Source organism: Dryas octopetala, chromosome 2 (assembly GCF_963921425.1).
Source record: "Dryas octopetala chromosome 2, drDryOcto1.1, whole genome shotgun sequence".
NCBI lineage: Eukaryota > Viridiplantae > Streptophyta > Magnoliopsida > Rosales > Rosaceae > Dryas > Dryas octopetala.
Genome location: NC_141367.1, coordinates 9,172,362 through 9,244,450, shown reverse-complemented (window position 1 = coordinate 9,244,450; position 72,089 = coordinate 9,172,362). Strand labels below are relative to the sequence as shown.

Below are 72,089 nucleotides of genomic sequence, written 5' to 3'. Positions count from 1 at the left end.
CAATTCAGTATGCCCATCAAAATCCACCCTATTCTTGCACCACGCATGTCGATCGTTCTGGTAACCATCGACGATGCCCCATGTAACAAATCCTACTCCTCAACCCATGTGATGTTGTATCCTTATTAAGTATCCATTGTCTATCCACCATAGTGGAAATTTCTGGAGCATTCAATAAAATAAAACAATGACAATTAAAGTACACAAAAGTCTAGCATGCATCTCTAAGTGGATTCCAAGCTAATCACAATAAGCATATAGCAGCACACTTTAATCCAAATCTCAACATGTAATTACATTTGAGAATTAAACACCATACCTCTCAAGTAGAATATGTAGTTGATGAGAACTTCCACTTAATTTTTGGGCTTGTTTCCCAACCTGAAATTTAAAAAAACAAATAAGGATTAAGATATAACTTACAGGAGGAACTTCATAATCATAATAGGTGTATAAAGAGGATTCATAACATAAAAAAAATAATAATAATAATTGCAAAAATTTAAATTTATATCGAACAAAGTAGTCTCACTTCTACTAAGGAATTGAGTGAGTGATCAATTGATTCAATTTAATGGGAAGGGCAACGAGAAAGTTGCTTGAAATTTTGTGTGAAAGGTATTGTGAGTAGTCTTGCATATAAATAGTGTGTTTTAGGGGAGTCCCAACAACAAAAAGTTTCCAAGTAGTGGTAGGAGAAATAGAGTTTTTCCTAAAAGGGTTAATATCACCTAACTGGTATATATTGGTTAAGGAAAGTAGCTATACATGAAACAGACCATAGAAGGGAGTCCCAACGATTTATAGTCATTGGACTTATGATGTGAATGAAACTTTCATGTAAGTGAATACATTTCTTTTGATGATCAGAGATAGATACTTAAAGTAAAAAATAATTATAATAACTAATGTTGATTTTATTAAACTTATTCATCAAATGGTATTTTAGTATACATGTAAAAATTAGAGCATTCAATGCAAAATAAATTGACAATATAAGAGACTTATGAGATTGTATATTGTAGGGCTATCTAGTCTTTACATTTCAATGTATAATAGTATCAACACGTACATGTTAATAAAATACTTATAAGAAACATATAAAACTATTGGGGCACTCTGTCTCTGCCGATCTGCTAACACACACCTCAACTGTTGTTTATTTCAATAAATATATTTAACTCTTAACTCAGCAAAATAATCTTCACTCTTATAACTGCATACATGTAGTTCTAAATCACTTTTTCTCTTCTTGCTTGCAGCTCAAACCATATGTATCTCAGTGCCCCATCAAGACTACTTATACATGACTTGTTTTCTTCTCACTTTTCTTATACATGACAGAAATAAATTAATGAAGCTAAGCATGCAACCAGTGTAGTGGAAAAGGTTCCCTGCCTATAAATTTTCTAATGTAGTTGAAAAGGAACATCAATAATATTAATATTACTTTGGACTTTTTGTAACTGATGCAATTGGAAAGTTATTCAACCCAAGACAATCAAGCAATTGGAAAGTCATTCCACCCAAGACAATCAATTAAGACAATAATAAAAAAAACAGTTGTGTACGTTCCATAGAGTTCCTTTATATAAAGTTGCTCTAAAACTTTGATATATAGACAAGGCACCTCATACCTCTCAAGAATAATACGTAGTTGATGAGAAATTCCACTAAATTTTTTGCCCTGTTTTGCAACCTGAAATTTAAAATGGCAAATAAGAAGTGAGATACATAACTCATGGGAGCATAATGGTAACATTAAGAAATACATAACTCAATCCATTAATTCCCCATCAGAGGATGGTAGGAGACCAACAATACTAAACAATCTGGGCATACACTTAGTCTCGGCCAATGCAGATGACTTCTCAATCAATAAGAAAAACAAAATCAGTAACCCCTCCCATGTCTGACCCACATCAACCCCTCATCATAAAATCCCCAATTTTTATTCTACCCAAAAAATAATAGAACTAAACAACATCAAAATCTAGAAAATAAATCCGTGAACTACAAATTACTACTTTGAAGTCTTGAACAAATGAAACCCACATCCCTATTACAAATAAAAATCTAATTCAATGTAAAATATCTTTACTATGGGAAACTTAATATAACATATCACAGAAACGTCAAAAAACAGAATTAAGGCGTGAAAAACCTATAGACTTAACATATAATGGTCGAGTCTCAACAAGCAGCAGAGGTTGATAGACGGAGGGAGAGGAAGATCAATCGAAGACTCAGAGGTGGAGAGAGACAGAGGCGGAGGCGCAGCCAAAGCCGAAGAGAAATTGCAGGAAGCCGAATTGGGTTTTGGGTTTGTGAGAGAGAGAGAAAGAGGGAGAGAGATATGGAAACTAATCGACGTTGTGTATGGAAAGAGCGTCTGTTCGTTTGCTTACTAAAAACCCAGAAAAACTTAGGAGACAACCCTTTTGGCCCTACAGTTCTTTATTTTATACAAAACGACACTGTTTAACAAAAACAATTTGACTTTGCGTGACAAATCAATTTCTTTGAAGCAAAATAATTCATTTAGGCGGGTATAAAAATAAAAAATAAATTTAGTGACGCGGGAATTAATTTGTATACTTATATTCGACAAAATATTCATCGCTTGAGATTTAAATGGTTGTCACCCAAGGTTTGGCATGTGTCGACAAAGCACAATATTGTCGCAAGAGAATGTGAAGACTACAATATTATTTCAATAATTGTGAAGACCAATACATGATTTCAATGATTGTAGCCGTTCATTTTCTATGTTTATAATCAAAGATCAATCTTGAAAAAAATCGGGCAAATCGGAATTCATTTAGCCGTTCGATTATCAATAGAAAAACACGATTGTTCATACTCGACCTTCGTTACCTAACTTCTACATCTACGATTGAGCTAATTTTTTACATTTATGATCTTTGATTAGGGAACTAAAAAATGAACTATTCAGATCGTTAGAAACACGATCGAGATATGAGCTTCTACATATAAATACACTTTAAGAGTATTATGCTATTAATTACTTTTTCGTTGAAACCTTGTTGTTTTAATAATTGCGAAGACCACAAAGTGATTTCAACAATAGGAGCCATGCATTTTCTATGTTCATACTTAAAGATCATCCCTGCAAAAAATCGGCTAAATCGAAATTCATCTACCCGTTCGATAATCAATAGACAAACCACGATCGTTCATAAGTTCGACCACAGTTACCTAATTTCTACATCTCCGATTGAGCTAATTTTTTGCAGGGATGATCTTTGATTGGGAAACTAAAACATGAACGGTTTAGATTGTTGGAAACACGATCGAGATGTGAACTAATACATATAAATACACTTGAACAGTATAATTCTATAAACTTTTTCATTGAAACCTTGACATTTCAATAATTGTGAAAACCATAACGTGATTTCAACGATCGGACCCGATCATTTTCTATTTCCCCACTCAAAGATCATCCATGCAAAAAATCGGCCAAATCGAAATTCATCCACCCGTTCGATTATTATTAGAAAAATTACGATCGTTCATTTTAGCGACAAATCATTTAGTTGTCGCGCAAGAATCTCATAGATCACAAACTGACTTGTCACAAGAGAAATCACTTTGTCACCAAAGATTAGCGTATGTCTCGACAAACCACTAAATTGTCGCAAGAGAATGTGGAGATAAATATTTAGGTTGTCGCGCAAAAAGTCCATACATCACAAACTGACTTGTCACAAGAGAAATCATTTTGTCATCTAAGATTAGCGTATGTCTCGACAAACCAATAAATTGTCCCAAGAGAATGTGGCGACAAATATTTTGATTGTCGCGCAAGAAGCCCATGGATCACAAACTAACTTGTCACAAGAAAAATCGCCTTGTCACCTCAGATTACCCGCCAATATGCGCGGTACGCGGGTGCTAGTGTGTTACATTACATGACAAAAGTTTAAGCTTGTTGCAAGTGACCTTTTCTAGGGACAAATTAAGTTTTGTCGAGAAAAATGTTTGTCGTAAAATCTAGTTTTTCTTGTAGTGGGGGCAGGAGGAGCATCATCTATAGCTTGTGAAGCATCAGTAGTGGGTATTTGGTACTTTGATGGACAAGGAAAACCACTATCAATAAATCCTAGCATGTCTTGTGATTCTATTAGGCCCATGATCTGGGTTTTCCACATGAGAAAATTGGTCTGGGTTAACTTGATAGAGACAAAGTTAGCTATATTGAGAGTAGTAGGATAAGGATATGTAGTTGTGGCAGCCATTGTCAATTGATAACGAATTTAGAATGAGAAGATAACTAGTGTATAGAGGCTCTAGATCAAAAGCTCTGATACAATAAAGAAGAATGTAATTGCTTAATTCAATAAAAGAGTTACAAGACTTATTTATAGGAGGCTGGAGAACAACCACCTCATATAACTCAACAAAACAAATGCAGATAACAAACCTATCTTGATAACAATCTTATTCCTATCAACACCACAACTAATAAATTCAAAACAACCCAAACATCCAGAAGCACCATTATCCAATAATTTGTACACATATACAGGTGTTGCTTCTTCTGCAAACCAGATACGCATGCATTAGTGTGCATGACATATAATTCATATGGCATCATGATCATTAAAACGTGAATATGATTATGAGATGTTGATTAATAGTTAAATTATTCATTAACTATTAAACTGTATGGTGGATGAGTGATTTGTAATAAGCTTGAGATGCCATTACTTGTTTATTGTTGATGATGAGGGTGATGGTTCACGTACCACTATTTGAATGTGGTTGTTTATCAGCTTTGATATTACTTCATGCTGAGTTTTTCTGGTTGTTGCCACTATATTTTTGTGATAACCTGGATGTAAATTGCAGGATTGGTGTTGTTAGTTTTTAGGATTTTGAATTGGCTTTTCCTTGCCAAAATCAATCTATTTATTTTTAATTATTCACTCAAAAGCTCTAGGCGAGAATTAAGGTTAAGAACATTTGGGATGAAGAAATCAAGATTGAAGTTGCAATGCAAAAGGCTCTAAGGTATAATACATTTCATGCATTTCATGAAATCAGTTTTGTGTCTGTTTGACTAGCCACGCCACTCATTGATCGATCATAAGGACAGTTTTCTTCACATGAGCACTGTACATGCATTTTCATCACTTAAATGACTATTGATACTTCAAAGCTCATTTCATGAATTGGATTTTAAAGCCCATTTATTTTTCAGTCAATTACATGTGTTGAATTGTGTTGAAGTTAGACCAGTCATACAATATCATATCTACAAGCCTAGCTTCTTTTTAATAAGTCATGTGACTTTCACATGTTCTCACTGACATGTTTTTAATACATCTCACATGCACTATTCATCATCCTCTTCACATACTCACGTACACAGCTGGAGACACTCTCACAGCTGAAATTCTTGCTGCCCAATGTTATCTTTTCTCCACATCATCATTCTTATCAACAACCAACCTAGGATTCTATTTTTGGATATTGCATTTGCTGTCATTTTGTTTTTAGCTCAAACCAAGTGGAATCCTCCACGTGTCCAAGAGTTGGTGAGATTGGTTTTGATCAAAACATTGGGTACGGCACACACTTCTCTTCACTTCTTTCATTTTTGAATTTATGCCTTGGGCATTTCTAGAGAGAGTGTGTTTTTGATATACCAGTGAAAAAAAAAATTTCTTATGAAAATTGTTTTCTAAATATGGGGTTTGGTTTCTAAAATCTGAGTGGGTCTTGAGTGTTCTTTATTTTCATCAAACACTCATATAGATTATAGATATGGATTCTCCATCAACTTCTTTAAGTTTTGTAACTTGAAGAACCTGATTTCTATAGAGTCCAAATCTGCATTTCATCTTCATACATTGAAGAATCTGAAGTGCTTGGTGTGAATCGGTGTCATGGGTTGATGAGCTTGGAGATTGACCTTCCTACTTCATGATTGACTGATTGCCTAAGCTAATGGAAGTTGCACAAAGGGGTAAAAAACTGCCACTTAGTTTAGGACTTAGTGATTGAGCTTGTGTGTTGTATGTTGTATGTTGTCTTTGTATTGAACCTCCTACATAATGGATTGTCTGGTTAGTTGAAAAAGACCCTCAGTTTTTACCCTTTGTGGTTTTTCTGGGTGAACATCTTGTGTGTTTCTTCTCTATTATGTGTTATAATGTTTACTGACATACTTAACATTTAAACACGAATCTGCTTTGATCATTTATGCTTAATGTTGTTATATGTCATATTGAACTATTCAGTTAATCACACATCATTGTAGTTGTGGATAACACTGGGATGCCTACTGTGATAGGTCCTTTGAGTGTATAGGTTGTTACTTAATCCTTGAGTGTATTTGATTTGTGTTGGCTACAAAATTTGTATTTTGTTTTTCAAGTGTCAATCTGTAGCTTCATATTTAAGTTTGTTTGATTAGTCTCTGAGTCATCACGTAAACAAAAATTGGGGTACAATTACTGACTGTGGTTTTAATCAAGTTGATTAGGTAATTAAATCACCTAATACCAACTTACAATTGGTATCATAGCACTACTCTAAAAGCAAATAGAGAGATTCTAGGGTGTCATTTGGTTTTAGGTGAGTTTAGATGGCAAGTGATCGAGTTGCAGGGTCTTGTAACTCCCCTCCCTTCTTTGATGCCAGCAAATGCACTGCTTGGAGAGAGAAATTTGAAATTTTTCTTGATGTCTATGATGAGTTGACATATGAATATCTCACCGTTGAGTGAATTCCTCCCACAAAAATTGTAGATGGAGTTGAAATTCCTAAGCCTAGGTCCAAATGGTCTGTAACCGAAGTCACAGCCTCTAGCTCCAACAAGAAGGCTAGAAATGTTATTGTCACTACACTATCTTCCTCACAATTTGCACACATACAACATTGTGTCACGGCTAGGCAAGCTTGGAACAAGCTTAGGGTTGTTCATGAAGGGGACAAACAAGTTAGGTTACTTAAGCTTCAAATGGTTCATGCCAAATTTGAAGAAATTAGGATGAAAGAGTCCGAGTCCTTTTCCGAGTTCTATGAAAGGTTGGAAGCCCTTACAAATGAAGCCATATCCTTAGGGAAACCTTATGATGAGTCTACCATTGTCCAAAAGGTCGGTAGGTCCTTACCAAAAAGGTTTCAATATAAGAAAAATGCAATTCAAGAAGTCCAAAACTTAGTTGAACTTAAAATTGAAAAATTGGTTGGAAAACTCAAGACTTTTGAAATAGAGCTCAAAATGGATGAGAGGGACAGCAAGAAATCCAAGGATATTGCCTTGCATAGTGTAAAAGAGGTTAGTGAAAAAATGGCTGAAGAATCATCAACGTCCGATGATGAGGTTGACTTGTTTGTCAAAAAGTTTAGGCGAATTCTTAGGAATAAAAGGAGAGAAGCTAGGACTAGTGGTAACAACTCCAAGGACTACAAGTTCAAGCCTCATAGAGAGAATTCATTTGAGAGAAACAAGAGAGGAAGCCTAACTTTAGAAAAGGTAGAACTTCCAAGAGAGATGTGAAATGCTATACTTGTGGTGGGGTAGGTCACATGGTGGTTTAATGTGCTAATAATAGAAAGAATTACTCCTCAGGCAAGAATAATGCTATAAAGATCACTTGGAGTAATAGTGACCAAAGAAGTCATATCCCTAGGGAGTGATAAGGTGTCGTTATGGAGTTCTAGGATAAAGAGTCGCAAAATTGGACTAAAACATTGCACTGAATCTGGGAGTGTGCTCAAAATAAAAAAAAATAAAAAATGTGTGCTTAAGTTTTGATATCAAATCAGAAATTAACTTGACTGATCAGCTTGTGCACTCACTTTATTGAATAAATTTGCTCAACATTGGTTTTGACTTTCCTCGTCATTGTTTTTCTCCTAGGAAAAGTCTTGATTGCTTACCATGACCTCCCTATATCCCAAATGTGTTCATTTGATTGTAAAATCTTGCAAGTTTCCCTTTTTTCATATCAGTTGGAGTGAGATAGATGTGTTTCAAATCCTTTCATGAAAATTTCATGCATTTAGTGTCCTTTGGTTTCAATTAAATTGTCAAGTTTTAGGTCTAAATTTTAATAAAACAATGAAGCACAAGTGCTTGGAAGTAAGATCTTTGATTCCTAAGTTCTCTATATGTGTCAATTGTTTCTTTGAAATTTACTTTTTTATAAACTGAGGTGCATTTTTTAAAAATACTCTCCAGAAGATCATCTTATATGTGTCTTACTTGGTTAAGTATAAGTGAATTGAAAATGTGAGTGTCTCTAAGCCTTCTGTCAAAATCTTGTATGTTTTGACCGCTTCAGTAACTGGTCATACAAGAGTAATTTTGGTTGATTCGGTTTTAGTAAGGGTAGAACGGGTATTTGTTGCTCTGTGGATATTTTGTCTGGCCAACACCTGCCAGGTCACGTGTTCCCTTTTACCAATATTTTTTTTGAGTTTCTCACTCTCTTCTATGTCTGAAAAGAGAGTTCATTGTCTTTCAAGGAGCCTTCCTTTTTCACGGACTTCTATTCCTTCTTGTATCGCATACCATCTAGAACTTAGACAAAAAGGATATCTTATCTTTTAGGAGGAGTTCTTATTAAGGGGGAGTGGTCTTTTAGACTTTTGAAACTGTTGTTCAATTCATTTTGGCTTTTAGTCTGTATTATCTGATTTTCTCTCATTCTCTTTTGATCATTTGGCTGATTTGTTGCTTTGGCTTGAGTTGTATTAACTTGATATCCTAGCTGCCTATTTTTCTTTGAAAACATTTTGTTGCCTCATTGCTCTCTTTGGCCAGCTTGTTGCATATTTCGGTGTATCATTTGGCAAGATTTTATGCATATTACTCACTTGTCTCCTTTTGTCTTTCCATGACACAAAGGGAGAGTCACAATTTAGGGGGAGTTTCAGATTCGTTGATATTCTTAGTTTGTATTAACTGTGCTTTGAAACTCTTTTTCCTCCTTTCATTTGGACATAAGAATTTCTTGGTGTCGTCTTGGTTTGATAGCATCTTTTGTCCAACTTATGTGCATGATTTTTTTTGTGTTTATAGCTCATTCTCTTCTGTCATTACCTGAATTCCATCCTTAGAGCTTCATTTTTCTTTATGCTTGTACTTCTTACAAGTTTGACTTGCTTTGATTGTATTTTTTATTTCTCATGTTGCTCTTACTTGCCTTTGATTTTTTTTTTCCTCCTTATTTTGCTATATTTTGTTTTTCTTTTAAGTCTTTCCATGACAAAAAGGGGGAGAAATTTGGGGAATCAATTCGATGCATTGCTATTCTTTTGTGTTACTATTATTTCTTACATGTTATATGATCTCACTGAGGCACATTTTTTAAGGTGGGAATTGTGTTGAGAGAATTGTGAGCAAATTGAGTTATTTTGTCAAGGAAAGCCAAAGGGGAAGATTGTTAGTTTTTAGGATTTTGAATTGGCTTTTCCTTGCTAAAATCAATGTATTTATTTTTAATTACTCACTCAGAAGTTCTAGGCTAGAATTAAGGTTAAGAACATTTGGGATGAAGAAATCAAGATTGAAGTTGCAATGCAAAAGGCTCTAAGGTATAACACATTTCATACATTTCACGAAATCAGTTTTGTGTCTATTTGACTAGTTACTCACTGATCATAAAAACAGTTTTCTTCACACGAGCACTGTACATGCATTTTCATCACTTAAATGACTGTTGATACTTCAATGCCCATTTCGTGAATTGACTTTTAAAGCTCATTTATTTTTCAGCCCATTACATGTGTTAAATTGTACTGAAGCTGGACCAGTCATACAATGCCATATCTGCAAGCCCAGTTTCTTTTTAATAAGTCATGTGACTTGCACATATTCTCACTCACATGTTCTTAATACATCTCACATGCACTATTCATCATCCTCTTCACATACTCACGCACACAACTGGAGACACTCTCACAGCTGAAATTCTTGCTGCCCAATGTTATCTTTTCTCCACATCATCATTCTTATCAACAACCAACCTAAGATTTTATTCTTGGATATTTCCATTTGCTGTCATTTTGTTTTTAGCTCAAAGTGGAATCCTCCACGTATCCAAGAGTTGGTGAGATTGGTTTTGATCAAAACATTGGATACGGCACACACTTCTCTTCACCTCTTTCATTTATGAATTTATGCCTTGGGCATTTCTAGAGAGAGTGTGTTTTTGATATACCAGTGAAAAAAAAAAATCATTTTTCTTATGAAAATTGTTTTCTAAATCTAGGTTTTGGTTTCTAAAATCTGAGTGGGTCTTAAGTGTTCTTTATTTTCATCAAACACTCATATAGATTTTAGATATGGATTCTTCATCAACTTCGTAACTTGAGGAAACTGATTTCTATAGAGTCTAAATCTGCATTTCATGTTCATACATTGAAGAATTTGATGTGCTTGGTGTGAATCGGTGTCATGGGTTGATGAGCTTGGAAATTGAGCTGTCTGCTTCATGATTGACTAATTGTCTAGCTTATGGAAGTTGGACAAAGGGGTAAGAAGCTCCCACTTAGTTTAGGACTTAGTGATTAAGTTTGTGTGTAGTATGCTATTTTTGTATTGAAACTCCTACATAGTGGATTGCCCGGTCAGCTGAAAAAACACCCCCAGTTTTTACCCTTTGTAGTTTTTCTGGGTGAACATCTTGTGTGCTTCTTCTCTATTCTGTGTCATGATGTTTCTTGGGTGTGTTTGATTTGTGTTGGCTACAAAATTTGTATTTTTTTTTTTTTTAAGTGTCAATCTGTAGCTTCAGATTTAAGTTTGTTTGATTAGTCTCTGAGTCATTACGTAAACAAAAATTGGGATCCGATTACTGACTGTGGTTTTAATCAAGTTGATTAGGTAATTAAATCACCTAATACCAACTTACAGGTGTTGCAGGGTATTTTTATATATCATACTGCTAAGTTATGATATATATTTCTGTTTACTTATGGGCTGGTTCACCCATACGAGTCTTATTGCTTACTGGGTTTATTCTTTAACCCAGTGCTAGAGGTGTGATTTGGATTGGAACTGAATCCGACCGATTCCAATCCGAAAATTTCCAATTTTGGAACGTCCTAATCAAATCCGAATTCCGAAAATTTCGAAAAAAATTGGTTTGGAATTGGAATGTATCTGTAAATTTCGATCCAATCTAAATTTCGATCCGAAATTTTCCAAAGGCATTCTGATTCGATATTTTCGAAATTATGCCAATTTATTCCGTATTTATATTAATATTATATCATTTATTTAGTTTTTTATTATATGTTTCATTAATTTGTTATCTGTTTCAAACCCACACACACATATATATATATTTAAAAAAAATAACTAATACTATTAATATAAACATATGTATGTTATAAATATATGTGTATCGATCATAATAACATAAATGCTAAAAAAAACACCCACATTTTTTGTATGTGTAATTACTATTTTTTTTTTTTTACTAATAACAAAAAGTAACGTGAAAATTTTTTATCTGAAAATTTTAATTTTTTATCTGAAAATTCTGAAAAAATTCGAAAATTCCGAGAAATCCTAAAATTCCGAATTGGAATGAGATGTTGAAATTCCGATTTTTTGGAATAGAAATTTCATTCCGAAATTTTTTGGATTGGAATTGGAACACCCTATTTCTGATCTGATCCGTCCGAAACACACCCCTACCCAGTGCACCATTCAGCGGTGCAGCGGTTTGTTTTATAGAGTAGATGAACTGTGGAGGCAGTGTAGAGGAGATGTGGCAATGGGCAATCTAGAAGTTGATTTCTCTTTTTTTTTTTTTTTATGAAAAGAGTATCTTTGTATTTACTTCAACTCATTAATATATGAAATTTTTTATGAAGATTATGATTAATTTATGTAATCTTGGGGGTTGGTTTAATCTAAAGTATTTGGCTTCTTTTACATTGCTGCATAGTTTATCTTTGATCCAACCCAGTATTTTGTTTTAAATCTAAGCCTTACATTGATTGATTGGTTCTAAAAACCGGTTACCGGAGCTTGGTAATTCCTTCTAAAATTGAATGATCAATGTGGCACTGTCACGTGTCCAAATCTTCCAGGCCGTGTTTTGGGGCGTCACATATGGAGATAGGTTCTACAAGACTCATCTCTTTAATTCTCTATGATGCTATTCTTCTTCCAATCAAGAAAAGGAGTGATTTTCAAGTATTCAACTATAGATTTCAGATAAAGCAAGCATACTGCTCACACATTTTGTCTTTTTACTTCTTTTCTTTGATAAAGTTGTGTTGTGAGCTTGCTAATATTCATTCTTAGTTTATTGAATATGATGACAATCCTTTGATTTCTTGAATATCTTATTGAGCATTTACTTCTACTTCTTTACTTAGATTTCTAGTTTATATGTATGTTCATATGCATATTATACTAAAATATGGCTGACACGATCATATAATCATATTAATTTTGGCATTTTTGTGTTTCTTAAATGTGTGCATGAGACTTTTCAAGCTTTATGATAATCTACATGTGAAGAAATATATCTGAATGGAATATAGAGCACAATAATTAGTCATTTGAAGTTGCGTCGTTGGTCTGAACCATGAGTTACTGGATTTGATAAACTAGAGGGTGGTCCCAAATTGGAAGTTTTGAAGTTGGATGGAAAATTGCACAAATGCTAAGTTCATATGAAACATTGTTAGTTCTGTTACTCTGTATTAGTGTAAAATTTAGATCATCGTTTGGTCCAATGGAAGCTCTTAGTGTGTAAATATACAATATTCTGTCTATTCCGAGTGTTACATGAACCTATTGGTTTTAGTGTTGTTGGTTTGCAGTTGGTTTTGTGGCAATTAATTAATGAAGAACTACCTCAATTAAAAAACTAAGTAAGTTCTAATGATCTTGAATTTGGTTTTAATGTTCATTATAGTCCTACATCAGGGCTCTTCTTCTTGATTCTGCTGGTAGGTTTTTTTTTCCATGAATCACTCTAGATGTTGTCTAGAACTGATTTATGGTATTAATAATGTTTGATGAATTTCATTCATTTAGCTATTTTGATCAAATATACAGCTGATTGTGAACTCTTTAATTAAGAGGATGTGTAGTGCTAATAAATTCAGCGAAGATGAGGTTAGCTTGTTTATTTTATTTGACAATTCCTTTAGTTTGGTGCACATTCAAATTCCTTTAGCTTGTTCTGTCTTTTTTTTTTTTCTTTTTAATTATTATATGATTTCTTTAACTGAAATATGTGATAAAGAGAATAAAATACAATCATAAGTTTGTTATACATTTGTTGTGGTTAGAAGTTTTTTTAGTGTTGCTAGCTGCTTTGGTCCTATGACAATTTTCAACTATGTGTGGATAATGTGCCAATGTGATGAGTTCTTTTAATAATTGCAGGCTTTTGAGGAAGTTGAGCTCCCTAGGCTAAAGAAAGAGACCCCAAGTATTACACTCTCAATAAAAGGACATGATATGGAAACTGTGGAAGTAATCTTCAGAATTTTATGGACTAAGGAATATTACTGTATAGTTAGGTAACTTTTATCTATGTAAATGAATCTTTTTAATTTTGCTTATATTAAATCTGTATTGGTTTTGGATAATGATTATCAATTAGTCATAGGTGTGCATAATTTAGAACTAGTCATATATGCCTTATATTTTGTGTAGATTTTTGAAGTTGCTTAGGGGGTTATATATGGATTATGGTTATCCCTACTTGTAGAGGGATTTGTAATTCTTTTTTAACTTGAATATGGGTTGAAATTGGATGTTGGAAATGTATGAGAATGTTGGATGAAATTTATGGAAGCATTTAAATTGCACAAATTGGCAGGAAAAATTAATATCTAACAACCCATTTTATTTTATTTTTTTTAATTCAAAAACATTTACAATATCAGTTAAACACTGATATCTAATGTGTATTAAATCTGATATTTATATAAGTATATACATCGAAATAACAAATAACACCGATATATAATGTTATTTTTATTTCACATTCTAACTCAAACATGATGTTTAAGAGACTTATAATATCTAAAACAACGAACAAACAGATATCTAATGTGTACATATATATCGGTTTTAGTTACAAATTCGATGTGTTAAAAATATTATATATCGCTTTGATAAAAAAAGTGATGTAACAACTTACCAAATACAGCTTTTGATGAGTTTATAATATCGAAAAATAGAACCAAACAGATATTTAATATACCTTTTAATGTCAGTTCTTGAAAAAATAATGATATTGAAAGTATATTACATATCGGAATCCGTTCATTTAGATAGCGGAAACTTGAAAAATCGATATATATTATTTATTAACAATATCGGATATTTAACAAATAGGATGTCTAATTTGATATAGACATCGGCCCAAAACTGATATTGAAAATAGGGTACATTAGATATCACGTCTGCCCTTATCGGTCGCAAACCTAATAGACATCGGTGTTCCACTGATATCTAATGAGGTATTTCCTAGTAGTGGGAGAAAAATAGAGAAGAGAGAAGATGTGAGAAGAGGAGGTAAGGGGCTGAATTCCTTTCTTTAAGGTTCGACACCCCTTGTGTTCCTTATAATGTGATGGCTTGTTGAATCCAAGCCATCCAATCTCCCCTCTTTCACATCCTTCATTAGAGCTTTATCATCACAATTAGTATTTATAGTTAAGTGAGCTTACATTAGAGCAATACTTGGATGGGTGATCCATTAGGAAGTATCAACTTCTAGTCTTAGACAATAACAACTATCACGATAGTTGTGATCAATTATCGAATATATTGATCTTTTGTATCTGTTGTGTTTGGCTCGCCGGAATGTTTCTGGAAATTGATTAAAATAGGAAAGTAATAGTTATTAGATATTTCCTAGTTGAGTACAGTTTTCTTAGGAATGCTAAAAGGCTTGCGCAAGGTTTTCCTAGTTAAGGAAGGAAGTTCTAAGTTTTCCTAAGTGTACAAGGTTAGAATTAGGTATTAGGCCTATTACCTAATTCAACTAGGAAAAGGAATTCCCAGCTGTAACCTATTGTATGCCGCAGCCTATAAGCTTATAAATAGGATGCTGCAAGCCTTGAAAAAGGCTGATAGAGCACCAGAAACAGGGAGAGAGTTTTTGTGATCAAGAAGAGAGAAGAAGTGGCTGCAGGTTGGGTTAGTTCTAGGGTTATTTCAACACACTCTTGTAACTCTTTTTCTAATCATAGTGCAGCTGTGATTCTCAAAGGATCACATGGGGACGTAGGCAAAGTTAGCCGAACCTCGAGAACAAATCTTGGTGTTCTTTGTGTTTACTTTTTGCTGCTATATATTGTGTGCTAATTATTCTAACTCTAGAATACATCTAAGACAAAGCTGCAAGGTGTTTTTCACTACAATTGGTATCAGAGCCAGGTTGGCTAATAGGTGTCCGCGATGTCTAGAAGATGTAATCGAAGCATGGACTTAGGGGATATAAGGCCTGCTTTGAAGCCATATGATGACAAGGAGGATTTTACCGATTGGCAACGGCTGATGAGGAACGTTTTGGTTCAGCAGGATCTTGATGATGCACTACTTGATGCGAGGCCTGCAACTACGCAAGAAAATCTATGGAACAAGATTCTCAAAAAGGCCAAGAGTTCAATTGAGATTCATCTCACAAGATCTGTGAGATCTCACATCACAGAAGAGATGACAGCAAAAGAAGCTTGGGAAAAGTTGGAGAGTGTTTATATGGGCAAAACTGTGTCTAATAAGCTCTTTCTAAAGGATGAACTGTTCGGACTTCAACTAGAAGAAGGTGGAGATGTAGCTGATCATATATGCAAATTTCAGAATTGCTTAGCTAATCTCACCAAGGTAAAAGAAGTCTATAAAGATGATGACAAGGCGATCATATTGCTGCGATCTCTACCACTATCATTCAAGCACTTCCGAACAACCCTAATGTTTGGAAAGGAGACTCTGAAGCTTGATGATGTTGTGCAAGCTCTTCAGTCATATTCCAAGCTAGATGACTTAACCGATGGCTCTCAGACACAAGGGCTTTATGCCAAGGGCAATGAGAGGGGTCGGTCGAACAAGAAGGGAGAGAAAAACAGCAACAAAGGTAGATCAAAATCCAAGGGAAAACCAAAAGAAGGTTGCTTCGGGTGCGGTTCGATGGATCATTGGAAGAAGAACTGCAAGACTTGAAAAGATAGGAAAGCTAAGATTGAAAGAGACTCAGGTTCAGCTAGTACAGTCACCAAAGAAGAGAGTGATGGAGAGTTACTTTCGGTCACATCAGGCTCTAAGGCTTTCACAAGTTGGATTTTGGATACCGGGTGCACATTCCATATGTGTGCAATAAAGGAATGGTTCGACACTTAGCAGCTGCGGAGATGTGTTAATGGGAGATGATTCATCATGTCCTATAATTGGGATTGGCACTATTAACATCCGGATGCATGATAGAATAATAAGGACTTTGGGGAATGTCAGATAAGTTCCTAGGCTAAGGAAGAATTTGATTTCTTTGGGAACCTTAGACAAGGCTGGGTTTAGTTTCTATTCTGAAGGTGGGAGACTCGAGATAATCAAAGGGTCACTTGTGGTAATGAAGGCCGACATTCAACAGAATAATCTTTACAGGCTCATGGGAACTACAATAATAGGTGGAGCAGCTATCTCCATAAAGAAGAATGCGGAAGATAAAACTGAGCTTTGGCATCATCGACTAGGGCATATCAGTGAGAAGGGTTTGCAAGAATTGCACAAGAGGGGTCTTCTAGACGGTGCGAATTATTGTAAGCTAGATTTCTGCAAGTATTGTGTTCTTGGAAAGCAAGGTAGGGTTTCTTTCAAATTTACAAAGTCAGATAACAAGAGCAAAGGAGTACTCGATTATATTCACTCGGAAGTGTGGGGTCCGGCTCCTACAAGATCGAAAGGGGGATCCAGGTATTTTGTTACTTTCATGGATGATTTTTCTAGGAAGGTTTGGGTCTATTTCATGAGGGAGAAATCCGAAGTTTTCACTAAGTTCAAGGAGTGGAAAGCTGAAGTTGAAAACCAAACAGGGAGAACGATCAAGTACATGAGAAACGACAATGGGGGTGAATACAAGAGCGATGAATTCTTAAGTTTTTGCAAAGAAGAGGGTATTACAAGACACTTCATAGTTAAGAAGACTCCTCAACAAAACGGGGCTGCTGAAAGGATGAACAGAACTCTCATGGAGAGAGAGAAGCATGAGATTTCATGCGGGTTTGCCTGATAGTTTTTGGGCTGAAGCTGTTAATCATGCAAGTTACTTGATTAACCGGTCGCCATCAAGGGTTCTCGAATTTAAGTGTGCAGAAGAGGTGTGGTCTGAAAAGCAAGTGAATTACTCTAATCTTAGGGTATTTGGCTGCAGCACCTATGCTCATATTCCAAGCGATGAGTGATCAAAACTCAAGCCAAAGTCTACACATTGTATATTCTTGGGGTTTGAGAAAGGAGTGAAGGGTTTCAAGCTTTGGGATATTGTTGCTAACAAGAAAATAATCTGCCGAGATGTTGTTTTTGATGAGAAAACTATGCCTCTAAATAAAAAAGAGAACAAGACAGATGGGAAATTGTTTGATGCTGAAACAGAAGCAACTGAAGTACCTCTCACCAAATCGGTCGTTGATGAAGACATTCAAGCTCGGGTGGAGCCAATTGAACAAGAAGAAGATGGTTACGGTGATGAGGAAGAAGAAGAGCAGCAGCATCACTCACCAATTAGAAATCCAGTGGAGCAGATTGAGCACTCCCCAATCCGCAGTCCATCCCCACGAGTTCAAGCATCTACTCAAGTACCACCTGGATTTCAAAGGAGCATAGCACTTGACAAACCTAAGAGGGTTACAAAACCACCACAAAAATATGGTTTTGAAACGGAAGAGGTTAATTATGCTCTAAACATTAGTCAAGGAAATCCAACTACGTATCAAGAAGCTATAGCAAGTGAAGAACCGGAAAGTTGGATAGGTGCTATGTCATAAGAGATGGAGTCTCTGTATAAGAACTCTGTCTGGGAGCTGGTTCCTAAACCTAAAGATTGAAAGCTAGTTGGATGCAAGTGGGTGTTTAAGAAGAAAGATGGGATACATGAGCTAGAGGCCGTGAGGTTTAAAGAAAGACTCGTGGCCAAAGGGTACTCACAAAAAGAAAGAGTCGATTATGATGAGATTTTTTCACCAGTGGTTAAGCATACTTCAATAAGATTGCTCTTAGTAATGGCGGTTCAGCATGACATGGAAATTGAGCAAATGGATGTGAAGACGGCTTTCCTCCATGGGAATCTAGAGGAGACAATTTACATGGCTCAACCAAAAGGTTTTGTCGAGACTGGAAAAGAAGATTTAGTTTGCAGGCTTAGGAAGTCTTTATATGGTTTGAAGCAATCTCCAAGGCAGTGGTACAAGAGGTTTGATTCTTATATGCTGAAAATTAATTTTAGAAGGTGCTTATATGATTGTTGTGTGTACTATCATGTATCCAAAGATGGGGTTATCATATTGCTATTGCTATATGTGGACGACATGTTAATAGCTTGTCAAGACAAGTCAAGGATTGAAGACTTGAAGACTATGTTGAGTAAGGAATTCGACATGAAGGATCTAGGGGCTGCACAAAAGATCCTTAGCATGGAAATTAAAAGGGATAGAGCTGCAAATCAGATTCAGCTGTCACAAGCCAAGTATATTCAGAAAATTCTGGAAAATTCAACATGCAAGACGCAAAGGCGGTCTCTACACCTTTGGCAGCTCATTTTAAGATAAGTGGGCAGCAGTGTCCTAAATCTGAAGAAGAAATTGAAGAGATGAAGAAGGTGCCCTATGCTAGTGCCGTGGGTTGCCTTATGTATGCAATGGTTTGCACACGACCCGACCTAGCTCAAGGAATAAGTGTAGTATCCAAGTATATGTCAAAACCGGGAAAGCAACATTGGGTTGCAATCAAGTGGATTTTTCGATACTTAAAGGGTACAAAGAATCATGGTATTTTGTTTGAGAAGCAAAAAGAAGAAACAAGTGTGTCGGGGTACGTGGATGCGGACTATGCAGGAGATTTGGACAAGAGTAGGTCTACAACGGGCTACGTGTTTACATGTGCAGGTGGACCAATCAGTTGGAGAGCTTTATTGCAACCAATTACAGCTTTATCAACTACAGAAGCGAAGTACATTGCTTTGGCTGAAGCTGGAAAGGAAGCTATTTGGCTCAGTGGTTTGGTAAACCAAATGGGAATCACTCAAGAGTCTGTGAAAATTAAATGTGATAGCCAAAGTGCCATTTATTTGGCAAAGAACCAAGTTTTTCATGGAAGATCTAAACACATTGATGTGAGGTACCACATGATCAGAGATTGGGTGGATTCAAAGGAGAGTTTGTATAGAAAAGGTGCACACAAGAAACAACGCTGCAGATTTTCTTACAAAGCCAATGCCGATAGAAAAGTTCAAGCATTGCTTGAGCTTGATCAATCTTGTTACTTGTTAAAAGTTGAAGTGGAGCACCTTCTCACTTAAGGTGCATTGAGGCAAGAAGTTTTGCCAAGGTGAAGGGTTCTTGGAGGATTGTTTCGGGGTTACTTCAAGACTGGTAGAATATCTCGAAGGAGCAACATTCGTAGCTTTGGTTCCGACTCACCAAGGTGGAGATTGTTGTGTTTGGCTCGCCGAAATGTTTCTGGAAATTGATTAAAATAGGAAAGTATATAATAGTTATTAGATATTTCCTAGTTGAGTACAGTTTTCTTAGGAATGCTAAAAGGCTTACGCAAGGTTTTCCTAGTTAAGGAAGGAAGTTCTAAGTTTTCCTAAGTGTACAAGGTTAGAATTAGGTATTAGGCCTATTACCTAATTCAACTAGGAAAAGGAATTCCCAGCTATAACCTATTGTATGCCGCAGCCTATAAGCTTATAAATAGGCTGCTGCAAGGCTTGAAAAAGGCTGATACAACACCAGAAACAGGGAGAGAGTTTTCGTGATCAAGGAGAGAGAAGAAGTGGCTGCGGGTTGGGTTAGTTCTAGGGTTATTTCAACACACTCTTGTAACTCTTTTTCTAATCATAGTGCAGCTGTGATTCTCAAAGGATCACACGGGGACGTAGGCAAAGTTAGCCGAACCTCGAGAACAAATCTTGGTGTTCTTTGTGTTTACTTTTGCTGCTATATATTGTGTGCTAATTATTCTAACTCTAGAATACATCTAAGACAAGGTTGCAAGGTGTTTTTCACTACAGTATCATCCTTTCCTTTTGGTCTCTCACAAACTTGTATGTGTGTGACCTTTCAGGTTCTTATTCGATTTGGAAGTAGGATCACAATTGATCTACAACTCTTTCTAATTAATTGCTCTTTAGACTTTACAGACCTTGTTGGCACCTAGCAACAGTTCATGGCCCCCAAACCCTTAGAATCTATTCAGTTTTGATCACAACACATGCAGTATAGTCCTTTTCTCATCTATGTCCCGATTACATCCTGGGTATGAAACTCATGCATGTCAAAGTCCATTACATAATATAATAATATATGTGACTCTAATGCTATGGCCAGAGACTTTACGAGTCTATCCAGGGACATCTCCTTCTTTACTGAAGGTGAGAAATTTCATTTCGCACACTCATATGCCTTCATATGTGTGTCAATGCATCCAACGTACACATGTAACCCATGCTCGATTGCACTAGTCCATTTTGTGCGGTCCAAGCACACTAAATACACACACAAGACATTGATGATGTCTCAGATCTAAGAACTAACCAGTATCTATCATAACCTCAGAGTTCCTACTTGACATGCCGTAAAGCTCTATGTAGGATTATCTGTTCGGTCAGTTCAATGAACGTGTCTCCAAGCACGCACCCATATACTCGCTCCAGTGTAGAGACACTGTGGCATGAGACTCACCAACCCAGAGTAAGCAACCGTATGTGCTAGTCTTGACTTATTGGAATGTTAATGCCTAGTTAACATTCCCTTTATCGACTATGAACGTTTAGGAATCTAAGTATCCAATAACATGAGTCTTATTCTCTTAGATTTTCATGGACGCATTCATTCACTTATACGATGATCCTAAAGTTCCAGTGTAATGAATAATGAGTATGCCCTATTAATGTGTAATACACATTAATTGAAATATTACTCGAGTCACTTCAACCAAACACCTTTGGTTAACCAATTGCCATTGTTTTAGAGCATATTTCCAACATTCATGGCATTGGATTGTGCGATGAGAGTAGAGTTTGTGCTTATGTTGGTTACATGAGAGAGCCATATATTCTTGAGTTCATGCAATTTAGATAACTTCAACTTCATGCAATTTGGATCATTTGGTTAACGTACTATGTTGTTTTTTTGGATGATTGGTTGACTATGTTGTTTTTTTTTGGATAATTTTAAGACTTAATTAGGCTTAGGTTCCTCCAAAGACTAGTGTTTAGACAAAAAGCGGCATTGTTTTTAAAATTAATAGTTAAGTCTTTTTCTTAATGCCACATCAGAATATTGATCACAAGTATGCATTTTTTTTTTTTCTAAAATTTAGATTTTTTCAATTTTCACATTGCCCTTCCTTAATTTCTAAGTTAAAACGTTTCATTTTAGGTGACTAATATTATTTAATTAAGAGTGGATTTGATAGGATTGATTAGAAGTTAATTTAGGCATTTGAAATTTAAACAAATTCAACATATAAAGTTGATTTTAATCAAACACTAGAGAGAGAGAGAGAGAGAGAGAGAGAGAGAGAGAGAGAGAGAGAGAGAGAGAGAGAGAGAGAGAGAGAGAGAGAATTTCAAATGAGTAATAAAGATAAAATTTATAGCTTCATTCAAGTTCCAAGATTAGTGCATATGGACTGTAACGACCCGACCCAAATTTCCACTAGAAATTTAAATTTTTATTTAACTATGTTTTTAAGAGATTTTTTTTAAAGGATGTTGAATTGTATTTTAAAGATTTTGAGAATTATTTGGAAAATAAAGAGTTTTGATTTAAATTTTGATTTATTTTTGTTTGAATTTGGGGCTTGACCCAAAGTTGACTTTTAAAATAAATGGGCTTTCGATTCTGACCTTAGGTCTGTTGGATAGGTTTCGAGCCCACGATTTCATAGACACGTAGCACGCGTCGATCCGAGTTACGGTTTGAGAGATATGGACGTTTGAAACGAGGGGCAATTTCGTAAAATTGACAAATTGGGTTTAAAAATCAGATTTTTTTTAAGAGGATCTCTCTCTCTCTCTCTAGAATTTTCTAGACACTCTCTCTCCCTTTATGTCTCTCTCCCCGCACCTGCACCCACACTAGGGCTCACCAAATAGCCCAAGGCCCGAAGCCCACCCGAAGCCCGCCCGGCCCATTGGGCCCGAAGCCCGATTTGGCCCGACATTTGGGCCGGCCCGGCCCGGCCCGAAAATTTCTTGGGTTGGGCTTGGGCCATCCCCTTGAAGCCCACGGCCCGCCCAAAGTCCGGCCCGATTAGGCCCGCCCAAAGCCCGGCCCGAAGCCCAAAGCCCAAAGCCCGTTTAATATCTTCAATAAAAAAAAATATAGGATTTTGGCTATGTTATGAATTGAACTTGAGACCTCATAGAACAAATTTCAACTCTCAACCAACTGAGCTGACTAGTTTATTTGTCTAATTTGTGAATCATAACATATTTAATAGGTTTTTCGTTTGTTTACTCTAATAAATTATTAATATGCTTATTAAGTTATTATATAATTCTATAATATTAGTAAATAGTAATAGTGTAAAGTGTAAACTATACTATGTAATACCATAAATAATAAACTTTGAAAATTATATACAACATTACAAATTTACAACTATAATAAAACATAAATGTATATGTATATATACAACTTTTATAATACAACTATAATTAAAGTTATTAAACCATGATTGTTCATTAATTTAATAATTTGAACCGTTCATTTTATATGTTGATAGTCAAAGATTATCCTTACAAAAAATCGGCCAAATCGGAATTCATTTACCCATTCGATTATCATTAAAAAAACCATGATCATTCATTAATTCGACCATCGTTACGTCACTTTTACATATAAATACACTTGAAGAGTTGAAGAGTATAATTCTAATAACTTTCTCGTTGAAACCTTATTGTTTTCATAATTGTGAAGACCACAACGTGATTTCAACAATCTGAGCCGTTCATTTTCTATATTCATAGTCAAAGATCATCCTTACAAAAAATCAGCAAAATCAGAACTCATCTACCCATTCGATTATCATTAGAAAAATCACGATCGTTCATAAGTTGGACCACCATTATCTAATTTCTACATTTCCAATTGAACTAATTTTTTGCAGGGATGATTTTTGAGTGAAAAACTAAAAAATGAACGGTTCGGATCATTGAAAACTTGGAAACACGATCGAGATGTGAGCTTCTACATATAAATACACTTGAAGAGTTGAAGAATATAATTCTAATAACTTTCTGGTTGAAACATTGTCGTTTCCATAATTGTGAAGACCACAACGTGATTTTAACAATCTTAGCCGTTCATTTTTTATGTTAATAGTCAAAGATCATCCTTACAAAAAATTGGCTATATCGGAATTCATCTACCCATTCGATTATCATTAGAAAAACCACAATCGTTCATTAATTCGACCACCGTTATGTCACTTTTACATCTCCGATTAAGCTAATTTTTTGCAAGAATTCTCTTTGAGTGGGGAACTAAAACTTGAACGATACGGATCGTTGAAAACACGATCGATATGTGAACTTCTACATATAAATACACTTGAAGAGTTGAAGAGTATAATTCTAATAACTTTCCCGTTGAAACCTTGTTGTTTCCATAATTATGAAGACCACAACGTGATTTCAACAATTTGACCCGTTCATTTTCTATGTTCATAGTCAAAGATCATCCGTACAAAAAATCGGCTAAATCGACATTCATCTACCCATTCGATCATCATTAGAAAAACCACGATCGTTCATTAATTCGACCACCATTATGTCACTTTTACATCTCCGATTAAGCTAATTTTTTGCACGAATTATCTTTGAGTGAGGAACTAAAATTTGAACGGTTCGGATCGTTGACAACACAATTGCATCGTTTGTTTATAAAAATATGTAATAAAATATATAATAAAACATATGTACATTTATGTTTTATTATAGTTGTAATGTTGTATATAATTTTAAAAGTTTATTATTTATGGTATTACACTATTACTAACATAATAGTATTATAGAATAACTTAATAAGCATATTAATAATTTATTAAAGTAAACAAACGAAAAAGCTATTAAATATGTTATGATTCACAAACTTAACAAATAAACTGGTCAGCTCAGTTGGTTGAGAGTTGAAGTTTGTTGTGAGGTCTCATGTTCAAATCACAATGTAACGCCCCGATCCTTGGGCCCAAAAATACACTGAAAGTTTGTCCTTTAAACCTCTTTTTAAGGAATGAGCCATGCACTTAATATAATAAATAAATACGTTAAATAAATCAGAGTGTGAGCCCAAAACATTTATGTAAAATTCACTGTATAAAATCAATTGAATCAAATTAATATAAGTCCCACTGCCTCGTCTTCTCCTCACTGCCTCCTCAGCCTGCTTAACCTGCAAAACACCAATAACCACACTGCACCATATTCATGGTACACCGGGTCATTCAAACAAATAACCCGGTAAGCTCACTAGAGCTCGTATGAGTGAAATAACAAAATAATTATCCTCAATAAAATCCTCAACTTCCATAGTCAATATAATCCACAAGAGTATCCATAATTACTCAATCACATCACAAATTCATCAACAAATCATCCAAGCATCAAAATAAACAAAATTCCTCAAATTCACATCTTAAATCCCATCAATAAATAATAATCATCGTTCAGGCAAATCAATTTCCTAAACGTCAACTATTAACCTCAATCTCGAATCATTCACATCCTAACTCATAATCTCAATGCATAATTGTCCTCATTCCCTCCTCAAAATTTAAGCCTAGACTTAGCTAAATCCTAACATACAATGCACAAAGTCATCTATCTAATTTCACTCACGTCGCTCTTTGAAATCCCCCTAATTTCACTCACATCGCTCCTTGAAATCCCCCAACTTTAAAATCATTTTCAAAATCTCTTCTTTCAAATCCATTTTTTTTTTTTAAATCCCTACAAACCGTAAATCAAACTTTGAAAAACAATTAATACTCTGAAGCTGTAAAACTATTAAAATTTCTGAAACAATACGCAATGCCTTTCTGAAACTGTCATTTAAAATATTTACTGATGCAAATTCATTTCTCAAAATACTCCACAACTGAAATCTCACGCCACACTAGTACCCGGTGAACTGCTGGTCATACACTGCCGAGTCATCTCTAGGCAAGTGCAGAGCAAATTTATACCTGCTGTGATGCTGGTCATACATTGCCGACTAGGCAAGTGCAGAGCAAATGTTATGCTGGTCATACACCGCCAACTAGGCAAGTGCAAAGCGAGTGCTGGTCGTACACCGCCAACTAGGCAAGTGCAGAGCTAGTGCTGGTCGTACACCGCCGAGTCATCTCTAGGCGAGTGCAGAGCAATATATACCTGCTGAAGGGGGTACTAATATGGCGGTTTGAAACCGCTTCTGTATACTTCAATAAACCACATCTCATAAATTCTCATCCATATAAAAACTGAAAATATAATTCTTCTGATAAACCTGTTAAAATCAAATCATTCCCCAAATTATGAAAACTGCTAGATTCAAATCGTTTCTGAAGGACGAAAATTCAATAATAAAACTTTCCCAAAATAATACCAAAAATCATTCTCAGAAACTGTTCATACTCAAAATAAATCAAGAAACGAGTTGAATTATAAAAATATGCAAAACATTTCGAAAACCAAAGATTTACTCACAGTCTACCCCGAGCTACACCAAATCCCTTCCGAAACTGATTCCTACTCACGCCCCCTCACTTGTTTGTCATTCCTACTCACAGTCTACTATATAATAATTGCTTAATCCTTACTCATATACCTCGACAACAACATTTCTTTTCTAATTCAGCAATTATCATCATTCCTTAATCCTAAAAAAAAAATAGACATTTCTCATCTAATCAATACTTAATCCCAGGGCAACTCTATAATTCCCAACTAATTTCTTAGCCTCAAATCCTCATCAATTCCTTCTCATGATCTAAATCCTATACTTAACATTCACTAACATAAAGCAACCAAACACTCAAAACATACAGTTAAACCACGGTACTCAACAACATAAACAGATAAGTTTCACTCACTGTTTAACCACGTAAAACGACGAAAATGCCCTTCTTGGCTCCTTTGCTCGGATCTCAAATCCGGCAGCATAACGACATCGGGAATGAGATTTCCCGAGCCCGTGTACCTGTTAAGACCAGACAATCCATAAATACAATTCAGAAACACAATTGGGCCACTGAACGACCGAAATGGGCGGCCGCCACCACACACGGTGGCTGCCCCACCCCAAAAAACACACAAATTCACACCAAAAACAACGACGGACCTTGAAAAGACTCCAGGAGTTTCTGAAGAGGCACAACGATCGAGAAAAACCACCAAAATCGCCGCCACACAAGGCGGAGCTACAGTGGCCGCGGCTGCAAAATAGGGGCATCGAAATCGAATCACAAATGGGTCAAACTAAGTACATGGACACGAAGGAGACGTCGAGAGGAGCCAAAACGATACCTGGGTCGACGGCCAATTCTCGCCGGAAATGGCCGAAACTGGCCGGAGAAGCTGTCAGCCTTGGAACTTCGATTCGCCGTCGTGGGAGGTTGTCGACGCTAGGGAAGAGTACGGGGAGGCTCGCCGAGACGAGAGGGAGAGGATCCAAGTGGTGGGAAGTCGCGGCGTCGCCGGAAAATCGAGATCGCCGGCGAGGAGGAGCTCAGCTGTTCTGCGTCGTGTCTTCGTCGTGGGTGATCGGCCGGAGAAACGGAGGCCACTGGGAGAGAGAGAAGAGGGAGGCGAGTAGCATGGGCCAAACACCCAGCCCAGCCGCCGCCGGACGCGCCGCCACGCGCCAGTGGCAGGAACGGCGAGGGTGAAGGGCGAGAAAGAGACTGACGCGCGGGGGAGAGAGAGAAAGACAGAAATGAGGAGAGAGAGAGAGGAAATCTGACCTTTGGGTATTTAAAACCCACTTTCGTAAAATTTACAAGTTTGCCACTCACTTCACATGTCCGTATCTTTCAAACCGTAACTCCGATTGACGCGTGCCGCGTGTCTACGAACTCGTGGGTTCGAGACCTATCCAACGGACCCAAAGTCAAAATCAAAAGCCCATTTGTTTTAAAAGTCAACTTTGCATCAAGCCCAATTTAAAACAAAAATTAAAAATTAAACCAAACCTTTTAAATTTCCAAATAAATCCCCAAAATTCTTAAAATAAATTCGCAAAATATTTAAAATAACTCCTTGAAAAATACGGGGTCTTACACACAACATAGCCAAAATCCTATATTTTTTTTTAACATATATATGTGTCTAAACAGGCTTTGGGCCTATTTGGGCCGCCCGTTTGGGCCTAGCCCGGCCCGGCCCTCCAAGCCCGCAAGCCAAAGCCCGATGGGCGGGCCTTGGGCTTGTGTATTAAAGCCCAAGCCCGGCCCGGCCCGGCCCGAAAGCCCTATTGGGCTTCTATCATTCAAGCCCGAGCCCGGCCCGAACCCAAAAAATTTGGGCCGGGCTAGCCCGGCCCGGCCCATTGCCGACCCCTAACCCACACACACTCTCTCACTTTCTCTCTCCCCGAGCTCACACTCTCCCCTCTCTCCTCTTTCCGACGCGGCCAGCTCCAGCCAGTTTTCCCGGCGACTAGAGGCCGGTGGTGAGTCCCTCAGTCGTCGTCGACACCCACCCCCTAGACTCCCTCCTTCTCTCTTTCTCTCTATGCAACTCCCTCTTCTCCCTCATCCACTACGTGCGACCAGCTCAGCCCAGCCCGGCCAATTCCGGCAACTACCCAACCCACCCAAGCTACCGGCGAGCCCTTCTCGCAGGCGCCGACCCCCTAGCAGCCTCCTCCTTACAGCCAAGCCCCCACATGCGCGAGAACGAGGCCAGAGGAAGCCTAGCCCGCCGCCACTGCTCGTCGGATTCCGGCCAAATCTCAGCTCTTTTCATCCCTATTTTCGGTGAGATTTCTTCCCTTTCCTTTGGGCTTTCATTCCCTTAACCTTAGGTTGATTAATTTTGAGTAATTAGAATTTGAAATTTCTTGAATTTATAGTCATTTTGGGTTCCTCTGAAATTTCTGGATTTTGGGTTGTTATTGTTGTTTTCTTAGACAAATTACACTCTTAAGATACCCATTTGTCATTTAGAACTCGGAATTTGACTACTTTTAGAGGAAATTAAGTTTTGGGAGGTTGGATTTGTGAGGTTAGAAACCATTTTGGGTCAGTTGGGGTTTGGCCGAGTCTCAGAGTATTTTTGATGCGGTTTTGGACAATCTCGTGTTTAGGAAATCCAAAATTTGTTCTTAGATGCGAATGTATATGAAGATTGTGAAATTTGCTATATTTGGTAAATTTTGGGCTGGAAACAGCCACCCTGGGCGACAACCTTTGTGAACTTGAACCCCGTTGATATTCCATGATTTAAGGAGTAATTAGGATTTCTTTGTTGAGTGGGTTATCAATCTAGATTATTGTTTGAGGTTAGGTTGAGCCGGGAAGCTTTAGGGGCGGTTGTGGAAGTGTTGTTGGTCAACTTATGTAGATCGTAAAACCATCGTGTAGGAACGAAGTCGAGTGGGATGTTAGGCTCCACACACACACCCTTTAAATGTCGTAGAACCGAGACTAATCTTTGTTTTTGTTGTTTATTTTATAGGCGAGACGACTGTGGCTTGTGACAATCCGGCGGAGTATCGAAGCTAGGGCTATCTCTGTGAGTGGACCTTGCTTCCTTAAAATGATTTATGAAATTTGCATTTTTATCTTGTTTAATTGAATTTTTTTTAGTAATAACAAATGTGAGCGAACTTTGGTTTTCAAATAAATTCATAAAAGATTTCATTAACCCTATTATGCATGATAGCTTGAATTTGATTTGGGATTTGATGAAAATGTTAGATTTCGGATTTCAAATGCTTCATAAGTAAGTTTTTAAAACATATATTTACATGTTGGTTTTAGTGAGTTGCTGGGTTTTGGGAAAGGAATTTAGTTTCTCATTTTATATACCAGGTTCATTTAATAATTCGGTTTTGTCAAAAAGTATTATTGTGATTTATGTATATTGAATTTAATTTGAATTATGCATGTTGCATATGGATTTAAAGTTTCTTTTTGGGAAAGTACAATGATATTTATTTTCGGTGGAAAAAGGATCTATGATTTTGGTTATGAAAAATGGTTTTCAAACCACCTTTGCAGTACCCTCCAGGTTATCAGATAAATAGGTCTTTGGGACCCATCACGTCACACATATAGGCTTTGGGTCGTGTGTCGGGATGCTTCTCCCTTTGGGGGCTGCTCTGCGTGAACGTATGACAGGATTGCCTGCACGTGTATGGATTTTACTTCGCACGTGTGTATGGCCAGAATATTGCCTGCACGTGCTGGATTTTATTCCGCACGTGTGTATGGCCAGGATATTGCCTGCCTGCGCGATGCAGGAATTCCGCACAGGTGTATGGCCAGGTTATTCAGGGTATATAGCATGGTGGAAAATGAAATTGGTATCTTCAAAAGTTTAAATATGAATTTAAGTGAGAACTACTTTTCGAGATTTATAAGGATTCTGATTTTATTATTACTATGACTTTGTTAATATAGATGGTTGGCTATTGAGAAATGAGTTTTGATTTATCTTTGCATTGAGTCCCGTTAGTTTTATAACACTCTTAAAGTTTGGAAATGGTTTTAAAACTGGGGAATTTCAAAGAGCGACGTGAGGTCTTAAAGCAAAACGTGGTTTTGAAGGATTTTCTGAAACAAGAAATTTACTTTTGTTTTCGTTTCCATAAATTTGTCCACTCACTGAGTATCTCACAAGTTATCTTGTTTTGTCTTAAATTATCCCCCCAGGTAGTAACTTTGGTGGAGGTCGAGCCAAACACGTCGAGGCATAGCATCCATTTTCCGTTCCCGGATCTTGTAGGCATCACTTCCATTTTGTGGAAGTTTGTTTTCTTTAATTGTAAAAAATTTATGTAATAGGAGTAGTGGCTCTGATTACCATACTTAAATTATAAGGTTATTTTATATTGTTGGGTCTGAGACCCCTTTTTGGTTGTGGTAGAGATGGTTGATATCTTAGAAGTGTTTTTAACAGGTTTTGAAATTTCTGGGTTAGTCCATTTTCAGGGGAGGTTCTACAGAATTTTCGGTAGGATTTCCCTTGATTTTGGATCCTACAGGACCTCTCTGGGTTTTCAGGATGGAATCCGGGGGCGGTCCTATCATGGACTCCATACAACTAGGATTATAGCCGACCATAATCATAATTTGAAAAAATATGAATCCAACATCAAAGGTAACACTCCAAGTAATTACCCTACATATCGGGATGTTTAATCAATGCTATAGGCAAGCACTCCTCACAATGCTCATCGATCAAGACAATTTTCAAACCAGTCCTATGCAACATGTGTTTCCTGAGTTGTATTTGATCTTTAAGGGATGATGAGGAATGGAAATGCTTATGATTACGAGGAAGTCTAGAGGGGAAGATATCATGAGAGGGATTATTAGGAAGGATATTAGACAGTGAAGAAGGTTCTATGGCTTTCCCTACAACTAACATGGGCACAATAGAAACTAGTACAATTACCACCACAAGTTTGGGTCGGTTTCACCTATACACTTATGAGAAAGCGAAGGTAGGTCGATTACATGCTTTCTATATAAGGTGATATCAATTTTCATGAAAATTATGTGATTTTCTTCTCTTTTTTATTATTCTTCTTTGTTTTTTGTTTTTTGTTTTTTCGAGTCTTTTTGGCCTCCTTGTTTCGTGTTTACCAATCCATTTATCTGTTGTCACATATTGGTACAGCTGAAATGTACCAACTCACGTATTGAATCAATTAAAATGCACCTACCTACATATATGTACAATTAAAAATGTACCTATCCACGTATCTGTACAATTAAAATGTGTCAAATCCACGTATTGATACAACTAAAATGTACTAATCCCCTTGTTGGTGCAAATGAGTACCAAACAATGTATTTAAACTTAAGGGTATTGGTTTCGAGTCTAGGGTTTAGAATTTAAGTTTAGTGTTTGAATATCATAATTTGTGAGATTTCAAAAATTCAAATCTCATAAAGTTTTGAAATTTAAATTTCTTACATTGTGGAATTTAAAACCATTAAATTATGGGATTTAAATCCCACATATTATGGAATTTAAACTCATGAATTATCATTAAAATATTCTAAATTATTACACGGATAAATTTGGAATAAAAAATCATACATAGCAGAAAAAGACTTACTTACAAATTCTAAAAACACTACTAGCTTTTGTCTAAACATTGTTCCTCTTGTGGGACCTAAAGCTAAGTTTCCCTAATTTTAATACTTTGGTTGACTTCTTGCATGTTTGAATAATTTGAAGATTTTGTATAATTTCACTTGGTTTGGGCTATATAATATGATAATGTTGGAATAAAAGATTGATTGATGAATCACCATATATATGATGCTAGGTTATAGGTGACTTCAACAATGACCATAGTCATTGAAGTTGGAGCATTTTGTAGTTGTATGTTGGTTATATTAGCATCAACAATGGAAATAGCTATTTCATATTCTTTTTTTATTTTCATTCAATCAACAATGAATATGAGTTTTAGTACACTACAATATCATACAAATAGAAAGGCACTATCGCAGACTGGATTGATGAGTTTTATGACCCGTTTGGAACTGCTTCTTGGAAGTGCTTTTACTTAGTAGTGCTTTTATGGAAAGCGTTTTTGCTAAGAAACACAAACATATTTTTATAAAAATTCTAAGTGGTTCATGTTTTGCACTTGAAAGTGCTTCTTTTTAGGTGATTCTCAAAAAACCCCTTAAAAGCGCTTTTATAACTCAAAAGTACTTTATTTATTTTTGTCAAACACTACAAAAAACGCTTCTAGTAATCTGAAAGCATTTTTGGCAATTCTAAATGCAATGTCAAACGAGTCCTTACTCATGATTGAAAGTAATGAGTATTCCTTTGTAAAAATAGATTATTGTTAAGAAAAGCAGACCATCTTGAATTATGGTATCGACACTAGTAAAAACTCTCTAATGAATATGTGAAATTATATTTAATTAGGGCACTAAATTTGAAAATTTTGTTCATAAAGAGTAAAAAATTACATTACAAATAGTGCATTATATTAAAGGCCTGTTTGGCACTGCTTCTTGGAAGCGCTTAAATCAATAGCGCTTTTGCTAGAAGTGCTTCTGCTCATAAGCACATACAAATTTTTATACAAATTCTAAGTGTTTTATGCAAAAGCAGTTGAAAGTGCTTCGTGAGGAAGCATCTGTCAGGTGCTTCTCAAAAAACCACTTAAAAGCGCTTTTATAACCTAGAAGCACTTTTATTTATTTCTTCCAAACGTAACCAAAAACGCTTTTACTAATCTAAAAACACTTTTGCCAATTTTAAAAACAGTGCCAAACGAGCCCTAAATTTCTGCTCAACAGGACATTCACTAACACAGTCATAGGCCAAACACCATTAAAGATTGACTTAAACTACAAGAGTTTGCTATTTGCACACCTTTTTTTTCTTTTTGCACCCCCTTTTCATACTTTTTCTCACTTCACACCCCCATATTCCTCCCACTATTGAAATTTTTCATATACACACCCCTTCCAATTACCTAAATACCCCAATTCATTAATCTTAACAAATTTCTCTTACACACCCCACTCAATCTATTCAAATAATACACACTCACCATCTCTTTTTTCTCCCGTACACACCCTCTTTTTTTTTTTTTTTTTTCTTCTTCTTCTTCCCCCTACCCAAGCCACCACCTTCTTCATTCTCTCTTTCTCCACATGGACCACCACCACGGCACCACCACCACCTTCTTTTTTCCTCTCTCTCTCTCTCTCTCTCTCTCTCTCTCTCTCTCTCTCTCTCTCTCTCTCTCTCTCTCTCTCTCTCTCTCTCTCTCTCTCCTCTCTCCTCTCTCCTCTCTCCTCTCTCCTCTCTCCTCTCGCCCATGCCAAAAGCAAACATAAAATCAAAATAAACACAAAGCAAACATAACTCCACCTGCCACATAGAATCCCATTTAGCAACCAACCCCCTACCCCACCGCAAATCAAAGAAAATTTTTATAAAGAAAAAAAAGAGGAACGAAATGCTAAAAATAGCTTAGATTGGTTAATAATCATTATTGGTTGAATTAGTAACAAAAGATAAATTCAAGGCATAACAACAAACTCCACAATCAAAGTAGAACGTAAAATTCAAGCTCAAAGCATCATCATATCACAAACTAGCTCAAGAATACAGCAAAAAAAAATTGGGTGCAGGTGATTTGGTGGACCAGAACCTGTCTATTTCGATCGGCAGGTATCTGCCGAACAAACTTGGTGTATTCGGCGAGTTCTTGCCGAACGAAATCGATGGGTTAGGCACTGGTCTGCCGAACCACCTACGCCAAATTTTTTTTTTATCATCTGCTTGGGCAAGAGGAGAGAGGAAAGAAGAGAGAGAGAGAGAGAGAGAAGAAGGTGGTGGTGGTGGTGGCTGTCTTGGCTTGGGCAGGGGGAAGAAAAAGGTGATGGTGGTGGTAGCTGTTTTAGTGGTGCTTGCGGAGAGAGAGAGAGAGAGAGAGAGAGAGAGAGAGAGAGAGAGAGAGAGAGAGAGAGAGAGAGAGAGAGAGAGAGAGAGAGAGAGAGAGAGAGAGAGAGGAAGAAGGTGGTGGCTCAGGTAGGGGGGAAGAACAAGAAAAAAAAAAAAAGGGTCTAGATGAGAAAAAAAAAGAGAAGGAAAGAGAGAGAGGGGGGAGGGGTTGTGTGGTCTTTTTTTTTGGGTTTATTTTTTATTTTTTAACAAGGTGTGTAAAAAGAAAAAGAAAAAAAAAAAGTGTGCAAATTCAACTACAAATGTCAGACTGAGTACCAAAAATTAAAGGGTTCAAAGTCACTGAGTTGAAACTATCATACACGGTCGCAAATACAAATTTATCTTAAAAGCCAAAACTGTATGTAGAGCTATTATTGAAAATTGAAATCTTACAATAAATAAAATCACAAGCGCTCCCGCAGACCCGCCTAAGCACGTGACTCAAAGGATTAACTAACATAATTCATACTGCTTCCTCCAGCTTTTCTGTATATTTTCTAACTAGAAAACGGACGACATGATTGACAGGAAGAAGAACCCTAGTTTAAATATATTTTACAGATGAATCGGTCACATATTGTGGCAATTATTTAAGAAGCAACGGTTGGATGATGCTTCCCTCCACATCCTTAACAAGCATTTTCTTTGATCATTGAGCTCATATCCCTTGTATCAAGGAGGTTCATATCCCGATACCATCACGTTTAATAATTAGATCAACCATTACTGCTGCCAACCGTACTGTTGATTTCGGTTTCCACCCATCATGTTTGATCCCCGACCTGTAGCAGAACCGCCATAGGGGCCATTTTGAGGATAGTTTGGACCACCAACTCCATAACCACTACCTCCACCCCGGGGACCAGCACCAGGCATTCCACTAGAACCATACGGTGCGCCCCGTCCTTGTGTAGGATATGGACCGCTGCTGTAGCCACCTCCGCCGCCTTGACCACCTCGATTTGGGTGGTTGTATCCCCCACCAGGGTTTCCACCAGTTGGGTATCGGCTTGGCCCCCCAGAGGGCCCACGAGGCTTCCCATAATGGTGGCTAGGGCCTGCAGCAACTGGGGCCTGAGAACCATGGATAGGCTGGTTTGGTCCAGGCCGCATTTGGGCATGTGCTTGGCCAGATTGCTGAATGGGTGGGAGGCGGCCATGCTGCTGTGGGTGCTGCAGTTTCTGACGTTTTGCATTTTCTTCATGTTGTCGTTGCTGCTGGCGCTTTTTCTTTGTTTGGAACTCGTGCGACGATTCATATTGAGGTAAACTGAGCCAAGAAATGGTTTTAACATAAAAAGTGATGTAGATCACATGACTATAAAGGTTATTTTTTTTTTTTCAGAGAAAAAGAATAACAATAAAAATGAAGTAAAATAAAATTTGTCAAGCACAAGGAACCAACCTCTTGGGATCACAAGGTAATGGATCAGTCCAAAAATACTCAGCATCAAGAGCATCCTTAGCAGATATTCTCTATTATTATTTATTACAAAAAAAGGACAAAATGATAAATAATATGTTAGCACCCAGCACACTATACAATAGTATTCATTATACTAAGGACACTACGTCACATTTATTCCTTCTGAATTAAAAGCCAACTTAAATTGTCATTGACACATTTGAGAAGGGGCAAGTCATACATTTTCCATGGATTAACTCAATAAATTACAGCAGATGACTGTTGTGAATGATATAATGCAAGACATGTCGGTAAGTATGCATGAATATTTTCATGCATATGTGAGAGGAAGAGACAGAGACCAAACATAATGCAACACTGTAAACATGTTCACATTATAATTTTGTTCATCAATATGTAAATAATATCAGCTTCAACAACAAACCACCAAAAACAAGCAAGTGCACATGCATACAGAGAGAGAGAGAGAGAGAGAGAGAGAGAGAGAGAGAGAGAGAGAGAGAGAGAGAGAGAGAGAGAGAGAGTGAAAACTTGTTCCTACCTAGGAAGCAAACGTTGGGCACATACTGCTTTTTAGTTATTTTATTTTATATCCAGATTTGACATTTAAAAAATGGCTTGTATTATGGGATGTAATTATCTTTGTTTTCTCTACCATTTTGTGTGACATATATATACTTGAGGCAGAAATCTCAATCTGTTTGATCGGTTTTGTTATCTGGGGCTTCCCTAGTGAGTTCGTACTAAAATTAACTTTTTTTATTTAATAAGAAGAAATTACAAATTTCGTCCACTTATTTTATATCTAGTTCAATTTTGGTCCACGATCTTTTTTAAGTTCTGTTTTGGTCCACTAATTGTTCCACTTGTTCTAAATGTCCAGATTTGTTTTCTCAAATTTGGCCTCCCTTTTACCCTATCAAATCTCACCCAAATTCAGCAAACATATACTTGTTTTAAAGTTATGCATCTCCATTTTACAATCATATAAAGATCATTCAAATTGGAGTTCTAAAACTCAAAATAATTGACCCCAAAGTAGGGTATCTGAAACTGCCAATTTTTCAAACTTCATCCAATCTCAATTCTCTTAAATTCTAATACTCTAAATTGATTCCTATGACTAAGAAATGATGAAATATAACTTATACTTCAATTATAATTGAAGAAAACATAACCCAAAGGATTTAAAGTCAGAAATCTGGACCTTTATTGAACAAATGAAACAATTAGTGGACCAAAACACAACTTAAAAAAAATCATGGACCAAAATTGAACTAGGTATAAAATAAGTGGACCAAATCTGTAATTTCCTCTATTTAATAAATAACGGTGGCAAATGTACTAAATTTTGTGATAAGATGTATGTATACTTTAGTGACATGACCGAAAAATCTATAACTTGAGAATATTTTGACATCAACAACACCTTCTAACCCAAGAGGATATTGCAATTTTATTAATATATAAGATTCAACTAGTTTTCTTTATAGAATGTAATGGTGCATAATTGCTTTAACTCCCAAATTTGGGTAAAGTTCCACAGGTTCATTCCTACTGAGTTACTAATAATTCTCAAGCTAATGATAATATAATTTTTTTTTTTTTTAAACACAAGAATGTAAAATTTATGTTCAGACAGTACATACCAAATTACTTTTTTCCTTGCAATCCATGAGGTCTGCATACCATGTATTGTTTACCATATAACTTCACTTAATTTCACCTTTATTCATGCATCCTATGGGTTTTAACTAGTTAATTCACTAACTTCAATGCCACATGCATCAAAATGACACAATCAAATGATAGGCCCAATGATAATGACGGGCAGATAGGTGTATATTTGTTGATCTATTGTCAAGTATTGCAACTGGTCCACAGAATGTTTCATTACAACTCATGTCACCAAAATAATTTAAAATGCCTGAAGCAAATTTCAGTTATTTATTCAGAAACAAGCTCATGCATCTGTTAACGTGAATACTTCAAGAAAAAGCATTATGCACTGGTTCAATCATTAAGAAAATAAAATCATTCAAATCTGCTTACAATACAACAATCTCACATAAAAGGACAGCATACAACTACAGTACAATGTTAAAAAATTTAACTAGAATGTTATAAAGCTAAGGGACCATTAAGAACAAAAAGCAAACAAGATACATCAATTTGCAAATATTTAGATCAAAAGTGCAAAAGATAACACAATATTATCTGATAAATATGTACCTGAGAAGGATCAAGCGTCAGCATTCTCTCCAACAACTCCAAAGCATGGCGGTCGAAACTATAAAGCAAACAAAGAAAATGTAAGCTAAGATATACACATCACACGAGACCCAGGGCTTATGCTTAACTTATCATGCTGATGAAATATGAATACTACGCTAGTAGTGAAATAACTTACTGTCTGAAAACCTCCCGAAGACGTCTCTTCATTGGCCTTGTTGGCTTGAAGTTGTTATACCAAGGAATCTTTGAAACTCCAGGCCAGTTGACCTCATCTGGAGCTCCACACAGCTCAAAAATCTTATTTAATTGTTCTGGCTACAAGGATTAAAGAGAAAAGGAGCATTAAATTGTTGCGATAAATTATTGTTGATATTAATATTTTAGGTTGAAAATTTTTATTTCTTGTATATGTGCATGTTTAACAATAACATATACCCAAGGGACTTCTTGGAAACTCAAGAGCATTAAGACAAGGAGTGGAATAGAGATGGAGCGAGAATAATCAAGACCGAATTGGATCAAACATCAGCACACTTCAGGAATAGTACAAACTCTTTGTTAGAGTTAAAAGACCAAAGTAGCACGAAGCTCTCGACCCAGATTTAGGAATATGCTTCAGTTCTATCTAGATAGTGACCAAACTTAGGATAGGTTATAATTTTGAGATTATGATTATTCAGGATTCAAGTAGATACAGAGATAAGGAACCACAACCAGAAGTTTCTAGTGGACAACCAGCTGGCGTAGGTTGAATGAGAAAATGAAAAAGTCCTGGTGTGTGGGCAAAATGACTTAGATGAACAAAGAACGCCGAAGTTCCAAATGACGTGGGAAATTGGATCAAATCTGGTCAAGATGGACCCTAGGAGGTCGACCAAGAGCTTACTTGGTTGGCTGGCTGTTCAAAGGATTCAATTTACAAAATCCCTGACAGAGAGACGTTTGCACAGTCTGCCCTTAAATAACCCCCTTCTTTGCACCAGTAAATCTTGAATTCTTTTTATAAGATGCATGACTTTATTAGATTGAAAAATAAGCTACAAGAAAAATGGACAAGAAATCCATCACATAAAATCTTGACAGAATGGGGCTTAGCTCACATTGGAAAGGGCTGGATGGTCAGTGGGTTCAAACCCCATCCCTTTGTTCAAGACAAAAAGGAATGCAAAGGCGGTAAGAAACCTTTCCTAGTTTATTTCTGTGTTTCATTTTTTCTTTTTTCAATTCGTGCTATATTTAAATTTTTTAATTTATGTATATTTAGATACACATTCAAGCCCAGACCGCAACCCACTTGGAATAAGGGGAGTGAACCTTCATGCAACTTTTAAATCTCAAGACCCTGTGAGAAAACTGAATAATTTGATAAGTGGCGTTAGGTTTGGGCTGGCACTGAACCTGTGAGAAAATTAGCCACCAAGTGTGTAAGGGCTTTAGGTTAACCTGTAAAACCTTAATTTAGTGGAATGACCAAAATTTGCCCTAGAGAGGTTAAGACAAATGTAGGCAAGTTACCAAACAATGTAAAGTGTTCTTGTGTTTTTCCTTTACTGTTGTATTTAATTTCTGGAAATTAGTGTGCAGATTGAATATCAGTTGACTGCAAATGAATCCCTAGAGACAGAGTGGTTGGTATACATGTGTTGTTAATAAGAAAAAATCAAATACTAACTAGAATTAATACATCAAACACAGTAGGATTCATTCAAATACCTAATTCCTAATTTCAATTAGGGTTAAAGCAAATACCCAATACCAAATATTTCTTCTTTTGCCAAGCAGAGAGTGGGACCAAAAAATTTAAAATGTTTTCTTCTTTCAAGTTCTCAAAATGTTTCCAATACCTAATACCAAATGTTTTCTGCTAGATTGGAAGGCAACTTTAGGATAATTTTTTGTTGAAGCTTTTCATAGTTTTAATTCTTATGTAGGTAGATATGTTCCTTTTCAACAATGTCTATTGCTATTGTACGATTCCATGAAATGATTTCTCTCCAAAAGAAAAAAAGTTCTCAAGAAATTCATAGCAACAAGATAACATTATTATAAGCTCACAATGCAACGAAATTAGAATAAAAGACCAAAAGGAAGACTCAATAATAAAATGACACAGAATTACAACATCCTAAGTTGTAAACCATCCACTATGCATGACAAATCAATTTGACCAAAAAGAAGGTTCATAAATTTACTCCAAAACTTATGGCCCTTTTATGTTAAGTAATATTCATAAAATGCATGGTGTTAATGCTAATCTATCTTTTGTGAATTCTTACGCTCTTACCCACATCTCAGTCTCTCTTCTAAAACAAACATACTGCAATTCTATTCGACCTATTTTATAAGAGCTTAATGTGGCATAAAATCATATGAAATTCCATATTCTTCAACTTAATTTGGTTATGCTTAAAACTAAATTACTATAGCATTTATTTTCTCTTTCTAATCTTATAACATCAATGTACAAGATGTATTGACACAACTTGAAGGGCTTGAACTAGCATTTAAAAGCCATAAATCCAAATCACACCTACAACATTTATATGCCTTTCATATTGTTGGATATTAAGTATTAACATATATTTTCCACAATTTTTTCATACTAACATTTTCCAGAAAATTCATCCACATATTAATACTAAACCATACTATCAAAACAAGTTAAACCACCTTATACCATATAATGTTATTTACCTCATCTTTCCCGGGGAAAATGGGCTTGCCATGTAGAAGTTCAGCAAAGATACATCCAACAGACCACATATCGACAGCTGGACCATACTTTGTGGCCCCAAGAAGCAACTCTGGTGGCCTGTTCAAATAAAGACGGATCAGATATTTTTTTTCATTGGTAGAAAAATTTATTGAAAAAAAAAAAAATAGAAAATGCCTCCTGTTGGGAGAGCAGGTATACACAAGGATCACCAAAATATACAGATATAATCTATAGAAACCAGAAACTATTAATAGAAAGACCAGGACACCCATGCAAAAAATTGGCATTCCTGGAAACAGAGATGAAACAATAATTGACTCCAATTGCAGATAGTATGATGATCCACAAAGGTCCTAGCATTCCTCTATCTCCATAGCACACCACAACACAAAAAGGAATTGCCTTCACATTGCATTATTACAATGCTTAGCAATAACACCACCCAACACTCAAGATGAACCGCAACAGAATAGGCATCAACCAAACAACACCAGACAGCTAAAAAAGAAAATACCATAACTCCATCAAAGCAGCACAATCCAATAAAGATCAACAACCGTCTCACCACCTCCTGTACACATACAACAGCAATCCAAAATAATGATATTTCTCCTACGAAGATTGTCAGGAGTTAAAATCTTTCACAAAGCAGCCTCCCAAATCAGATCAATATGGTGCATTTTGTTTGTTTTTACCCTTCTTTCTCTTTGATAGGTTGTAGGAAACTATACAGACGTCATGAGAGAAAAGAAGCAAGCTATAAAATAGAAGGAGAACCTCCATTCATGGGAATTAAATATTCACCTATACCAAAGAGTAATAACACGATTTGTAAGATTGGCATTGTGATCATTTGAAAATGAACGGGCAAGCCCAAAATCTGCAAGCTTCAGATTACCTTCATTGTCTATAAGAAGGTTAGAGCCTGCAACAAAGAATATAAATCATAATGTAGGCCTCATAATATCAAAATCTGGAAATGGTGATGAAGGACTTGCATTTATAAGAACCTTTAATATCACGGTGAAGTACTTGATTCACATGACAATAATGAAGCCCCGTCAAAAGTTGTCTCATGTAGCACTGTAAGACAGAAGAAGGGAAAAAGAAGACAAGGGAGCTTCAAGTATCAAATAGTTGGTGATTAAGTATACTTGCATATCTTGTTGTTTGTTATACCTTAATCTGAGGGACTGAAAATCTCATCCCAGGCCGATCAGCTAGACCTGTCAAATCATGGTCCATGTATTCAAAGACCATATAGATGCCACCTTTATACTTGTTACCATCTGCAACTCCAAGGAAAACAGATTACATTAGACATTCCCTGATATCAAATAAGAATAGAACCAACATAAAACATTTAGGTTGATCAAGTGAGCTCTCAAGATAAGGCAAACCATGATTCTTTTCTTCGTAAAAAATTATAGTGCATGACCAGCTTTAATCCAACGAAGATGAGGATAAAATACTGTACACAAAACAAAAAAAAACTTGCCTGGCCTTCCTTGCTCATCCTTCTCTGGCCCTGCAAAACAATCCCAGAATTATAGATATCGAAATGAAATTATGAAATGCATAAAAATGTTTCAGGTGAAAAAGAGAGCATTATATACAAATGTCCACAGTTGTATACAGAAACATAATTATTCTAGTCTAATATAAAATACTACTACAATACCTGGAGATGTCACGATCTCTTTCAAATTGATGACATTTTCATGATGCAGCTTCTTTAGAATCTTGATTTCCCGTATGGCAGTTATGGGAAACTGGGAAAAAACATATTTCAGAGAAGTTTTCATATTTAATAATTGAATACAAATTGGTGATCTTTCTTGATTGGGTAGTGTACTGGCAATCCAGTCCCTCAGGAAAAATTAAACAATTAAGGTATAAGTGAAGGGCCAGTAGCACCACTCTTCTTGTATGTAATCAAAACAACAAGTTCGTATGTGCTTCATAAAACTAAAAAGCATGACATACCCCCTCTCTCTCATTGTCCATCCGGATTTTCTTCAAAGCAACAATTTCTCCCGTTTTTATTTCTCTAGCCATGTAAACTTGACTGCAATTATAAATCAGTTACTTTGACAGTATCAGTGACCATAAGGACAAAAAAATTTATAAGAGTATCCTCTTATTGTCAAAAAAGAGGACTAATAGGGTCATAAGGTAAACCGTATCTGTCTCGATTATCTCATCAAAAAAGAAAAACACAAAGTATGCCTGATTAAACATGCATGACAAATATATATCAGTTTATCTTAAAGCATTATTTTCAATGAATGTATCCTTCCAGCATTTTCACTCTTTATTATCACTTCTGTTGGGAGAAGAGCCTCTCTCATTCTTTTCATTTTTATTTATTTTCTTTTGACCATAGATGTTTGTGCACGTAGACTGTATATTGACATAGAAAATTACAATGCATCAGTTTGGGAAATGATTCTTTAGAGGGTTGATTTCCTCCATATTATACGTACAGACAACTGGGCATCCTAACTAGAGAGGGTGTCAAGTTAAGGAGGTAGACAGGCTAGGGTGGCCATATGACTCAAGATTCAAGGTGATGTTAAACCAATTTTAAGGTTAAGCATTCAGCTCATATTAGATAAATTGGCTACATTTATGTTCCCTTCAAGGAGAGGCTTTAAAATTTCACAATAACAGAGGTGCTATAGAAAAAGCTACTTTGGTGATAGCAAGCTGTACCAACCTTCGAAACTATGACCATGGGGTAAAGCACGCAAAAACTTAACCACAAGGCTAGAAGAAGGCTAGTAGAAAACAGCTACTTTAACTAAAAAAGAGAAATACTTATTACCAAATACAAATAGAAAGAAAATACACTTTGCCAAGGTAAAACATTTGGAAAGAAAACTGGAAAAATGGGTCACCAAGGCATGCAGAACAGAAAATGGCATTTGACACACTGTTATGAAAGATGGTGTCAAGGAAAAGCAGGCTTGTATGAAATATTGACCAAAAGTTAAAATGAGGAAAGATGTTTTAAGTTTTGGCCAATGTTGTATTCATGTATAAACCTGGTGTCAAGATTAACATGAATGGAAAAAGTACGGGTTAAACACAGAGATTTCGTCTGCTGAGCTTCAACTATGTCTGTCATAGAACCAATAAAAGTCCAATACCAAATACCCCGTAGATTTGGAATAACTATCTCTTCTACAACTTAGTGAATAGGGTAAAATGTGTCAGGAAATATGAAAAACAAAAGGCTTCCCAAATGAATATATCTGTACAAGTGTATCTGTTACCAAGGCATCCCAATGCCATGTGTATTTAGTTAATACCTATTAGCACTTGCTGGATGACTAGAGCAAGCCGTGGCTTGTCAGTGATGTATGAGGTAGTAATTAGCAAAAATAAAAAGTGAACAAAACCTGAGATAAATATTGAGTTAATGATTTATCAGAAATACATGTTGATCAACAGATTTATTTCATTCATCAAGACATTGTAATAGCAAGTTCTTAAAAAAAAAATGAACAAAAAAAAAAACAACTATTTCAGTCCCCTCGTGAGGGTCAAAGTACAAAAACAAAACTCTGTTTAAATATTTGTTGTCGATAATCATACCCATAGGAGACCTACAAAAAAACAAATTGAGTAAATTGGAACATAAACTTTTAAGGTTAAACTTCATTAACCAACATCAAATTATCTGACAAAACATCGAACAAGAAGAAGAAAAAAAAAAAAAAGAGAGAGAAAATCTATAAGCCAAACTCGTGAATATTAAATGAAAAAACACTACAATTGAAGTATTGAGATGCATGGAATAGAACTAACCCATAGGTTCCCTCGCCAATTTGTTCCAATTTCTCGAAGCAGTCGACGCTTCTGGATCCCCATGCAGGGACCTCATTGAGGTTGAGCTGCCCAGGGGCCGCTATTGCCATTTTTGCCCTTATTTACTTCAGTAATTGATTAACATATTTGACAAGAAATGGCATAATCAGACCACCAAAGCCAAAATAGAACAAACACAATGAAAGTTCGAAATTTTCTCATGATACCTGAACCAATTCAATCGAACGAGAAAGAGAGATGGCCCTATGAAATTTAATTGGTGCTTGATAACACCTCCACTCTCTTCCTCTTTTCGGGTTACAGACTCGAAGAATGCAGCAGCAGGTATAAAATTTTTGAAATTGATAATTCTCTATTCCAATCTTTTTTCTGGGAAACCAAACAGAAGATAGACCAGCTCCCTTTTTTGCATAGTGTAAAACAGCAACTTCTTCAATCTCAGATTCACAAGCTGAAATACGGCAAAATAAAGAGAACCAAATTGGAGAACACAAAAAGAACACGACCCACTTTGTTCCAGGTGCGTGCCGTCCAGGGCAAGCTGATCGAGGCCTGCGCTCAGAGATAAAACCCTAGATTCGGCTTCGAGGGGACAGAGAAGAGTGACAGACAGTGAGGTTATTGGAAAGGGAAAGCGTAAAGGAGAGAGAGTGGGTGGGTGCAGCCTGGTCCGTTTTTGGAGATCTGGATGATATCCAGTCTATTCGATCTTGTTAGTTCGACTTAAAACCGACCCGAATAAGCATGATATATATATATATATATATATTTTTTTTGCCAATGAATGATCATGATATCTGAACGGAGTCAACGGACCATCGAAAAAAGTTATTGGGAATAACCGAGTTACATTACGAAAATTGTTATCAAAATTCGAAAATTTTAAATAAAATTTTATTATATGTTTATTTAATATATTATTTATTATATTAATAAAAAATATTAAATAAATTAAATTATATAATAGATTTCATGTAATATAAGATAAATATAATGTGCACTGGAGGTAAATATTATTAAATAAAATTAATATATTCTTTAAGATATGATATAAGATATTAAATTTTAGGCCTTTTAGGCTAATTTTTATATAAAAATATATTAAAGTTTATGATTTAAAAACAACTAAATGAAACTCCAAAAGAGCTTAATCAAATCTCAAATTCTTTTTTTTTTCTTTTCAATTGTCCAAATGCCTTAAACCCAAATCAACCCAAAACTTTTTTTCTTCTTTTTTTTCTTTTATTTTTTTTTTCATTCATTTTTTTTTTCCTTCTTTTTCTTTCCGTGACTTTTCTTCCCTCTAGGCTCTAGCTCATTTCTTTTCTTTTCTTTATTATTTCTTTCCTTCCTTTTCTTCCCCCCACTCCTTTTCTTCCCATGACTTCTCTTTTTCCGTCTGGCTCATTTATCTCTCCTCCTCCCAATATATTGCATCTCTTATCTCTCCTCCCACTCCCTCCCCGATCTCTCCTTATCTTCCTCTTCTTCCTCATCTCCCTCCCCAATCTCTTCTCCCTCCCAGATCTTCTATTCCCATAACTCTTACACAAACTTTGAATCTCCTTCAAGACCACAAAACAGAATTACCAAATTCAAAAATTAAGAAATTTAAGCTTGTTAAAATGAAGGGGACTTGAGAAATAGACAAGGGAAGGTAAAGAAAGAGCAAGTGGTGCAGACTGTGCAGAAGTGAGCGAAATTTCGCGAAATTTCGTCAAATTTTGCGAAAATTTTCAAAATTTTGTGAAATTTCATCAAATTTTGCCGAAATTTCGATAATTTCGGCGAAATATTGACAAAATATCAATGAATAGGTGATAAAATTTCCATGACCCCAAAAATTGAAATGTTATTCCTTGGTCACACCCCAAAATGAAGTCTAGCACTTTGGGCATGTAGCAGCGCCACATTAGTCTTTAATCTCGATATACTCTTACTAGTCCTAAGTAAGAACATGTCAAAGTCCACATGAAGTGTTCATCCATTAAATACTTTTCCAGACATGATTCCTTTCATGATGCTTAAAAATTCAAGATCATTATCTTGTTTCTAAATGACTTCATCATTTAAAGGTGATCCTAACTTCAATTCTGTAAGCATACCATTTGATAGCATTTTGATGTCATAATCTTCTAAAATTTGAAACAACTCTCTTTCAACCAAACATAATTGGTCTACACTTCCATTCGTTTTTCTACTCAAAGTATCAACTACTTTGTTTGCTTTTCTAGGATGATACTGTAACTTAAAATCATAATCCTTTAAGTACTTCATCCATTTCCTTTGTCTCAAATTCAAGTCACGTTATGTAAATATGTACTTGAGACTCTTATGATCCAAAAATATGGTGAATTTACTCTCATAGAGATAACATATCCATATCCTTAAAGCATGTACGACTGCGGCTAGCTCCAAGTCATGAGTCGGATAATTTGCTTCATGAATCTTAAGTTGTCTCGATGCATAGGCAACTACCTTTCCATTTTGCATCAGAACATATCCAAGGCCTTGTTTACATGCGTCAGTGTAAACGTCACATGAATCCTTATCATTTGGTAATACCAATATCGGTGATGTAGTCAACCTTTTCTTAACTCCCTTCAGAAATAATGTAACCAAGAAACTATACTTCAGTTAACCAGAAGTTGCACTTTGACTTCTTGGCATACAATTGCTTCTCCAAAAGTACTTCTAAAACAATTCTCAAGTGATTTTCATACTCTTCATGAGTTTTCGAGTAAATCAGGATATCGTTGATGAAAACTATTACGAACTTATCGAGATATGGTTGAAATACTCTATTCATTAAATCCATGAACGTAGTCAGTGCGTTAGTCAATTCAAAAGACATAACTGTAAGCTCGAATATATAAAATCAAATAGGACAAGAATATTATGCCAACAATGTTGACGGACAAATGGTGGGAAAAATTGATGGATCGACGTGGTGCGGTCCGACTTCAGCGATCTCTAAAATCTGGGGAAAACGTAAAAAAAATTAAAATAAAACGTGAGAATAATCTTTGTGAGTGGACAAAAATAGAGTTTAAAACAAAACCCTTAAAAACCATTTGTAAAACTACTCGTTTACTTTGAACTCATTTCTTAAAGATCCCCTAGTTTTAAAACCATTTTTAAATCATCTTAAAACTATATTCGAACTCTGAAGAATAAATAGTACTCTCAAACTGTAAAAATGTTAAAATATCTTAAAGATAACGCAATGTTCTACTGAAATTATCATTTAAAATATTTTTGAAGTAAATTCATTTCTCAAAATACTCCACAAACTGAAACCTCAAGCCACACTAGTACCTGGGGAACTGCTGGTCATACACTGCCGAGTCATCTCTAGGCAAGTGCAGAGCAATATGTGATGCTGGTTATACACCACCGACTAGGCAAGTGCAAAGCAATATGTCATGCTGGTCATACACCGCCAACTAGGCAAGTGCAGAGCAAATGTTGGTCATACACCGCCGAGTTATCTCGAGATGAGTGCAGAGCAATATATAATGCTAGTTATACACTGCTGACTTGGGCAAGTACAGAGCAAAGGCTAATCATACACCGTCGAGTCATCTCTAGGCGAGTGCAGAGCAATTCTATACCTGCTGAGGGGGGGGTACCAATATGGCGATTTGAAACTGTTTTTAGATATCTCAATAAACCACATTTCAGGAATACTCATCCAGATAAAAACTGGTAATATAATTCTTTCAATAAATCCGTTAAAATAAAATCATTCTCAAATCATGAAAACTGTTAAATCCAAATAATTTCCAAAGGACGGAAATTCAATGATAAAACTTCCCCAAAATAATGCCAAAAACCATTTCCAGAAACTATGCTTTTCATGTAATGCAACCCTGAACTCATCATTTACTCATATCAAAATATTTAATTAACAAATGATTTTCAAACTTATGCAATCCAACGAATCTCAAAACATCTCATAAATCATTAATCGAAAATACCAAGCTAGTTAATCATAAATTTAAGCTTCCAAACAATAATAATAAATCATTTTTATTTTTCTCTTTTCAATATGAATAATGTGCACTAATTTGTTTAAATTCCTCAGTTAATTTAGCATGTAATAACTAAATAACTTTCTTTAAATAAATAAATCATAAATTGCATATAAAATTTAGTAAACGAAGTCCACTCACAGTTTACTCCGAGTTACGCCGAATTCTTTTTGAAATTGATTTCTACTCACGACTCCTCACTTTTTTGTCACTACAATAGTCGAGAGATGAAGCTATATCGACCTAATACAAAAACACGTCTACTTTAATAATTTGGGAAATTAGATATACGAATTTTGAGTAAAAAGGTAAAATGATCGATATGCCCTCATAATCGAACGAGGTCTAAGTTTTTGTTTTCCATAAAAATTTTTAATCCGGTCAACACCACTCACCAACACCAAGACTTAACATCTTCCTCAAATAACAATCTCAGTTTCCCAATTAATTTAAACCAACATTTCTTATTCTCTTCATAATCAATATAAATCATACCAATACTTTCTTAAAAATTAATTAGATCCTTCTGGCCGAACGATTGTCTAATCATCAATCAATAACCTCGATAATAGACATTTCTCATCTAATCAGTAATTAATTTCAGGGCATCTCTATAATTTTCAATAAATCACTTAGCCTCAAAATCATCATCAATCGATTCTTATGATCCAATCCTACACTTAGTCTCCTTTAACATATAACAACAAATCACACAAAATAGACAATTCATTTACGGTACTCTACAATACAAGCCAATAAGTTTCACTCACCGTCCAACTTGTGAAAAGACAAAATTGCCCTTTAGGCGCCTTTACTCGGATCTCTAATCCAGCAGCATGACGGTATTGAGAATAAGATTTCCCGAGCCCGTGCACCTGTTAAGACCAGACAACCAAACATTTAATATCCATGGTTTACAACTTAACCATTCAACAGCCAAAATGGACCGTAACCACCATGCACGGTGGCTGCCCTGCTCCAAACAATATACAACACTCACCAATACGTAATAGGGATCCTGGGATTGGCCTCTGGGAGTCCTAGGGAGGCTGATTAACAAGGGAAACCACCCAACTCGCCGCCACAAGTAGTGGTTCTGACGGGGGCAGCGGCGACACAACTTGGAAAACACCCCAAAACAACTCCAATTAGTCCTAATTGAACAATAGGATGTTCAATTGCACAAAAACAACTCCAATTCAAGTCCAATTTGAGAAATTCGAAATAGGCACAAACTCTAAAATCAAATTCCTAAAATTTCAAAATTGAACGACCACGCCTTATGGAAAAGGAATCTCATACCCAGAGGATCGTTTTGCCAAAAGTTGCCGGAAATGGCCGAAATCGGTTGTGGAAGCTGGCGGCTGAGTTGGACTTCCCGAGCTCATTGCTCTGTTGTGGAGCATCATCGGAGCTAGAGGACACCACGGCTGAACTCGCCGTGATGAGAGGAACAAGACCTAGTGGGTCTGACTGCTCAAATCTCTCTGGAAAAGTCAAATCGACGACAAGGGTTCGAATCAGGTCTGGACTGGGTTTCGGGGCTTTTATGGGTTGAACGGAGACCAAGGGTAGAGGGAGGAGAGGGCGGCGATGGCGAGGAGCCAAAGCCCGACACCAGCTGCCACCGGACGTGCCCTCACGCCCTGGTGGGAGGGGTGGCGAAAGAGAGAGAGAGAGAGAGTGAGTGAGAAAATCTGATTTTTGGGTATTTAAAACTCACTTCTGTAAATTTACAAAATTGCTCATCACTACACATGTTCATATCTCTCAAACCGTAACTCGGATTAACACGTGCTACGTGTCTACGAACTCGTGGACTCGAGACCTTCCCAATGGGCCCAAAGTTAAAAGCGAAAGCCCACTAGAATAAAAAGTCAACTTTTGGGTCAAAAAAATTTAAAAAAAAAATTAAAAATTAAAACACAAAATTTTTATTTCTCAAATCAAATCCCTAATTCTTTAAAATAAATTCTCAAAATATAGAAAATTAATTTTGAAAAAAAATACGGGGTCTCACAATTTAAAAACATAACACCTTTAATTGATAAGTTTTGAATAGGGTAAATCAATTCCAGTGAAAATACCGAATAAATTCTTAAAACATTTCCAAAGTAATTTAATAAAAATTTTTCTGAGGTCTTTCAAATTTCATTTCCTTATAAAGTCTCTTAAAATGAACAAAGTTAAATAAAAAATTTAAATTTCCAAAGAAATTTGGGTCGGGTCGTTACACGTTCCTTCTTCGATAGTCGATACACAAACGTAACGATCCATCGTGCTTCTTAACAAACAAGACAGGTGCTCCCCACGACGATGTGCTTTCTCGAATGAATTCTTTTGCTTATACCTCCTCTAGATGTGTCTTGAGTTCCACCATCTCGACTGGTGCCATCCTATACGGCGGTATAGTAATGGGTTGTGTTCCAGGAACTAATTCAATTTCTTTTAATGCCGGTAAACCAGGTAACTCTTCGGGAAATACTTCAGGGTAATCATCCACAACAAGTACATTCTCGTTATGTTCTTCCTTCCTCTTGTTGATGAAATTATCAAATAAATCGTGAAGTTCTTTGACTTCCAAGGCTCACTTTATATAGTGGGTTTTGAGAAATTACTTCCTCGTCCAATTTAAACAACACTTCTTCTCCACTAGGGTTTGCGATACGAACTCGTCTTTTCTCGCAATTGATTTGTGCTTGATTCTTTCTTAACCAATTCATTCGTATGATTAGGTCGTATTCCACCATCTTTAGTGGATAAATGTCTGCATAAAGTGTAAATCTTTGTACCACCAACTGACAGTCTTTGTAAATTCGATTGATCATCTCGTTGTCTCCCAAAGGTACGCTCAAATCTAAAGGAACTACCAATGATTCGGATGGTAATCCTAGCTTTCTAGCGAGACAAACAGATACAAAGGACTGCGTTGCACCAGTATCAAACAAAATATTGGCAAGTGTATTAGACAGAAGTAACTTATTGTCTAATGCTGCTTCATCGTTTGCTCCATGAAGTGCGTATGCTCTTGCTCCTTGTTGAGGTCCAGGTTCAAGTCATCTTCCTTGTCCTTGTACTTGTACTTTGTTCTGCGTCTGCTGATGTCCTTGTTGCTAAAAAGGTGCATGTGCTTGTGCATTAGCTTGTGGAGTTTGAGCTTGCTGAGGAGTGCCTTGCGCTCCAGCTCTCTGTGGACATTGGTTCTTGAAGTGTCCCACAGCTCAACATTGGAAACAAGTCTTCGGCTTTGGTGCTCCACCACCTGCTCCGCTAGAAATGTCCCCTACTCTTGCCTTTGCTTTTTCCTAGATCAGCTCTCTTCCTTTTCATTTCATTCAACTCATTTCTCTTGCTTAAAGAATGCAAGTAGTCCTGCTCTTGTGCATTAGCTGCATTCACCAACTCTGTGAAATTAGCATGATTTTGACTCACATTATGCTTACGGATTCTATCCTTCAATCCGATGAGAAATCCAGCCATCTTCATCTCATCATCCTGCATAATTGATTGGGCGAACCTTCCCAAATTAGTGAACTTAGCAACATACTTAGCTATAGTCATGTTTCCTTACTCCAGCTCCATAAATTCCTTAGCTCGGCTTAAACGAACTGGCTTGGGGATATAGCGATTGTCAAAGTGGGTTTTGAAAGCTACCCACTACATAAGTTTCCACATTCTCGAGATGTGCGATCGAGTTCCACCACGCATCAGCTTCTACTTCAAGGAATTGAATAGGGAGCCACACTCGGTACTCTGGTGGTGCACAAACAACATTCAGCTTCTTCAGGATATGCTGACTCTAGATTTCAGCATTCCCAATCTCAGAGCTTCCTTGAAACTTCATTGGTTTCGTCCTTAGAAGGTCGTTTAAGAACTCTCTCCTTCTTTTTTCTTCCCTCTCAGCTGGAGGTAGTTGCGGTTGAGCATTTAGAAATGCATGTATAAACTGTGTCATCTGCTAAGAGTTAAACTGTGGATCGGGACGGGGTGGCATCTTGTTGGTGTAGACTGATAGAAAACTCAAGTCTCAACAAAGTGTTCAAGTAGAAACAAATACTCAAACATAATAATCAATGAAGACTCGACAAGTAAAAACTCTTAGTTTTTCAAAATCCCCATTTAAAAGATTTTTCGTATCCAAAACGTTTTGCAACACTTGGGGAAAAACATTTCAAAACGTGTTTGAAAATTTATATACTTCATTTCTAAAATAATTTTTTGAAGAATTTTCTGGCTGCAACGAACGCTCTGATACCACTTTAACTGTCACACCTCGAACCCCGGGTATGAGACATAAGCACCTTTCCTGAGTATCTTGAGAGATCAATGCCAAACCACTGACGTTAATTCCCCAAGACGCTCGAGAAAAGGTCAACCTTTTATAATTAAATAGATTGGGTTGGATCAGAGTACTTATTACACAACATGATTTTTAAGAAAATAATAAGATCAAAATAATAGTAATTAAAATAAGGATTAACTAATCTGCTAGGGTGGGAGAGTTAAATCAACACCCCATAAAGAGAATTACCAAAGTATAAGTAAAACCCACATAAGTTCTCAAATGAGTAAATCAAAATAACATTGTTCCAAAATGGGTTCCCAATAGAAAAGCAAGAATCACATTAATATCAAAAGATATGACAATAGAGACTTTGAGACACCCGACAAGAGAATCCAAGCTGCGCATCTCTTCAGTCAAGACCTCCTCTAAGAGGCAAATATGTATAAGCAATAGTGTAGAAACAAAACAAACAGAGAAAGTATGGGGTAAACATCTCATACGATCAAAGCTTCCATCAGGGGACCCTGCCAGGTTTGAAAATCTTTAAAAACATTTCTCTATGAAAGATTGATTTCTGAAATCCCAAAACATTTTCACCAAATCGATTTAACACCTCAGTTGCAGCAGTATATAATAAACATACATAAAAACCATAAATAATAATAACTCAGATGATCGATACACATTAGGTACGACTACGGCTAGCTATAATCAAAGAAATAGCATCCATAATGAGAGTGTCACGGTAAACAGAAATATGAACTTGCAATTGAGAAACCGTATTTATTGCCACCTGATCAATCATGAGTCCCCGTTTCGCACAAACACACGTATCCATGTGTAAGCCTGGCTAGACTTCCCATAATATACAGATCAATTCATTTAGAAGGTTTAGAGATTTGAACCCAAGGTCATGTACTACACTACCCAAACTCTCAAACCAATCACAATAATAATAACATGTTATCACAGTTTTAAAAACTACACATACACACACAAAGTCCATAGTCAGGAATGTAGGATAAATCCCCCTACCTGGAATCCAATACACTTCAAGTATTCTCTTCCACAAGCCTTCCACGTTCGTGCACGGTCCTATCTTAGCAAATCCGTCGTAACTAGACAAATATGGCAACCTTAACCATTTATTAACTCAGCAACTGGGTAACTCAGTAATCCGATAGAAACAAACATGACAAGAGAAAGTAAACTCTAAGTTAGGGACTAAGTACAATAAGAGAATACGATATATATGACCTTTCCTTTAGTCACACGTCGCTTGTTTCTAGTCCTAAGTGGATTAAACTCTTCTCTTTAGAGTTTACTTAAGGGTTCATAAGTTTCAACTTTTATCTTAAAGTCAAATCAATTGACTAGTTGCTTTAACTCAAAGCAATCCTCAAAATAATTTAGATTAATCCAATTTAATCTCTACAATTGAAATTTACTAATCCTAACATGGTAATTACTCTTAAATGAATAAATAAGTCTCAAAAAATAGAGGTGAGGATGACTTTTCTACCTGAACACTTCATTTTTTACTTTTAATTGATGTCATGTGTTGATTGAAATTTTGAACTGTATGTTTCTATTGCATGATCGTTTTTTTCTTACAAGCATTGAAGAAGAGAGAGAGAGAGAGATAGAGAGAGAGAGAGAGAGAGAGAGAGAGAGAGAGAGATATGAGAAGAGTTATGCATCTTAAATAATTCTGCATGTTCGTCACCTGCATGTACTACACTGAGGTTTTGCTTCTCTTTCTTTCCTTTAATTTTTCTTTCAAATTAGACTATAGTATAGTTTTAATCATAATTTTTTTGCATTAATTTATACTCTTTATTTTGTTAATATTTTACATGATCATCACAAATTATGATTTACTAACTAATGCTGATGTTTATTTTTTTTAAGCTTACTGTGTAATTCAGTGAGGAATTTATGTTTTCACACTTAAAGATCATCATGCTGCTAAGACTATTTTGTGTAGCATTTTATTTTAAATTGCTCTTTTATATACATTTTATCAAGTTACATCCCTACAGTTTTCTATTTTTTATATACAATTTAAGTTCAAATGGCTGTGTAAATATATATTAAACTTGGTTTTTATTATCTACATATATAAAATGAGAAGAAGGAGTGTGGTAAGATATGATGTTATTACTGTTCTTTATTTTGCGGTATTATTTTTCTTGCAAATACGGTGCTTGATATTTAGTAGGAACAAATGTAAATTTGTAAAAATATTTGGTTTGCATAATACATGTAGCTTACAGGCATAATTAGGCATATTATAACGTTTAGCTTAAATCTTGGTACTCGATGAGAGGGTCAATTATTGGAGTAGTAGAGTTTATGAATTGGATCACGATTTTGCTTTTGGGTAACATTTCTTTCAAATTAACACCTTTAGTTTAAGTAAAAAAAGATTCAATAGCTAGCGAAAGCGACATTTTTACCATAAATGTGGTGTACAAAGAAGTTTTGCTCCAACCGACAATGTATGACGTATCTCTTATAAGCAATGTAATCATAATTTAGATGGTGATTTTCCTATAACATTATTATTAATAGTTACTTTATTGCTCACTTGCACATATATTATGAGTACTATTTGAATCAATTTAATTAGTAAATGCATTCTCAGCTCTAGAAAAGAATGATATGCATTCTCAGCTTTAGAAAAGAATGGTATGTTTTGTATTTTCAATTAATCCATGCCTAAAAAAGTGATAATATTTATTATAAAGTGCGACGATAATTTAGTCCAATCAATTAGCTAGAAAAAAAAAAAATCATAGTATGCCAATAAATTAACGCATGGAAATAGAAAGAAAAAGAGCAGCTTTCCGCGAGTGTGGCTATTGAGAGAGAGAGAGAGAGAGAGAGAGAGAGAGAGAGAGAGAGAGAGAGAGAGAGAGAGAGAGAGAAAAGACAGCGTTGCTTTCCTTAATTCGCTGCAGGTAAGATGCGCTGTCTTTCTCGTCATTTTGCCATTTCATTTCTGTTAACTACGAAATTATAGAAGCCAAAAAAAAAAAAAAAAAAAAACCAAAGTCCAAAAGCCAAAGCCAAAGACCTCTCTTCTCTCTGGCTGGCTATTTTTACTTTGTTCAAGGAAGACAATCCCCAAAACAACAGCACAGGGAATTCAGGAGCTCTTCTCTCTCTCTCTCTCTCTTTCTGCTGCTTCTCCTTCACCTCCCCCTGTCTGTAAAAGATCCAATTATTATTCTTTTCCTGCAATTTTCTTTTTGGGTTCCAATAATTGCTTCAATTGGATCAGGTAAGGTACGTTTCATTCTATTTTAGATCTGGGTCTTCCTCATTTTGCTTTAATTTTCACTGTTTCAGATCTAATCCATCAATTTGATCCTTATGTTCTTAGATTCAGCTCCGCTTATTGCCTACCTTGCCTTTTTTTTTGTATAAATACTTGTAATGGAATTTTTGAATTCAAATTCGACTTCCCCATTGATCTTCTTACTGGGTCAACTTGGATAGAGACGTTATCTGGGTTGTTAATTTTTGATTCAATAGATTCATTCTTTATTGTATGTATATTCATAAAATAAAAAAAACAAAGAAATTATATTGGGCGCTTCTTCCGTTTATAACATATCACATATTCCTCAAATTTTCCAACCAATTCTGAATTCCATGAGATTTGGTTTTCAATTCACTTGATTTGGTGCATTTTGTATCATTTTCGATGATTTTAGCAATGAACTTTCTAGTATTGGGTCCGAAGATCTTGATCCTTTTCTTGTTTTTATTGAACTGACGCTTCTTAAAGGTCAAGGTTGCCTGAGAGACGAGATTCATTTCAATTGGATCGCGGAATTTGCTGCTGTTACCAATTACTGTTAATTCAGAAAACGAGCTACAATGAAGAAAGTCTTTGATCAAACTGTTAGGGACATGTAAGTCTTGAATTGGGTTTCTCAAATTAAATTGCATACTACTTCTTTCTCAATTTTGTAGTGCTTATGATAATGATCTCTCTACCTAGAATTTGAGGATTGCTTGTTACTTTAGATTTATTGTGAAAGCTTGATCATTTTTAGATACTTTTTACAAGTTTTGAATATATATATATATATATTTATATTTATATGTATCTATTTGTAAATTACTTGATAAGATAAGTTCTTTTGCCTATAGCTTGCAAACAAAACCATTTAACTGCCGTTGTTTACTGTTTTCTTGCAGCAAGAGAGAGGTGAATAAGAAAGTGCTTAAAGTTCCTGGAATAGAACAGAAGGTAACCTTCTTCTTTGTTAGCTCTGTACCTATGTTAATATGCAAAAGTAGATTGGTTAATAGTCATTAACGTCTAGGTTCAGTCGTCGTGAGGTATAACCATAGTAGCCTCAGGAATGTAATCTCTCTCTCTCTCTCTCACTCACTCTCTCTCCCTTTCCCTTTCCAGGTTCTAGATGCTACTAGTAATGAGCCCTGGGGTCCTCACGGATCACTTCTTGCTGATATTGCGCAAGCAACCAGAAACTAGTAAGCTTGACATTTCCTTTTATGTGTTCTTTGAATCATCTACTTTCTTTCAAAGAAATTAATTTTGGAACAATTATGCAGTCATGAATACCAAATGATCATGTCTGTGATTTGGAAGCGGCTTAGTGATATTGGGAAGAACTGGCGGCATGTCTACAAGGTTTGTCATGCTATATCTATTTTGTTGTAGTAACTCGCAAATACACATTTTTTAGCTCTCTCTCTCTCTCTCTCTCTACCCTTTCCATCTTCGTGTACTGTATGAGTAACTTGTATTATTACTGTCATGGGATATTTTATTTTTAGTTTTATGATGCTGCTAGCAATGTGGTAAGATTTCGTTTGCTATATGTGGTGGCATGTGGTTCATATATTATTTTGTGCTTAACTTCAGGCTTTAACTGTATTGGAATACATGGTGGCTCATGGGTCAGAGCGTGTCATCGATGATATCAAGGAGCATGCATATCAAATATCGGTAATTTCCACCCTTAATCCTGTCCCTAAGCTTCTTATAGTCTTGATTTTTGTTTTTTTTTTTTTTGAAGTTTGCAAAGAATTTGAAATAATCTGCTATTTTTTTTTCTTCTTTTTGCACATTGGGAAGGATCGAACCCTTGAATTATCTTAATCCTAACCCATTTTCCTATTCATCATCACTTGGGCTATCATCAATGGCTTAATAATCTTCTTTATTTAACAAGCTAATTGAATTAGTATTTTCCCCATTTTACAGACATTGTCCGATTTTCAATACATTGATTCTAGTGGAAGGGACCAGGGGAGTAACGTCAGAAAGAAGTCTCAGAGTCTTGTGGCCCTGGTGAATGATAAAGAAAGGATAATTGAGGTTAGACAGAAAGCAGCTACCAACAGGGACAAGTAAGTATATTCTCTAAGAAAGGGTTGTTGAAAATATTGCCATTGTATTTTGTGGGGCTTAGGCTAAAGTTCAAATGCCCCTCCTTCTCTGGCCTCCTTTGTAACCAAAAAAAAAAAAAAAAAAAATGCTGCAATTGTAGTCTTGGCCATTGCTATATACTGTATAAAATTATATACAATGGCTTGCACCTTTAGTATCAGGGTTGATTATGTTTAGCTTTCATTTATATGGGAGTCACAATGGTTTGCAACAAATTTCTTCTTCATCTTGGTTTACTAAGAATTTTATCTGTTACTTGATCTAAAATCCTGAAGTTGTTTAGTTTCCTGCTTATTTTGAAATCCGTCTTTAGCCTTATATATATTTTTTAATTATTTTATTTTATTTTATTTTCTTTTGTGAAAGCAGTCCATGCAATGAAAAAGTTTCTTTACTCTAAATTGTTGAGAACGTTAATTTCCCAAAGTCTCATATTGATGTTTATTTGCCCCCGTACATTATTGATTCAAGTAGTGGCAGTAACATGTCTCTTGTTTCTGAGTTGTTGCATCTACCTTAAAATTTTCCACATCAGAGCATCTTAAGACATTCCATTTAATTTAGTTTGTCTTCATTGGATGAGTTATGAATTAATTGTAATGCTTTTCCTGTAATTTCACTGTTTGTATTTTAAAACATAAATGGACACCTTGTCCTTCTCTTGCATCTTCTTTTTCAATTTTTATTTAAATTTAATGTTTCCTATAAAATTTCACTTTTGTTTTGGGGAATAAATTGTGCTAGCAAATTCAGGGCTTATCGTGGTCTTCATCTTATGAGTTGGTATTTAAATAATATATCAAAACAATGATTTCTTATATTTTGCCTCTATGAAATAGTTCTAGACCTAGGTGCAAGAGAGGAAACTAGGATTTGCCTAGATCTATATGTATAAGAAAGTAAAAGGAGTAGTGTTGTAAAACTACACCATGTTATTCCTTTACTGACAATTATAATGGATGAGGTGTATGACTGTTTTGCATATCCCAACAGGTTTCGCAACTCATCATCAACAGGTGGAATGTATAGGCCTGGTTCTTATTCAAGTACAGGAGGATATGGTGACAAATATGACGATGATCGTTATGAAGGACGCTACGGAGGCAGGGATGAAGATAGGAATGGGTCGGGTTATGGGAGGGAAAGAGAATGGGGCTATAAGGATGATGACCGATATGGAAAAACTGGGGAAGATCGTTATGGCAGAGAATATGATGAGCGCAATGGCAGAGAAGGTTACAGGGATGATGATTACCGAGGAAGAAGTCGAAGTGTTGATGATTACCAGCATGGCTCCAGGGGTAGAAGCTCTGATGAGAGAGAGCGTTCATTTGACGATGATGGTCAATATTCATCTCGGTATGGCCTACTTCCGTAGCTAACCTTGAATCACAAGTGTGATTTTGAACCATTTTGATTTTATTAGTGACTTTATTTTTTTGTTATGGCTTATCTTTCTACTTTGTTGAAGTCAATTTAGTTTTTTACTTGAATATGTGGCAAATTTTCATGTAACAACTTTTTTTTGGCTTTGGTCATGATTTTCTTATGACAGACAAGAAAATCAAAGTGGAAAAAAATATTATTCAACAGAGACTAAACACAAATTTTCCATCTTAATGCATGACAATGGAACAGCTCTAAGAGCATCTGCAGTGGTGAGGTTCATTTCAATTTTATTGCAATAAATTGAACTAAAGGTAAAAGAATGACTTGCAGTGGTAGAGTTCATTTCAAATTGGGGATTAATAATTCATTTCAGAGATCAAAAATATGAACTCTGAAGTGAAATTCATTTCAATAAGCTGGCCCACCATGTGAAAAAGTATATATCTACGATCTCTCTCCTGTCGACACATGGACTGCATTATATTTCCTTGTCTCTCATCTTAAATTTTTGAATTAAAACTGCAGTTCAGTTCAATAGATGCCTAAACAGTTCACAAAATTGAACTATTGAACTGAACTATTGAACAACCACTGCAGATGCTCTAAGTGTATTAAATATTCTCGTAAAATGTCATTATTTAGATTCTTTTTTAAAATATCTGTTACAGTTCAAGCTGCAGTCCATGCTGTCACTGTGTACTTGATCTAGATTGCAAACTTAGTTTTTGTCCTCTATTTGTTCTCATTGCAGTGGTAGTGGTGCTAGAGCTGATGACCAATCTCAAGATGGAAGGTAAATATTCAGTGGATATAAGCTTGAAATATATTTAAAACTCTGTATCGGTGTTAGACATTTGTTGGACATGAATATACCTGATTAAAGTTGGACACGAATCAGGTGATACAATTAAGGTCCTAATATTATCTGTCCACTACATTTTGATCCTTTGGAAGATTTAATTCTTTTTTTCTTCACTAAAATAGGTTAATGGAAAATGCATGACATAAAATGAGCTGACTAGTTGAATTTATAAGCATTTTCAGTCAAATAATGTTCACACAGAGGCATGCATATACGTGCATATGTTTTTGAGTGAGTATATATGCATGCACATATGTTTTTGACTGGTTATATATATGCACAAAATATTGAAGATTTGATAAGAACAAAAGTAATGATGATAATCTATTCTAAATTATTCATTAGTAATGACAGAATATTTCTAGTTCCCATTAAGAATAGTAGTCATTTTTGGCAGGCTAAGTAGGAAATTTTCTGAACAAAACATTGGCGCACCTCCTAGTTATGAAGAGGCTGTAATTGAATCTCGAAGCCCTGTTCACAGTGAAAGGTATTAATTTTTCTATATAGGAATCTAATTTTATTTTTTATTTTTTATTTTTTTCCATTATAATCAGTAGCTCATTCATTTAAAGTTACTTCTTAATTACAGGGGTGGTGAAACTCCCACAGCTTCTGCTCCTAGAGCTTCTTCTCCACCAGCAAGCAATAATCCTAGCCAACCAACCAGTGTTCAAGTTACTTCTGCATCACCTGCAAACAATAATCCAAACCAAGCAACCGGTGTTCCAGTTAATTTGACATCACCTGCAAACCAGGAAGTGCCTTCAGATGAATTCGACCCACGCGGTTCTGTTTTGGGTGGTCAATTTGTTCCTGTTTCAGGTTAGTAAGTCCTGTATACATGTCCATGTTTAGTTCCAGTATGAACTTCTGAATAATGTGCCATCATTGTGTTGTTAATGATAATAACGTGTTGATTCTCATTGAACAAGCCGGGATGGTGGTTTTTGAAAATTCTCATTAAACTTTGTTATGTGTGTATTCTTTATTATTTATGGGTCAGATGTGGTTTTCCTTTTTGCTCTATTGTTCCGAGGTGGGGTGTGTGCGTGATAAACATGCAGGACTATGAGAAACTCATGTTGTCTTTTCTTTAACAGCTGCCCCAACTACCTCTAGCAATGCTGAGATGGACTTACTTGGTTCCCTGTCTGATTCATTCGCATTGGCCATTGTGCCAACTACATCTGAGGCTGATGCCCAAGTAAACTATAGTTCTGCGGCTACATTTGTGGCAACTCCATCAGCATCTAATTCTATGAATCAGGTAGGCATTTTTTATTTTATTATAAAGTTTTCTCAAGTACTATCTTTCTTGAGTTGATTTATAACACGATATAATTGGTGAGGAGAATTTTGAATTTCACCCTTGAAGTATGTCAAGTGTCCATTTATGATTCCACTTTTACAGGTTATATGCATATCCCACAACCAGTTTTATAGGGACCAAAATTCTAATTCAGCCAATAAAAATTGTAGGATTAAAAGTGTTTTCCTTTGATGCAGTCTTTTGAAGATCCCTTTGGTGAGACCCCCTTCAGAGCTCTCCCTCCCTCTGAGAATGTCCAACCTCAACCACAGACTTCCACATCCACAGACTCTTTCCCACCAACTATGAACCAGAGTGCAGATACAGTCTCCAATTTTAACTTTGGGGACTCATTCTCTGCAGTAACTTATTCTGCACCTGCTGTTTCCAATGTTCAAACTCCTCCAACTAACTCACAGTTTTTGCCTCAAGAGCTGTCTGCTGAACACAACACTGATATCCTAGCAGATATTCTCCCACCTTCTGGACCTTCAACTGCGATGACTTCACAGCCACCCTTTTCAGCTCCAACAGGTCAACCTTCACAGCCAAGTGCTAATATGTTTGGGAATTTTCACCCACAACCAGGATCTATGGTTCCTCGGACTCAAACTGGATTTTCTGGGCAACAGAGCAGTGGGGGTTTTCCCTCACAGGGAGGACCTACAGCTCCCATCCCTTCTCATGTGGCTCCTCAAACACCAACAGGACCAACTGCACAGTTTAACAGTGGAAATTTCATTTCACAACAAGGTGGATTTTCAGCTCCCAATGGTGGAAACTTCTTTTCACAACAGGGAGGGTCTACAGCTCCCATCACATCATACATGGCTCCTCAAACTCAAACTGGACCAGCAGCACAGCTTAATGGTGGGAACTTCCTTCCACAACAGGGTTCTGTAGGTCCAGTAGCTTCACAGGTTGGTCATCAAGCTACAACTGGACCAAACACTTCAATGGCTTCACACCAACCGCTGTCATCTTCAACAGGGGCACTTGCTATAGTTGCTCAACCACCTAAAGACAAGTTTGAGACCAAATCAGCAGTTTGGGCTGATACACTGAGCAGAGGGCTAGTTAATTTAAATATATCTGGAGGTGAGTGAGTGCTTAAAAAATTTGCGCCCTGTTTCTTTTCTCCTCTTTTGGCACTAGGACAAGGTTCTCACACCTGTTTTTTCAATATCTATGTTTGGGGGATTTGTAACGGCTTTTGTTCTGTTTTTCATGTGCAGCTAAAATTAATCCATTGAATGATATTGGAATTGATTTTGATTCCATTAATCGGAAGGAAAAGAGGATGGAGAAGCAGCCTGCAACTCCTCAAACATCTACCGTTAACATGGGTAAAGCCATGGGATCTGGTTCTGGTATTGGCCGTGCAGGTGCCGGTGCTCTTAGGCCTTCACCAAACCCTATGATGGGTTCTGGTATGGGCATGGGGATGGGTGCAGGTATGGGTATGGGTATGGGTGGCGGTCCTGGTGGAGGCATGGGAATGGGGGGCTATGGAGGCATGAATCAACCCATGGGTGGTATGGGAATGGGGATGGGGATGAACATGGGCATGGGGATGAATATGGGCATGGGTATGCAAGCACCAAATGGATTACCTCCTGGGCCAAACATGCCTAGCGGTTATAACCCCATGATGGGCCCAGGTGGTTATCCTCAGCAGCCATATGGCGGCGGCTACCGATGAAATTTACTGAAGTTAGTATGTGTTTGATTTTGAGGTCAAAAAGATTGGAATGGAAAGCCCGGCTTTACCATTAAATTCTATCACAATTCTCATCCAGACCAATATTTGGTATACAAAGTTGTATTTTTAAACAGAAGTCGTGTAATTTTATGTGGCCCAATGATCGCGTATTTTATTATTCGTCTTCTTTACAAGTCTCTTCTGGGTTAGTGTGGGTCACGAGTTCTGTAGGTGCATTGCTGGTTTCCCAGCTATTGCCTGGTTTGTGTATCTGTAGGGATAACCATTCTCAGGTTATCGTGTCTGTATTTCTATAAGATATATATATTCTTTTTGTCACTTGTCAAAGATTTATAGCAAGGTTGGCTACGTACTGAGACCAATAATGTGATTATTCATTCTTCAAGCTTTTCATTTGCTTCGTCTCTTGTTTTCTGGAATCAGAAGATTTTGTTTATTTTACTGTGTTTAACTTTTTCTTGTTCGGTTGTTTGGCTTTGGTACTATGTAATGTCTCTTTGGTGTTTAAATTTGAAGAATGATTCTCTATTCTGATTGTGATTCTTTATTCTCTGATTTATACATGTATAATTTTCGATCTGATTTGGGGGTTTTGGTTTTGGCTTCTAATTTTGTTTTCATGTTTTTGTATTTGGATTTGCAGTTCTAAATTACGTTCTTCGTGCTCTTGGTTTGGTTGGATTTGAGGTGGATTTAAAATTCTATATAGATCCTTAGCAGCTGACACTTTTTCATGTGGATCATTCACATCAGTTCTCTACCTGATTCATTTTTGGAATAAGATGCAACTTCATCTTCAGCTGCATTTGCAGACTGCAGATGCATTTTCAATTGCAATTGCACATGCAGATGCAGCTGAAGATGCCTTAGTAATATAGATCTCATATTTGGTATCAACTTCATCGTCAGATCTGGTTTGATTTGCGGTGGATTTAAAATTCCATACAGATTATTCGTTGCTGGCTCCTTTTTTTTTTTTTTTTTTTTTTTTTCTTTTGGATCTTTCACATCAATTTCCTACTAATATCCTTCCCTATGTAATTTAGATTTGAAATCCAATGTAACTTCGGGCTTGTTTGACACTGCTTTTAGAATTGACAAAAATACTTTCAGATTAATAAAAACGCTTTTGGTTGCGTTTGACAGAAATAAATAAAAGTGTTTCTGGGTTATAAAAACGTTGTTAAGTGGTTTTTTTAGAAGGTGCTTCCTCAGTTTTTGCATGAAGCACTTGAAATTTTTATAAAAATTTATATGTGCTTATGAATAGAAGTGCTTTTAACAAAAGCACTACTGATTATAAGTGCTTCTAATAAGTAGTGCCAAACGAGCCTTCATCTTCAATTGCATCAATAACAACTTCAGATGTAGCTGCATATGCCTTATTATTATAGATGTATGCTTATGCATAATGTTTTACCTTGAATAAGTGTAGTTAGGGGTGGTTTTTGAGAATATTTAAGGAGTTTTTATGAGAGTGGGTTTGGTCAGAGGGTTTACAGTTGTCAGTTGCGGTAGAAAATTTGATGGAAGTGTTTTCTTGTCAATTTTGCTATTTTTTTAGGGAAAAAGACATTGAAGAGGCAGTTGGCCTAATTAGGATATGTGGGCCTTAGGTTGTTATTAAATTTCGTTTTCCTGGGTTGGTGACAATAGCAATGGTGTAATTAACTTGAATGAGTGCTTGTTTCTTCAAATTTCAAATGGGAAAATTTGAATTTTGGCATGGAAATTAATATGTAGACCCACTATTCTTTTGGTTAATAATGAACCCTAACTTTTAAATTTTAAAATAAAATCATCTTGAAAATCAGAGTATCCTTAAAAATAAGGCAATCTTTTAGTCAAGAATGATTACTCTTTATGGGACATATAGACTCAATGCTAGCCTTGAGATTTTGGGGGCTCGAGACCATTAATAAAAATGGTTTTCAGTCTTTCATATACATTACTTGAGTCTAACATAACATATAAATATATAAGGACTTAATTATCGATTTACCATCTAAAATTGTAACTCATTCCCACTTTACCACCTGAAAATTTTTTTGTCCCAGATTACCACCTGTAACTTACATCCGTGTCCCATTTTACCTTGTTCCGTCAACAATTCCGTTAATGTTGACGTGGCGCGCTGGATGTGCGCCACGTGTCACATCTTTTTTGTATTTTTTGATTTTTTTGATTTTTCTATTTTTATAAACTTTGAAAATTAATTAAAAATAGCTCCGAACTTAGAAAAATACACGGAAAATTCCTACCGACTTGTCTTAACTAGTACTAATTTACTATGGGGTCAAAATGCCAATTTTCCCTCTATAAATTTTCAAAAAATTTGGAAAGTCCAAATTTATTTCTAGAAAATTAAAATACTCTAGACTCTTTGAAAATTCATAAAATAATCTCCCGAACTCCAAAAAATATGAGGTCTGCACCGTTAGTCTTCTAAAAACTAAAAATACCTTTTTAGTCTTCTAAAAACTAACAATACCTTTCTCGTGAACACTTGCTACCCAAAAGACCTCTCGGTCTTAGAGAAAAATAAAATTCTCTATAAAATAAATTCTAGAAAAATTCTAAAATTTCTGTAAAGTCTCGAAATAATTCTCTAAAACAAGCTTTTGGTAATTTTTCAAAATATTTTTGAGAATTTGTCCAAGAGTTTACGAAAATTCTAGAATTTTTTCTAGAATTTATTTAATAGAGGAAAGTTTATTTTAATTTTTTAGAAATAAATTTGGACTTTCTAATTTTTTTGAAAATTTTTAGAGGGCAAATTGGTAATTTAACCTTATAGTAAATTAGTGCTAGTCAAGACGAGTCCGTAGGAATTTTTTTGTATTTTTCTGAGTTCGAAGCTATTTTTAATTAATTTTCAAAGTTTATAAAAATACAAAAATGCAAAAAAAAAAAAAAAAAGATGTGACACGTGGCGCACATCTAGCGTGCCACGTCAGCATTAACGGCCAGATCGTCAGCATTAACGGAATTGTTGACGGAACAAGGTAAAATGGGACACGGATGTAAGTTACAGGTGGTAATCTGGGACAAAAAAACTTTCAGGTGGTAAAGTGGGAATGAGTTACAGTTTTGGGTGGTAAATCGATAATTAAGCCAATATATAAGAGGTATATAAATTTTGAGGCCTCTTAATATTCGGGAGTCCGAGGAGGTTAACCTCAAGGTCGGCCCTGTATAAACTACTACTTGAGGTCCCAAGAATTGATGCACCAGAAGTCCTTGACAAGAGACAAAAGCCAAAGGCTGAAGCAACCATAATTTAAGACCCCACCCTTATGCAAATTGTTGGAATTAAACCTTTAATATGCTCTTCACCTGCACCCAAACACACATGAACAAGAGAAGAATGACAGAGAAGGTGAAGAATGAACAAAAAGAAATACAAGCTGCAAGTTTACAACTTTAGATATTTTCCAATTGATAGCATACTTAGGACAACAACCTAAGTTAAGAAGAAAAGAGTTAACCTCAACCCTACATGTGGTTGTAGAATCAACCTTTCATTAAAACTTAAAATAGTCAACAAAATAAATATTAATAAAGACAAAAAAATATCAGTAAATAAAAGAAGGGTGACGATTTTCGCACTCCAAAAAACTCCATCTGCACTCCTTCATTGTTTTTTTCTAAATATTGAACTTCTTAATCGCAGTAAAAAATTGAAAATGGTGGTACGTAGTTGGGTGAACGTGTCCCAAAACCAAAAGGACCAAAGGGAGAGGCTAACAGAGAAAATTGGAAAGGAAATGGTGGTTCAAGGAAGCTGCGGTTGCTATTCTTTATTTGTTTCTTTAAGTTTCTTGCTACTTCTTCATCTTCTCTCTATTTTTCCACTTCAAAGCTTCTTTTCTGTCCATTGTCTCCAATCTCCATATTTACTTTATGGCTTTGTCAAACCAGTTATTAAGGACCATATATACTTTGATTTCCTTTTTGTGGGTACATTTCCAATTAGATAGAAAAAAAATTAACAGCATCAAAGATTTACTTAATGTTAGCCGAGTGGGTGAATTCAGGTATGGTCAGCCCAAAAAAAGAAACACTATTGGAGTGAGAAAAAAAGGGCCCAAGGTAGAGAGAGAATAATAGAGTTTTGTAGAGTAAACACGTTGAGGCAAGTCAAAAGGGTAATTTTGGAAAAAAAAATAAAAAAAATAAAGGAGGAGTGTATATGGAGTTTTTGGGAGTGCAAAAATCACCTCCCATAAAAGAAGAGTGTTGCTATTTGCACACCCCAAAATTTCTTTTTGCACACCCTTTTCCTACTTTTTCTCATTTCACACCCTCACACCCTTCCCATAATTAAATTTTCTCATACACACACTCCTCCCAATTACCATAATATCCCCATTTTATCCAACACACCCCATCAACTCAGAAAAAAAAAAAAAACACACCCCTTCCCTCCTCACTGGACCACCTCCCTCCCTCCCCCTCCCCCTCCCCCTCCCCCTCCCTCTCTCTCTTCCCCAGCCCACCCTAACCAGCCCCGACCACCCCAGCCCCGTCACAGCCCACCCCAGCCCCGATCCACCCACCCAGCCCCTCACTCGACCACCTCCTTCCCTCCCGCATCCTCCCCGCACCACCCTCCTTTCTCTCTCCTCCCCCGCAGCACCACCTCCTCTCTCTCTCCTCCCGCGCGCAGCTGTGCATCCGCTCGACACTGGTCCGCCGAAAATGTCACACTCGTTTGGCAGTTATCCGCCGAACGATGTGAGTGTTGTTCGGCAGGTACCCACCGAACATCAAGGACCCGTTCGACAAGTTCTCGCCGAACCAGCTACTCAGAGAGAGAGAGAGAGAGAGCTTCGACGGTGGCTGGAAGGCGCTGCGAGCGGTGGTGCTGCAAGCAGAAGGGGCGGGGCTGGGGTGGTCGGGGCTGGGTTGGGGTGGGCTGGGGCGGGGCTAGGGTGGTTGGGGCTAGGTTGGGGTGAGAAGGGGCGGGGCTGGGGTGGGCTGGGGTGGGCTGGGGCGGGGCTGGGGTGGTCAAGGCTGGGTTGGGCTGTGACGGGGAGTGATGGTAGAGAGAGGGAATGAGAGATAGAGGGGATAGGGTTTTGGGTAATTTTGTTTTAGGTGTTTTTTGTCATTTCACAAATTAAAATTTTGGGGTGTGCAAAAAGAAATTTTGGGGTGTGCAAATAGCAGCCCTCTAAAAGAAAGACATTTATTTTTAACACTTCCTTCTTAATGCGTTGTTGTTTACCTCCCAATAGCTGCTTTAAGTAGTGAAACTTCTTTTTAGGTAGAACTTTGGTGAAGATGTCAACAACTTGATTTTCTGTCTTGCAGTACACAACTTCAATCTCTTTGTCATCTATATCATCTCTTATAAAATAATGCTTTAGTGTAATGTGTTTGAAATGACCATGAAAGAATGGATTTTTAGTTGCTGAAATTGCAGATTGCTGTCACATAGAATTGGAGAAGATTCTCCTTACTTTTCACCAACATCTTCAAGGATTCTTTTCATCCACATAGCGTGACAAATTGCAAAAGTAACTGAGACATACTCACCATCTGCAGTAGATTGAGCAACTGTTTGTTGCTTCTTAAAAGCTTGAGACACCATACTAGAATCTATTGAAAAGGAACAACTAGATGGGTTTTTCCAAGTCGATCATCTACACTTCCTCCCCAATCAATATCATAAGACCCAACTAACCTTGGCTTATATTCTTCTCATACATAATACCAAAGTCAATTGTCCCTCACACATATCTCGAAACCCTCTTTGCAGTCCCATAGTGAATTAAAGTAGGTATAAGCATAAACCTTGATAGAAGCCTTGTTGCATACATGATGTCTGGTCTTGTTATTGTGAGATAAAGTAAACTTTCCACTAAGCTTCAATATATACAAGCTTGTGTCTGTAGCTCCACTCCCACTTCTTTGAGAGCTTTTCATTGACAATTAGAGTTGTAGCAACAAATTCAAAACCTCCAATTCCAAACTTTTCTTGGAGAGTTTTGGCATACTTCTTTTGAGAGATAATATTCCATCACTATCTTGACAAATACCAATTCCCAAAAAGTAATGCAAGTGACCAAGATCACTCATCTCATAGTTTTTCTTCATCTGCCTTTTAAAATTCGGAATCATTTCTTTATCACTTCGAGTACGTAAACACTAAGTCATCAACATAAATTGAGACAATGAGGGTTTTACTATTTCATTTAGTCTTGATGTACAAAGTTGCTTCTTTTATGCTCCTTTCGAAGCCATTTTTGATTAAGTATCAATCTCACCATACTATGCATGAGGTGCTTGCTTTAGGCCATACAAAGCCTTCTTCAACTTCTACACTTTCAATTATTCATTTTGAATGACAAAACGTTGAGGTTGATCAACATAGACTTCCTCGGTTAAAACTCCATTTAAGAATGCTGACTTGATCACATCTAATTGGTAGAGAAACCAATTCTTTTGAGTTGCCAAGGCAATTAAAGTCCTAATTGTATCCAATTTACCAACTAGTGTAAAGGTCTCATTGAAATCAACACCTAGTTTTTGAGAATACCCCTTTGCTACAAGTCTAGCTTTGTTTCTTTGGATTGATCCATCCATATTCAGTTTTTTTTTTTTGTAGATCCACTTCACACCAATGACATCTTTGTCACTTGTTCTATTCACTAGCTCCCAAGTTAGTTTATCTCAATCACTGAGATTTCCTCCTTCATGGCTTTCTTCCATGCTACATCCTTCATTGCTTCCATAAAAGTTACAACTTGCATACATGCACATAGAAGTTACAACTTGCATACACATCACTAAGACTTCTCATCCTTGACCACTACAAAATAGCATTCAGACGACGGATTTTGACCGTTGTGTAAGTTGTCTATTTATCGTCGTCTAATTGACCGATGTCTATTCATACCCCAATAGACAACGGCCAAAAACCGTTGTCTTGGTGCACCTACACAACGGTTATACATGGACAACCGTTGTATATACACCCTTAAAAATCAATAATTTGGAGGATACTGTTGTTGAGTGTCTATTTACACATCGGTTTATATGTAAAAATCAATGTGTGGATATATGTTAAACAACGGTTACCTTATGTAAAACATGGATTTTACAACTATTTTAAGTAGAAACACGAGATGAAATATCCTTGAAGACAACAGTTCATTGATAATAACCGTTGTGTAGGTTATTGAAAATAGGTATACTGTCATATCTATAGGTCTTTCATACTACGATTATGAGAAGAAACTGTTGTCTTAAGTCATTAAGAACATCGGATTTTAGACATATAACCGTTGTGTGAGATACTCATTTCAAGTTTATTTTGATGTATATATGTGTTTGATATATCGGTTTTGGGTTGAAAACTGTTGCAAGAAGGCACATCATACAACGGTTTTATAAGGTTTGTGTGGTATGCTTATAGATTAGACAATGGTTTCTAACATTGAACCATTGTAAGTTAAAGGTTAAGACCACGTTTTGGACCAATAAATTGTTGTATTATGTGCATGTTTACATCTGTTTTTTGAAGCTTTCAATTGTCTTTGATATATTATCACAATGCAATTATGAACATGCACAATCTGAGATGAGTTTTTTTTGGGTAACATCTAGATAAAAAGTAATCAACAATATTATCAACCTTTTCAATTTACAAAGTCAAAATATATCAAAGAAATACATGAATATTATTCCTCCCTCACAAAATAAAATGCCTTGCTACCCCTAATGACCAAGTCAATATATGTACAACATAGATAAAGTAAAAACATGAGAAATCATTGCTGCCCCTAAAGACCTTCCATGAAGATAATAAGAGAAAAATAAACCGAGAGAGCAAGAGACAACTCCTTGTGCCTTTGGTGCAGATGGACCGACAACCAAAGCATTTTGAGCTCCTTCCGTCTTTAAATCCCTACAGAAAAATAGGCAAATGGATTTATTAATTAAAGAAAAATCAAAGTCTGTGAAAATAAGACACATAATTGAAAATTCCATTATAAAATAAATCATATGTCACTTGGGAGATGTTGAAACTCATGGCTGCATGAATATGATAGTCATTTAAATTTAAATTGACAAGGATAAATGACTTAGCAACTTACCTTGATAAACACATACACAAACAAATAATGAGCAGAACAGGGACCATCACTGAACACAAATGCTCCAAAGAGTGCCCACTGATTATGTAATGATTCGCATGCTTGGAATTCACAACCTGTTGACAAATGAAGGAAACATTGCATAAAATATTGGTTGGTTGGGTGAGGTGCAAAAAAAGTGTTTTATATATCAGAAACCAAACTTGGATTAACAAGGGAAGTATATCCATCCCAAAACTTTTTCAGAAGATCAGGTTGATCAACTAAAAAAGATTCCTTATCTGATAACTGTGGAGCATCTTGTTCTTTGGCTGATCGAAGTAGGGATAAGTTCATTTAGCAACTCTAGAACTTCATATACCTGAGGATTTAACACTTATAGGTTATATATAGCTCACTTGCTAGTAACAGAACAACAATGCTAGTGAAATTGTGCAAAAAAATTTGGTGTTTCACTAAAACACTTGAACTAATTAATATCAGTACATCAATTTTAGTTTAGGTTTAAATCACGAGAAACTTAAGAAAACATAGACATGCAAAGAAAGATACTAGTATGACTAGAATGACTAGAAAACTTTAGACAAGTACATTAGATCATATTCTATGAGGTACCTATTGAAAGCTAGCATGGCTTCAAAAGGAGTAATTATTGGAGCTAAATATTCTTTTCTATCCAGAAGAGCATTTTGGGCACAAGAGATGTAAATGAAAATAACACACTGCCACTGTTGATGCTCAAAAATGGTAAAGCACTCAACGTCGAGTCAAACCACATGGACCCGTTGACCTCCCACTGAGAGGATGCCACGTCGAAGTGGGGTAGGAACGGGTAACCGGGTCTGACTAGTGA

General features: G+C 36.2%; 2 protein-coding genes across 4 annotated transcripts; one reads left to right on the top strand and one right to left on the bottom strand.

Moving 5' to 3' along the window:
* Positions 1–34,163: 34,163 nt before the first annotated feature.
* Positions 34,164–44,800, bottom strand: LOC147292913 (cyclin-dependent kinase C-2-like). Of its 2 annotated transcripts, none has more exons than XM_086231483.1 (13): positions 44,299–44,800; positions 44,072–44,196; positions 42,245–42,326; positions 41,940–42,030; positions 41,757–41,786; positions 41,438–41,547; positions 41,269–41,341; positions 41,063–41,183; positions 40,237–40,354; positions 37,718–37,857; positions 37,540–37,597; positions 35,287–35,357; positions 34,164–35,151 (listed from the first exon to the last, which is right to left on the bottom strand). In XM_086231483.1, the coding sequence occupies exons 2-13, from the start codon at positions 44,179–44,181 to the stop codon at positions 34,605–34,607; spliced, it is 1,551 nt and encodes a 516-aa protein (XP_086087609.1). In that variant the 5' UTR covers positions 44,182–44,196; positions 44,299–44,800; the 3' UTR covers positions 34,164–34,604. The 2 variants fall into 2 exon arrangements, with proteins under 2 accessions (XP_086087609.1, XP_086087610.1); XM_086231484.1 differs by having other exon boundaries at positions 41,438–41,549; positions 41,768–41,786.
* Positions 44,801–55,449: 10,649 nt separating this feature from the next.
* LOC147292912 (ENTH/VHS family protein) lies at positions 55,450–63,519 on the top strand. Of its 2 annotated transcripts, none has more exons than XM_086232156.1 (14): positions 55,450–55,697; positions 56,208–56,334; positions 56,624–56,675; positions 56,844–56,923; positions 57,005–57,083; positions 57,318–57,401; positions 57,660–57,805; positions 58,839–59,204; positions 59,986–60,027; positions 60,494–60,586; positions 60,689–60,921; positions 61,200–61,366; positions 61,606–62,506; positions 62,644–63,519. In XM_086232156.1, exons 2-14 carry the CDS (start codon positions 56,300–56,302, stop codon positions 63,108–63,110), a joined length of 2,745 nt encoding a protein of 914 aa, XP_086088282.1. In that variant the 5' UTR covers positions 55,450–55,697; positions 56,208–56,299; the 3' UTR covers positions 63,111–63,519. The 2 variants fall into 2 exon arrangements, with proteins under 2 accessions (XP_086088282.1, XP_086088281.1); XM_086232155.1 differs by having other exon boundaries at positions 55,450–55,702.
* Positions 63,520–72,089: the final 8,570 nt, after the last annotated feature.

What these genes read in the sequence shown, in the direction of transcription:
- LOC147292913 (XM_086231483.1), bottom strand. Translation starts at nt 44,181, where the DNA reads ATGGCAATAGCGGCCCCTGGGCAGCTCAACCTCAATGAGGTCCCTGCA. An exon ending in TTTCAGTCCCTCAGATTAAG is followed by an intron (nt 41,342 to 41,437) that starts GTATAACAAACA and finishes TCTGTCTTACAG; the next exon opens with TGCTACATGAGACAACTTTT. An exon ending in CTTCGGGAGGTTTTCAGACA is followed by an intron (nt 37,598 to 37,717) that starts GTAAGTTATTTC and finishes TTTGCTTTATAG; the next exon opens with TTTCGACCGCCATGCTTTGG.
- LOC147292912 (XM_086232156.1), top strand. Translation starts at nt 56,300, where the DNA reads ATGAAGAAAGTCTTTGATCAAACTGTTAGGGACAT. An exon ending in GATCAAACTGTTAGGGACAT is followed by an intron (nt 56,335 to 56,623) that starts GTAAGTCTTGAA and finishes GTTTTCTTGCAG; the next exon opens with CAAGAGAGAGGTGAATAAGA. An exon ending in TAATTTAAATATATCTGGAG is followed by an intron (nt 62,507 to 62,643) that starts GTGAGTGAGTGC and finishes TTTCATGTGCAG; the next exon opens with CTAAAATTAATCCATTGAAT.